The sequence below is a fragment of the Cricetulus griseus genome, chromosome 6 (genome assembly GCF_003668045.3).
Source record: "Cricetulus griseus strain 17A/GY chromosome 6, alternate assembly CriGri-PICRH-1.0, whole genome shotgun sequence".
Taxonomy (NCBI): Eukaryota; Metazoa; Chordata; class Mammalia; order Rodentia; family Cricetidae; genus Cricetulus; species Cricetulus griseus.
In genome coordinates, this window is record NC_048599.1 from 4,921,225 (window position 1) to 4,982,978 (window position 61,754).

The following is a 61,754-nucleotide window of genomic DNA, read 5'->3' on the forward strand; positions in this document are numbered from 1 at the left end:
TTGCCTCAGCTTCCCCAGGTCGAGTCGGAGGCATCCACTGCCAGTGTGGGTCTTCACTCACACACAGCAGCGCGTCACCCACGCAGCCAGCTCCCTGCGCCCTGCACTTCCTTTTGAAAGCATGCCACCTACACATACTGCATTTTATTTTATATTTTAAATTAAATTGGCGGCTGGGAGATATCGCAATGGTTAAGAACGCTCACTATTCTTGCAAAAGATGCTAAGTTCAGTTCCCAGCACCCACTTCAGGCAGGTCATACAGGTCTGGGGGATCACACACCTTATCTGGCCTCCGTGGTGATCTTCATTAACATGCACACCCACGTATGTGAGCAGACATACATACATACACACACATACACACACATTCTAGCAGGCAGAGGGAGGTATATAATTAAAAATAAATCTAAAAAGCGTTTTTAATTGTTCTTCCGTTGACAGACAGTTGAATGCCATTCACTTCAGGCTCCTGCTGTGAGCTCTGTGTGACCCCAACTTGAAATCCAATTCAAACATTCATTTCTAATATATATATATAGAAACAGCCAGTTTTACAGTGTAGCCCTTAATTCTGTACCATCTCTAAAGTAATTTAGCATTCTAGGGCCCTTTTTTGTGGATACCGATGGTTTTTTAGTGGTTGTTGTTTGTCTTTTTTTTGTTTTTGTAGACAAGCAAGTCAACTATCAATAAGCACAGGGTATTTCTTTTTGCCAATCCTTTTCTATTTCTTTTTCATGCTCTATTGCACTTCCTGGGGCCTTCAATTTTCTCTGTCTCCGTTACGTTGCAACTGTCTTTAAGTCCACTGACCCTTTCTTTTGTCATTTCTGCCGTGAACATTCAATGAATATTTCACTCGAGGAGGCTGCCGTGGAGGTGAGAGTCATGCCAGTACATTGCATCTGCTGGGCATACTCCACAGTCTCCAGCACTACCGCCCCCATGTTCTGCTTTTCAGCGCTGGAGTGTCCACTTCCACATGGCGATGATTTTAATTTTCTAAGATTGTGGGAAAGCACACATCTGGGGCTTAGCATCCCTGCCCGCCGAGGCACAAAGCTCTGCGGCATTAAGCACATTTATATTGCCCTGTCATCACCACCATCTGTCCCCAGAGTTCATTCTTGCCTGGCAGCACTGAGGCAACTGTATCATGGTGCACAGGTGTGATGGACAGTCACCATGGCTTTGTTGCTGGTGTCGGAAGGGCTGAGGTCAGCTGTGGCTTTCACAGCCACCCTGCAGCAGGCAAAAGGCTTTGTGACAAGGCACCTTCTTTTCAGTTTCCTGAGATGCTTCCACCATGCTGGGCATTGCATCTACTGTGCTCTTTCCCTGGGACTTTTGGAAATGATCATAAGGCTCTTACTTAGTAGGCTGAGGTGGCAAATGGCACTGATTTGTTCTCTAACCCTTCCCAGGATACACTGCCCCGGCTCACGGTGGATTGGCTCTTGTGTATCACTTACTGTTGTTTGTTGATGGTTTTCACACATCAGCTCATGAGGTATACAGTTATCTTTTGTTTTCGTCTTTTTAAATTACTATCATGTATGTGTGCACAGCATGCATGTGTGTGCATGGTACATATGTGTCAGTGCCTTGACAGTGTGTGTGTGGAGGCCAGAGGACAGCTCTGTGGAGTTAGCTCTCCCTTTGACCCTTACGTGGGCTCTGGGACTCCAACTCAGGTTACCATGTTTGTGCAGCCCTTGGCTTTACCTGCTAAGTCATCCTGTTGGCCCACTTGACCGGTTCTTTCTTTTGGATGTCTTGAGCTTTGGTAACAGAATCGTCTAATACTGGTGTTGTCAAGTGAGTTAGAACCTGCACCCCCTGCTTCTTGTTGGAAGAACATGGGAAGAATTGCTGTATGTCTTCCTGAACAGAGCTTTCATTTATGATTGACCTTCCAAAAACTAAAACCAAAATTCTGGCTAGGCTGAGTTCACAGGCAAAACGCTCCAGACACTCCATGATGGGCTTCCAGCACTGTTTGCTGTAGATGGAGGCTTTTGCATCTATGTGTATTTTTGGCATCTTTGTTAAAATTTAGATGGCTGTAGTTATGTGGCCTTGTAATGGGCCCTCTCTTCTGTTCCATTGATCATGAGTCTGTTTTTGTGCCGGGCGGAGTTGTTTTCAATCCCGTGTCTCTGTAGTGTAACTTGACCTCAGACGTGCTTATACTTGTCCCTCAGCAGTCCTTTGTGCAGGATTGCTTTGGCCAACAAGGGTCTCTCGTGTTTCCACGGGAATTCTAAGATAGCTTTGTCTGTTTCTGTGGAGAATGCCGATGGAATCTGATTGGATTGCATCAATCTGTAGATTGCTTTTGATAAAATAACCATTTCACAGTTATTCTTTCAATCCACAAGCATGGAGCTTTCCATCCTCTGGGGGTGTTCCTCATCTTCAGGGTTTCAAAGTTTAACTATAGATGTCTTTCACATCCTTAGGTTTATTCCAAGAGTTTCTTGTTTGTGTCGTTTTATGGCTATTGTAAATGGAATCGTTTCCCAGGTTTCTTTTTTCAGGGTGCCTGTCCTTACTATATAGAAACTAGTGATTTCGTGTGTTAATTTTGCATGCTGCCCTCTTGTTGAAGGTGATTATCAGTTCTAGTCCCTTATGTATAGAATCATATCAACTGCAAATAGAAACATTTTGACTTCTTCCTTTCCTAGTTGTATCATTTTACTACCTACTTTTATCCTCTTGAGTTAGCTGAGCCTTCTAAATTGAATGAAGATAGAGGAAGTGGACACCCTTGTCTTGCTCCTGACTTTAGTGGAAATGCTATGGGACTTCCGCCATTAATAGAATGATGACTGTAGTTTTCTCACATACAACCTTTATCATATTGAGATATGCTCCTTCTATGCCAGGTTCCGGAGGACTTTTAATATGAAGGGATATTTGATTTTTGTCAAAAATCTTTTCTGCATCTATGAAGATGACCGTGCGATTTCTGTCCTTGAGTCCATTTATGTAGTTAATGAAATGTATTGATTTACATATATTGACCCACCCTTGCATCTCTGTAACAAAGCCAAATTGATTGTGGTAAATGATCTTTCTTGGTGGCCTCTTGAATTCGGTAGACAAGAATTTTGTTGAGAATATTCTCATCTACCATGTTCATTAGGGAGCCTACTCTGTAATTTTCTTCATTGTTGTTAAGTCTTAGTTTGCTTTTGGTGTCAGGCCAGCACAGTTTCACACAGAGAGCAAAGTCATGTCCTTTCCTCTCCTCCGGGAAAGCTTGAGGAGCACTGGCACCTGCTCATCTTTGAAGGCTGATAAAACCCACCAGTGGGTCCATCTGCACCTCGACAATTTTCAGTCAGAAGATTTTTTAAATTACTGTTTCAGTCTCACGCTTGTTAGCAATATGTTTAAATTGCTCCTCTCCTTTTGGTTTAATTTAGGTAATACATGTATCTAGAAATTAATTCACTATTTTTTTTTACAGTCTCCAATTTAGTGGAATATATATATTTCAAGACAAGACCTAATGATGTTTTTAATTTCATCAGTATCTGTTGTAATGGCTCCCTTTTTGTTTCCTGTTTTACCAATTTGGGTCTTCTCTCTTTTAATTAGTTTGTCTAAGAGTTTATTAATCTTGTTTATCTTTTCAAAAAAAACAACCCTTTTCTTTCATTGATTCTTTGTATTTTCTTTTAAATTTCTATTTCATTGATTTTTGCTCTGAGCATACCATTTCTTTTTTCCTAGTGACTTGGGGTTTAGTTTCTCCTTCTTCAAGAGCTTTTAAGGTATATCCTTTTTTGGTTTTTTTCGAGACAGGGTTTCTCTGTGTAGCTTTGGAGCCTGTCCTGGCACTGGCTCTGGAGACCAGGCTGGCCTCAAACTCACAGAGATCCGCCTGCCTCTGCCTCCCGAGTGCTGGGATTAAAGGCATGCGCCACCAACGCCCGACTTCTCTCTCTCCTTTTTAATGAAAAGATTTTAACTTCAAAACATTTTTCTACTTCTGTGTGTGTGTATCAGTGGAAGTGACTGCCACCTGTGTCTGGGTGTGTAAAGGGACCGGAAGAGAGCATCAGATCCACTGGAGATGAACTTGCAAGCGGTAGTAAGCTGTCTGCTTGGGTACTGGGAACTGAGCTCAGGTCCCTCTGCAAGAGCAGTGCCTACTCTTAACTTCTGGGCCGTTTGTCCACTCCCCTCTGGTGCATGCTGTTTTTAATTTTTATAATTAAAACATGCAAATATAAAACAGCATGAAACCAGATTAGCCAGACCCAGAATTTATCCTTCCTAACAAACTTCTACACAGTCAGAAAAGATCCATCCTTCTCAGGGAGCTACACAGTTAGAGCAGCCAGCCTGGAGCCATGGAGCCTCACGCTCGATATTGCCCTCTCACTATCAAATATAATTTTATACAACACAAAAAATAAAAAGCCCACGACAGATGTAAAACTAGTAAAGCAATTAGTCTTAGATGCTCTTTCCATGACTCAGATCCCTAACATTTCCCATCCCTCTCTCCTTCCTACACATTCTATTGTACCCACACGCATATTTCTTTACATGGACACACACAAATGTGTATATATGTTACAGGCTAGGATCTACACAAGCAGGGAACACACAGATTTTCTCTCTTTTTGAGATGTTTCGACCTATCTTAACATCATACATTCTGAGTCGGTTCATATTTCCTGCAAGTTTTGTGATTTCATTTTTCTTTAGAGCTGACTAGCATTCCATCTTATACATGTACCAGGTTTCATTGTCCATTCATCTGCTAATGGACCACTAGGTTGGCTCCATCACCTTGCTGTCTGAGTTAGGTTTCTATTGCTGTAATGAACACCATGATCAAACGCTACTTGAAAAGGAAAAGGTTTAGAGTTGTTTCATTTTAGAGTTTGCAGTCCATCATCCAAGGAAGTCAGGGCGGAAACTCAAGACAGGAGTCTGGAGGCAGGAGCTCCGGAGAGTGCTGTTTATTGGCTGGCTTCCTCATGGCTTGTTCAGACTGCTTTTTTGTAGGACCGGGGACTGCCCACATTGAATTGGGCCCTCCCATGTCAATTATCAATCAGGAAAACTCACCACAGCATTTTGAGGTTCCTTCTTCCGAAATGACTCTAGCTTGTGTCAAGTTGACATAAAATTACCCAGCATGCTGCTGTATTCACTAAGCAGCAATAAGCATGAGTGTGCAAATATCTCTATGGTAAGACATGAAGTCCTCTGATTATATGTGCAGGGGTGAAATATAGGTCACATGGTAGTTCTATTTTTAATTTTTTGAGAAATCTCCAAACCGATTTTCCTAATGTCTATGTTAAGTTGACCCTACCAGCAGTGAATATGGTTTTTGTGTCTCCTGGCATCCCTAAGTATTTCTCATCAGATTTGTTGATAACAGCCACTCTGAATGGGGTGAGGTGGTTTCTCAAAGAATTTTAATTGCATCTTCCTGACAGCCAAGGATATTGGACACTTTTAAAGATAGTTATTGACCATTTTGTTTCTCTCTCTCTTTCATTTTTGAAAGCTGCTTATTCAATGTATTTGTCCATTGGTTAATTATCAATTTTGTTTCTTTGTTACTTAATTTCTGCTCTTCTTCACAATTCTGGATATTACCCCTTTGACTGAAGCAAAAGGTAAAGATTTTTTTCACATTCTGAGGTCTGTCTTTGTGCTCTGACGATAGCTTTTTCAGTGTGCAGACACTGAAAAGTATGCTTGTGTGATCCAGTCTGCTGTTACTGGGGCTGGTTCCTGAAAGTTCTTGCCTATCCCAAGGGCTTGGAGAGTATTCTTGGTTTTCTTCTAGAAGTTTAGATGTTTCAGATTTTAAGTTAAAGCCATTGATCCATTTTGAATGGATTTCTATACAAGGTGAAATATCTGAATTTAATTTCATACACCTGCCAGTAGTTCCCAGTTTTTACAGAACCATTTGCTAATTGGGCTATCTTTTTTAAACCCAGTGTATGTTTTTTGCTGCCTTTGTAAAAACAAACCAAAAAACCTAACTGGGCATGCATTTGTTATTTTATTTCTGGTCCCACTATCTGCTCCATTGGTCTATGTGTCTGTTCTTACGCCAGCACCAGGCTGCTTTTATCTCTATAGCTCTGTAGTGTAATTTGAGATGAAATATTCCAGCAGTATTCTTATTGCTTATGATTACTTTGGCTATCTGTGGTCTTTTGTGACTCCATATGAATCCTTTTTTTCCCCCAAGACAAGGCTTCTCTGAGGCTTTGGAGGTTGTCCTGGAACTAGCTCTTGTAGACCAGGCTGGTCTCAAACTCACAGAGATCCACCTGCCTCTGCCTACTGAGTGCTGGGATTAAAGGAGTGCACCACCACCACCTGGCCTCCATATGAATTTTTGAATTGCTTTTTTCCCTAAATCTGTGAAATACGACATTGAAATTTTCAAAGGGCCTTCATTAAAGTTGTAGATTAAATTTGGTTGTATATCTATTTTCATAATATTAAGTCTGCCAACCCAGGAACATGGATTTCCATAACATTATATTATCTGTGAATTCCTTTTTCAATATCTTGCAGTTGTCATTGTAGAGGTCTTTCTCTTCTTTGGTTAGGTACATTCCTAAATATCTAACTTTTTAGGGAGTTATTTTGAATGGGATAATTCTTACTTCTTTCTCTGAGTGTGTATTGTTGGATATTTGTATCCTGTGATTTTAGTATGTGTTGATTAACCCATTAAAGAAACCTCAGAAGGTGTTCCAAAATTTGTCAATATCACATTAAGGGATAATAAAATGACTTCCTTTTGAAGTAGTCTGTGTGGTGATTCCTTGCTTGCCCAGACCTCTATGTTAGCTAGTGGCAAGCTCCATTCTCTGACGTTCAGACAAGCATTATTTGTACAAGCAAGATATCACCACAAGTTAGACCAAGAATGAGCTGAAATTTGAATTCTCCACTTCTTCCTCTGTGTATTTCACCTATGTGTAGTTTGTGATTATTGGCCTGTCTATAGCTATGCCATGTGTGATGGTCCCTGTTGCCTGTCCTGCTGTGCATCTCCCTCACAAAGGCCTTTGATGAACAGGGCAAGGGACTTGGTACAGGAGAGAGCAAGAAATTCTTCCCTGAAATCCTGAACAGGGAAGACGTTACTTATCTGACCAACTGATACACATTGTCACTCAATGTCTTGAGCAGATATTATCAACCTATATCCACACGGTGCTTCCAACAGTTATGAGATAATTGTTTTGTTTAAGGTTGGAGAGACACACAAACACACACATATGCATGTATGCACACAAACATGCACATATATACATTATTCTAGGTCAGCGTATGAAGGAGGATGTGATTTAAGATTAAAGCTGTGAGCTGGGCGGTGGTGGTGCACTCCTTTAATCCCAGCAGAGGCAGAGGCAGGCAGATCTCTGTGAGTTCGAGGACAGCCTGGTCTACAGAGTGAGTTCCAAGACAGCCAGGACCGATACACAGAGAAACCCTGTCTCAAAAAGCAAAGCAAAACAAAATAAAAACAAAAATAATAAATGAAAAGATTAAAGCTGTGCATTGACCTTGGGATGTAAAATCGATTGTGTAAGGAAATCCAAGGAACAGTAAGCTTCGTCCCACTGTTCTTATAAAGGCAGATTGAACTTAAATAGGGTGAACACAGTGTAGGATACTGTTTATATATAATCTTAATATAATTATGTGATATAATCTTTATATATGTGTAAGGCACATCATTGACATGGTGGCAATGTCTAGATAAGGTTCAATCTTTTAGAAGACAAAGGTAGTTTCAGAAAATGGTATGCCCACATCAATGTTTATTAGAGCCAAGAGCTTTCTAGTAGATTCTACAGGGTCTTTAAAATAAAGCATCATGTCATCTGCAAAGAGAAGAGTTTGATGTCTTCCTTTCCCGTCCCCTCTCTGTCCTTCTCTTGCCTAATTGCTATGGCTAACTCTCTGTCATGTGAGAGAGGCAAGAAAGCACCTTGTCTTGCCCCTGATTTTAGAAGAAGCAATCTCAGCTCATCTCTATTTCCCATAATATTGACGATAGGTTTGTTCTATGCAGCCTTTATTATTCTGAGATGTGTCCCAGTTGTTCCTGAAGTCTGCAAATCTTTACCACAAAGGCATGTTAAACTTTGCTGGCACCTTTCAGCACCAACTGAAATGATGATATGATTTCTGTCCTTAAGTTTGTTTATACAGTGGGCTGTATTTATTGATTTATGTATGCCGAACCAACTTTGCTCTTCTGAATGAAGCCCAGTTGGTTGCAATGTCTAATAGTCTTCATGTGTTTCCAAATCTAATTTACAAGTGTTTTGTTGAAAAATCTTTGCACTTCCCTAATCTTTTGCTTAGCATTAACAATTTATTATTTCTTGCTATCTACTGTGTTTGGGATTGGGTGCTTGTTTTGTAAATCCTTGAGATTTGTCATTATGTTGTTTATTGTATGTCTCTAAGGATTCTTTCTTCTTTGTTTTTGTTTTTCAATCCCAGTTCCCCCCTCCTCTCCTCCCATTCCCCTTCCATCTCCCATCTGCTCCTCAGAGAAGGTAAGGCCTCCCCTAGGAAGTCTACTAAGTCTGTCCCATCATCTCATTGAGGCAGGACCAAGGCACCCTCTGTACCCCCCACACCCCTGTGTCTAAGCTGAGCAAGGTATCTCTCCACATAGAATGGATTCCCCTGAGTCAGTTTGTGCATTGGTGTTAGATCTTGGACCCACTGCCAGTGGCCTCAAATTATTCCACACAATAGAATCAGAAGGAGCATTGCCAAACTCTTTTTATGAAGCTACAGCTCCCCTGACACCCAAACCACACAAAGACACAACTAAGATAGAGAATTACAGACCAATTTCCTTCATGAACGTACATGCAAAATACTCAATAAAACACTGGCAAACTTGAATTCAAGAATACATCAGAAAAATCATCCACCATGACCAAGTAGGATTTATCCTAGAGATGCAGGGATGGTTCACTAAATGGAAATCCATCAATGTAATCCACCATATAAACAAACTGAAAAAGAAAAACCACATGATCATCTCACTAGATGCTGAAAAAGCCTTTGACAAAATTCAAGACCCCTTCATGATAAAGGTCTTGGAGAGAATTGGGATACAAGGAATATACCTAAACACGATAAAGGCAATGTGCAGTAACCCAACAGCCAACATCAAACTAATGGAGAGAAGCTCAAAGAAATCCCACTGAAATCAGGAACAAGACGAGGCTGTTCACTCTCTCCATATCGATTCAATATAGTATTTGGAGCTCTGGCTAGAGCAATAAGACAACAAAAGGAGATCAAGGGGATACAAATTAGAAAAGAAGAAGTCAAATTCTCACCATTTGCTGATGATATGATAGTTTACATAAGTGACCCCCAAAATTCTATCAAGGAACCCCTACAACTGATAAACACCTTCAGTAATGTAGCAGGATACAAGATTAACTCAAAAAAAAAATCAGAGATGACAAACAGGCTGAGAAGGAAATCAGAGAAACATCACCCTTTACAACAGCCACAAATAACAAAATATCTTGGGGTAACTCTAACCAAACAAGTGAAAGATCTATACGACAAGAACTTTAAGTCTTTAAAGAAAGAAATTAAAGAAGGTATTGGAAGATTAAAGAATTAAAGAAAATGCAAAGATCTCCTATGCTCTTGGATAGGTAGGAGCAACATAGTAAAAAGGGCAATCCTACCAAAAGTAGTCTACAGATTCAATGCCAATCCCCATCAAAATCCTCACAGACCTCAAAAGGACAATACTAAACTTCATTTGGAAAAACAAAAAAACTCAGGTTAGCCAAAACTATCCTGTACAATACAGGATCATCTGGGGGATCACCATCCCAGACTTCAAGCTCTACTATAGAGCTATAGTAATGAAAACAGCTTGGTATTGGCATAAAAACAGACAGGTAGACCAATGGAATCAAATTGAAGACCCTAATATCAATCTACACATCTATGAACACCTAATTTTGACAAAGAAGCTAAAAATATAAAATGGAAAAAGAAAATATATTTAGCAAATAGTGCTGTCAACATGTGGAAGAATGCAAATAGATCCATATCTATCGCCATGCACAAAATTCAAGTCCAAATGGATCAAAGACCTCAATATAAATCCATCCACACTGAAGCTCATAGCAGAGAAAGTGGGAGATACATTTGAATGCACAGGCACAGGAGACCACTTCCTAAATAGCACACCAGTGGCACAGACACTGAGAACAACAATTAATAAATGGGACCTCCTGAAACTGAGAAGCTTCTGTAAAGCAAAAGAACACGGTCAGTAAGACAAAACAGCTCCCTACAGAATGGGACAAGATATTCACCAGCCCCACATCTGACGGAGGGCTGATCTCCAAAATATACAAAGAACTCAAGAAACTAGACACCAAACTACCAAATAATCCAATTTTAAAAATGGAATGCAGATTTAAATAGAGAATTCTCAACAGAACAATCTCAAATGTTGTTTGTTTTTTTAATATGAGCACTTACCACTGTAAACTCTCCTCTTAGGACTGCCTTGGCTTCATTCCCGAGGTTCTGATATGATGTGTTTTCATTATCATTTTGTCTCAAGTAAATTGTAAAATTTCCTCTCTGATTTGTTGGATGGCTTAACTATTTGAATACGTTGTTTATTCTCTAAGTGTTTTTTTATGTTTTCTATAGTTTCTCATTGTTAATTTCTAGTTTTATTTCATTGTGGACTAATAAAGCACAAGTATCTCAATTTGTGTAGTTTATTTTGTATCTGTTGAGACTTGATTTCTGTCCCATGACATGATCAATTTTGTTACAGGTTCCATGTGATGCTGAGAAAATGCATAGTCCTTATCTTTTGGGTGGAATATCCTATATATCTCTATTAAGTTTATCTGTAGTATACTTAAGCTTGAAGGTTCTTTATTGTTTTTAGTTTGGGAAACCCATCTAAATGTGGTGGTGGAGTATTGAAGTCCCCACAGCCAGTGTCAGATCTCTATGGCCTTTCACCCCGTTAGTGTTTGCTTTAGGTTGTCAGGGGCTCCGATACTTGATGCATAAATGTTCACAATTATTATATCATCTGGATTAATTGTTCCTTTTATTAATGTAATACCCCCTTTTATCTCTTGTAATTGGTTTTGGTTTGAAGTTTACTTTGTCTGATAGCTATACTTGCTTGTTTATGTTTTCTATCCTTTTATAGTAAATTTTTGGATAACTTGGTAGCTAAGTGTGTTTCTTGGAGATAACATGCAGCTGGTTCTTGTATTTTAATCCAATCCATTTGTTTGTACCTTTTTAGTGGTGAGATGAGGCCATTTGCACTTAAGGTTGTTAATAAAAAGGTTGCTATTTCATATAAATTTGTTAGGTGATGTTCTGTTTTATTGAATTATTGGTTGAAGATGGATGTTTCTGTCTCACCTGGTCCCACAGCCGCTTTGCCCCAAATAAACACAAAGACTTATATTAAGTATAAAAACGTTTGGTCGATGGCTCAGACTTCTTATTGGCTAGTTCTGTCTTAATTAATAGGCCATTTTATTAATCTATGTATTGCCATGAGTTTGTGGCTTATCTGTAATCCGGCCTGTTACTCCTTCAGTAGCATGGTGTCTCTTTGCAGCCTCCCTCTGCCTTCCTCTCCCCAGCCTTCTGGTCTGGTAGCCCCACCTATGCTCCCTGCCTGGCTATTGGCCAATCAGTGTTTTATTCATCAGCCAATAAGAGAAACATATATACAGAAGAACAACCATCAATTGGTATTTCCTTTTTTTCTCTTATGTTTGGGTTGAGGGTTTGCTGAGTGTTGGACATGGCTGGGGTTTTTTCCCCCTAAATCTAGTTTGTTTTCCCACTGTGTACATACGATTTACACTTTCATAGTCACCCTTTCATAGTTACACTTTCATAGTCTTTCTTTTCCTCCCTATAAAGTGTTCAATTAAGAAGTTTCTGCAGTGCTGGCCCAGTTGTCATGAATCACCTTAATTTGTGTTTGTCTTGAAATAGCTCTATTTCTCCATCAGTTTTGAAAGACAGCTTTGATAACTCTATTTCCCCATCAATTTCGAGAGGCAGCTTTGCAGGGTACGGAATTCTTGGTTTACTTTCAGAGCATCCTACCAGCCTTATGGTTGCTATTGAAAACTCTGGGGGTGATTCTGGTGTTTCTGCTGTTGTATGTGAGTTGACCCTTTTTCACACTGCTTTTAGGATTGCTTTTATGCTTTGTATTTTTGACATCCTGATTGTAATACATCATGGATAGTTTCTTTATTTGTGCATGTCTATTTGGAGTTCTGTGTGCCTCTTGCATTTGGATGCCCGCTTTTCCCCCATAAACTTAGGGCATTTTCTGCTGTAATTTAACTAGTCTGCTATTCCATTTTATTTTACTCTACTCTTTCTTGTACACTTTAAAGTCTCAGCTTTGGCCTCTTGGATGCATCTCAGACTTCTTGAAAATCTCACTCATTCTTCTTCTTTCTTTTGCCCCCTTACATATATATCTGCCTGTATTATTATCTTAACTTCATTCTCTATCCCTGAGATTCATTCTTCTTCATGGTCTTGTCCATTAACTTTTTTTTAAATTTATTGACCATCTCTTTCATTTCAAATATTTCTGTTGGCTTGCTGTCAATGTTTCTATTGCCTTACAAATTGCTCTCTGGCCCCTCGGGAGGGAGAGGCCTGGTCCTTGGATTCTTGTCTTTTTGGTTGTAAGCCTTATCCTTTAAAGGCTGAGCCATGTCTCTAGTCTGGTCCTCTGCTTTCTTAAAGTAGAAATTTACAGCTCTAACCCTGTATCCCATAGGTTTTGGTGTGCTGTGGTTTTTTTTTGTTTTTTTATTACCATTAAATTCTGGGGATTGCTTCTTCAAAAGACTCATTCATTGTTCAATAGTTTGTTGTTTAAGCCCCACGAGTTTGTGTCTATTCTGGGGCTTCTTTGGCTGTTGTCTTATTTTAATGTGGTCAGAAAAAATATAAGAAATTATTTCAGTTTTCTATATTTGTTAAGATTTGTATTATATCCTAAAATATGATCTATTTTAGAGGAAGTTCCATGGGCTGCTGAAGAAAAAAGTATATTCTACAGTATTTAGATAGAATATTTTTGTAGATGTCTGTTAAGTCCATTTGATCTATGATTTAATTCAGACATTTCTATGTTTACTTTTTGTTGGGAATCATCTGTTGATTGGTCAGAGCGAGGTATTGAAGTCATCCATGATTGTGCTGGGTCATTCTGGGATTTTATCTATGGCAAATTTTATGAAATTGGGGGTACTTGTGTTGGGACATTTATGTTTAGAATACCAATGCCTCCTTGGGTTATTGTTCCCTTAATCAATATTTATCTTTTCCCCACAGTTTTGGCATGAAGTCAGATATGATAATGGTGATGCCTGCTTGTTTCCTAGGTCCATTGGTTGGAATCTCTTTTTACATCCTTTCACCCCAAGATAGTTAGTGTCTATCTTTTGTGGTGAGGTATATTTTGTGAAGATAGTAAATAGATGGTTGCTGTGTTTTGATCCATTCTACTAGTCTGTGTCTTTTGACTGGGGAATTGAGATCACTAATATTTAGAATCATTGTTGAAAGTTGTGTATTGATTTCTGTCATTCTATTTATTTTGTAATGGTTGGATTGCTTTCCTTTGTCTCTTGCTTACAGTACTATTCTACCCTGGTGTGTTCTTTTCTGTGGCCTTCTAGGGGAGATTCATTTGCTCTTTAGTCTATAGGATCCCATCAAGTGTCCTCTGTTGTGGTCACCACTGGCTTTGTGGTCATAAATTCCTTTGGTCTGTTTTTAATCATGGAAACTTCTTATTTTCCCTTCAAGTGTGACAGATAGTTTTGCTGGGTATAGTAGCCTAGGAAGGTAATTGCTGTCTTACAGAGCTTTAAATGCAGCATTTAGGCCCTTCTGGCTTTTATAGTCTTAGTGGTGTGATCTGTGACTAGGTGCTTCTCTCTTGCCACTTTCCACATACTGTTTTTGTTCTCTATATTTAGTATTTGAAGTGGCTAATCTTGGTTGTCAATTTGACCACATCTAGAATCAACTAAAACCTAACTTGCTGGGCATATCTGTGAGAGGTTTTTTTTCTTTTTTTTTTTTTTTTCAGATTATTTGAAGTGGGAAGACCTACCTTGAATCTGGGCTGTACCTTCCAGTGGCAGCCCACATAGAAGGACATAGAAGAAGAGAGCTCTTGCTACTTGCCTGCTTGCTGTTCCAGTGGCAAGTTTGTCTATAGTGTTACTGCATCCTTTATTTAATCCAGTGCCTTCAGGATTCCAGTGTAGACTGAGACCGGCAGCTCTCCAGGAATCTTCTAGGCCCCCAGCACCCGACTGAGACATCTGGCTGAGCTCATGGACTGAACAACTAGTGGATTCTCAACGTTTTGGTTGTGAGACAGCCACTGTTGTACTACCTGGACCACATCCTGCCAGCCAGCCTAATAAATCTCACTCATTCTGTCAATTCTGTTCATTTACAGAATGCTTTAATTCTAATATGGGAGGAAAGAGTCTTTTCTGGTCTTGTCTGGTTAGTGTCTCAAATACCTCCTGTATCTGAACTGGTGTCTTGTTTCCTACCTCTGGGAAACTGTATGCTTTGACTCTTTTGAAAATGTTTTCTGTGTCTTTAGAATGAGATTCTTCTCTGTTTTCTATGCCCGTAACTCATGCGGTTTGTCTTTTCAGGGTTTCCCGTGTGTCCTGAAAATCCCACCAGTCATTCTTTTTTGTCCTTTAATTTATTGGAGTGTTCCCATCTAGTCTTCAAATTCAGATATTCTGCCTCCTCCCTGACCCAGGCTGTTATTGAGACAACCCCCACCCCAACTTTCCCCTGGCTTATTACGCCTTGTTTCTAGCATCTCAGATGGATGTGTTTCATTATTCCATATCTTTGTGAAGGTCCCTCTTCGGTATCATCTGCAGCCTTCCTTACTTTATTCAGCTGTTTGTTTGAGTCTTTGAACATACCTATGATCATCATCTGTGCTCTCTAGCCGGGATTTAATTATGTTGTCTTGGCTTTTCCTGTTTCTTAAGTTAATGCGTTGGGATTTATGTGTCTGATGCTACTTCTTTACTTGGCTTAACTTTTTCAGCTATATTTTTTTTTCAGTTGCAGTATTTGCAGTGTTCTAATGGGATTTGAAGGTGGTAATTCCGAAAACAATTCCTCAGTGCAGGAGCCCCCAGTGTCTGATGTAGTGAGCTGTATAGTATCCCCTGAGTAGAGTATTGATGCGGAAGCACTCACAGCTGCTTGGTATTGACACAGTAGCTAATTAGTAACAGTAGCCTCTTGAAGAAGGCTGGAGGAGTCTGGGAGGGACAGGGCACACCTTTAATCCCAGTACTCAGGAGGCAGAGGCAGAGGCAGGTGGATCTCTGTGAGTTCAAGGCCAGCCTGGTCTACAGAGTGAGTTCCAGGACAACCAAGGCTCTGTAGAGATAAGCAACCATGGCTATTATAGAGTACACACAGATTTTAATTAAGATTGGGAGGGGAGAGGGGTGAGTAAGTAAGAAGGTTAGAACAAATCTTTAATAGATGGGGTGGGTAGTATCGTGGGGATTCATTCTGCCCATAGTTTGGGGTACCTGCCTTAAGGGTGACTTCTGTGTGCAGACATGATCTCTTCTAAGGAAGAGAAGGGGTCTTGCTCTCTCTCTTGGGAAGTCAGAACAGAAGCATGCCTTGAACTTGTTCACATCTGCCCAGAGCAGAATGGTGAAATACGGCAGCTGGCCCCTCAGTGGTTTCTATCTTGTCCTGTATCTATAAGTCTGTATGTCCCTTTGAATCCCCATCGTAAAGACCTTTGAAATTTTTTGATTCAGGGTAGCAGTAAGAATTAAGTATTAAATTAGCTTTGAAGAAGAGAGAAGAAAATCAAAGTGGGTAAAGTAGCTGAGAGAGGAGAGTTGGGTATTTTCAGGTCTACAGATTTAAGGGGTTGTTAAGCTAAGCAGGGTTATAACTGAGAAGTAAAAGGAAGAACTAGTGGTTCAATTCCCAGAAGCCACATGATAACTCACAAGCATCCGGGGCTCCAGTTCCAGGGGATCTGATGCCCTCTTCCAGCCTATGCTGCTACCAAGCACACATGGCACACAGATGCACATGCAGGAAAAACACTCGCACTCATACCATAAAATAATAAGATGTAAAGCATTTGAAAAAAGTAAAAGGGGGAAGAAGTGCAGACAAGAGGAAGAAAGAAAGGAGCAGGACTGACAGTGTGTGAGCTGAGCGGAGTAACTAAGACTGAGACCCAGTAGGCAGGGTGGAGAAACATGAGCACACTCGTGAAGTAACCGAGCAAAGCACAGACAACAGCAAAACCGTCATGAGACACACACATAAGAGCAGACGGTAAATTAACAACAAACAAACAAACAAACAAACAAACGAGATAAAAAGCAAACCTGCAGAGCAAACTACTGACACAGCTCTGCTGAGATGAAAGATGAAGTTCTCAAATCCCTCTGGTTCTGGTAGGTTCCACGTGGTGCTGCGTGGCAGAGGGGAAATGAGAGCTGTTGGCTTCTCTAACCTGGGTTCTTTGGGGGATCTCTGGGTTTCTGGGAGCTGGAGGCCTGCTTCCCTGTGTGGTTTCTGTCCCTGCGCTCTCCTCTGGACCCTTGGCACCCTCCTGCCCTGTGGCATTCCCTGATCCTTCTGCTTTCATGGGCCCCGGAAATGTTCCCTGGCCCCTTGTTGTTTAATTTTTAAGTACTTTATATATTCTGGGTACTGATCTGTGTCCGAATTGTAGCTGGCAGAGATCTTCCCTGTAGCTGTCTCTTCACTTGGTAATTGTTTCCTTTGCTGTGGGGAGCCTTTTAGTTGATACAAGTCCATTTGTCAATTCCAGCTATTATTCCCTAAGCAGCTGGAGCTGGTTCACAAAGCAGTAGTCTATCCTGCATCTCGAGGTGTTTTCCCTCAGCAGTTTCAGGTTTACATTAAAGTCTGTAATACCATTTGAACCAACTCCGGTACAGAGTAAGGAACGGGTTTGTCATTCTGCATGCAGACACCCAGTTTTCCGGAACCCGTGCTGAAGACTTCCTTTCCCCAATGGTTTTGGCCCCTTTGTAAGGGGAACTATAGCAACAACTTAGCAGGTGAGGTACTCTCCATGAAGGCACTATGGCTTGGGTCTAATGCTCATGAATGGCGGTGTGTAAATGGAATCCCAGTGCTGGTGTTGAGAGAGAGGGGACTTCCCAGGGCTCTCTAGCTGGCCAGCCTGGCTAACTGCTGAGCCCCAGGTCCCAGCGAGAGATCTGTATCAAAACAAAGTTGTAGCTCCCAAGGAATCACATCCTAGATGGACTTCTGGCCTCCATAAGCATATGGACACACGTACATGGGAGTACACACACACACACACACTCACACACTCACACACACACACTCACACGTACTCACACACTCACACACACACACACACACTCACACACACACACACACACACACACACACACACACACAAACGCAGCCTTTCTCTCACACGTGCACATGTGCGTGTACAAACAACATGCACATCCATGTACCCTGACTCATGAAAGAATTAGATAGCTGTCATGAGAGGGCTCATTTCTAGGTTCTCCATTCTATTCCTTTTTTCCCTGTATGTTTGTTTTTGTGATGGTACCAGGATGACTTTGTTACCATGACTCCATATTATAATTTGAGACCAGACATTGAGATTTTTCCTTTGTTGGTCTTTTGTTCAGGGTTGCTTTTTCAAATTCTGGATCTTTTGTGATTCATTTTAACTTAAGATTTATTTTTCTAGTTCTGGGAAGAATATGTTTGGAATACTGGTGGATATATTAGTGACCATATAGATCTGTTTTGATCATACAGCCATTTTTACAGTGTTAAAAATTTGATATTATTATTTTTTTTCTTTTTATGTGTTTGGGCGTTTTGTCTGTATCCCACCTATGTGCTCAATGTCTGTGGAGGCCTGAATTGGGTGTTGGATGCCCTGAATGTAATTCCTGCCTCCTTCTGAATTTTTTGTTTCATGTAGGCTCTTAAAATTACAAATTTCCTCTTTGGAGTTGTCATCGTTGGCTCCCAAGTTATGGAAGATTGTGTTTTCACTTTAATTTAATAAATTCTTCATTGGCCCATCAGTCATTCAAAAGCATGTTATTCAGTCTCCTCGTGTTTATATTATTTCTGCAGTTATTTTACCATTGATTTCTTATTGTATTCCATTATGGTTTGATTAAAATATAAGAGACTGTTTCAGCATTTTTGTTTGTCTATTTTTTTGCATTTGTTAAGACTTTCTTTATAGCCTAAACTAGAAGAGCTTTAGGGAAATTTCTAGGGACTTCTGAGATGAATGTGTATTCCTTAATCTGTGGGCAGAAGTTGTCCTTTTGGACCATTTTGTCTCTGCTCATGTTTAACTCTGTAGTTTCTTTGTTGCTGACTTTGTCTGGGTGAACAACCTTCTGATGAGGGCAGGGGAGTGAGAGCACCGACTCTTATTATGTCCGGGTCCATCCGCTCCTGTGCGTCCGGCAGTATTTGTTTTATGAAATTGGATGCCCTGCTATAGGCACACTACCCTGAATGTGCCCGATCTTGTATGAAGTTGGGGCCACCGGCGTTTTCTCTGCGTTCTCTGTCCCAGCCTTCATTCACATCACAGCCAGCTTACTTCCTCCCTTCTCACTGTCCCCCCTGCAGTGTCTTCTTCCTCAGCTCCCCTCTGTGGTCTATGGCTCCTTTGTCTTAGCAGCTTACACTTCCTACCTAAATAGATCTAATCTGTGGATGAATCTAAGCCATTCAGTGATTCCTGGGGTCCCCACCCACTCAGCCAGTGACTGTGGAGAGCCCTTTGGGGCTTGGATACAGGGGTTCTGGGTTCTTTTTTTTTCTAACCAAGAGATCTGACTGCCAGCCCTCTTCCAAACAAGTCCCCAGTCTCTTAACCAACGAACAGGCCTGGATTTCAGGGCACCCTTTTTCTTGGGTCTTCTTGCTGAATGGCACAGGGCTCTTCTGTCTCAAGCTTTATTTTCATGGGAACCAGCTCTGTGCTTAGGTGTCCCCCCTTATTTTTTGCTCACAGACTCAGTGGGGGGATTCTCTTCCCTCCCCGTTGTTCTGCTTAGTGCCCTACGCTAGGGTCCATTTTTGTTTTGTTTTTGTTATTTTATAAGTGCACCTAAAGGTGAGTATTTCTGAACTTCCAGTGGCCTCTGTCTATGGGTTTTTGTTCTTTGTCCTCTCTTGCCACAATTCCCGCTTCTCCCTGCATCCACATACCTGACATTTTGTGCCAGGTTTATGATAACCTGAGGATGTGCTAGGTGTGCACACCACCCAGCTGCCCTCTTTGCATTCATCCTGGGATGATTAGTTGTGCTGGGTATAGAATCCTGAGTGGACAGTTTTGTGTCATGTGTTCAAGGGTGCTATCCTAGGTTTTGACAACTGTTCTCAGGAGTCTGAAACCCTTCCTGCTGTCGAATTCAGTTTCTCTCTATCTGCTCTCAGATCTGTTTCTTCTCTGTTTTTTGCTGGTTTCGTTATGATGCATCTGCATGTTGGTTTCTTTTAATTTAACTGGTTGAGCCTTCTAAGCCTAAACTTGTATGTTAACTCCTTTTACCAAATTTGGGGAAGCTCAGCAGGTGAAGGTGTGGAGTGCACACTGACAAAGGAGCCAACAGACTCCTGCTGAGTGCCCTCGGCCTCCACATGTGTACGATGCCACACACACACACACACACACACACACACACACACACACACACACTAAATAAATAAATGTGATAGGTTTTTTTGAGATTATAATATAATTACATCATTTTTTCTCTTCCCTTTTCTCCTCTGAATCCTTCCTTATACCCCTTGCTGTCTTTCAAATTCATGACCTCTTTTTCAATAATTGTTAGTGTGTGTGTGTGTGTGTGTGTGTGTTTGAATCCCTAAGTACATAAATAGAATCTGCTCAGTCTGTGTCATGTTGCTGGTACATATGTTTTCAGGGCTGACCATTTGGTACTGGATAACCAACTGGTGAACTCCCTCCTGGGAAAGACTGTTTCTTCAGCTCTCAGCATTTCTGCATGGCTGCCTGAACATGAGCTGAACAGGGACAACTGGAATAGACAAGCTGACATGGACAGAGAAAACCTCACAAGGGCTCAACCCTACATAAAGAAATGTTAAAGAGAAGTTTGGACTGGAGAGATGGCTCAGCAGTTAAAAGCATGTACTGCTCTTGCAGAGGACCAGAGTTCAGTTCCCAGAACCATGTCAAGCAGCTCACAACCACCTATAACTCCAGCCCCAGGGGATTCAACACATCTGACCTCTGTGGGAACTTGCACTTACAAAGACACACAGAGATAAACATAATTAAAAATAAAATTTAAGCAAAAAGAAAAATAAAAAAAGAAAACTATTTCCTGCATTCACCTCTTTTATTGAGTTCAGGAACAGGCACTGGACATTCCAACACTGTCCCCACAAGTCCTGGAGTCACTCATGTCCTGAAACATTTTGTTTCCCTCTCAGTTCTTCAGTCTGGACCATTTCTGTTGCTCTTGAGCCAACTTACTGGCTCTGCCTTCCAGTCTGTGTCACTATTTCAGACGCTTTCCTTCCCTCAGTTCTAAAACTTTGATCTAACTGTTTTCCAATTAACCTTTGATTTCAGTAATAATTTTTCATTTACAAACATTTTCAAGCCGAATACAGTTTGTTTCTAGCTTTCCCTTACCCCTCCGGTTTCTCTCTGATGCTAATGCCCATGTCTTGGTATAGCATGATATGCCCATCAAAGCTAACAATAGCTTGATGACCTTGGTGACCATGGTGCATCGGGAAGACCCAGACTCCAGTCCCTGCAGAGATGGCACCAGTTCTTACCCACTCACATTGTCCTCATCACTGGCTCAGGATGCCATGTCATGTTCAGTGGCTCTCTTTTGTAGCTTTTTATTTTTCCTTTGCTAAACTTTGACTTTTCCATTTACAACGTTTTCAGTGTTACCTCTGTAAAGATTGCACAGATGGCTGATTTTCAGTTCATTTCAATACCTAGACTACCCAATGGCAGCTTGGCTGCCGCTTTGTTTTGGTCGTTTGTTCCTTGTTTTTTGTTTTGTCGGTTGACTTCTTCTGGAGAATGACTGAGTAATGTTTTGTGTTTCTCCTGTTGTCTGTCTGTGCTGTGTAAGAAGACCAGGCCCTGTTAAATCTGCCTGGGGAGTGTATGTTTCCTCTTGTTCCTCCTGCTCACTCTCTACTCTTCCTCTGTGTTTCCTCCCCTGCCCCTCTGCCCTTTCTCCCACTTTCCTTGCTCCTTCCCCTTTTGTCCTTACCCCTTTCTTCTCCCCCTCCCTTTCACCCACTCCTCCTCCTTTTCCTTATATCTAACTACCAGGCCAGCCACATTCACACTGCAAGCTCCCGGTTTCTTCCTGTGGATGGTGGCACCAGTGTCAGCTTCAGAGTCTGTGCTGTTTGTACCTCTCAGAAACTAGCCTGGACATCAGTATGGTGAGTGTTGTTGCTCAGACCTTTGACCTCCAAGTGCTTAGACATTTCATTTTGGGCAGAAAGCATGGGGCTCTTCTGCTGGAGTCCAGCTGTTCCATGCCAGGGACTGGAGCATCTTTAGGGGCAAAGCCCAGGCAGCTCCTCCCTGTGTACCATTGCTCTTCCCATTGCTGTGACAAAAGCACGTAAAGGTCAAAGGGTTTGTGTTATTTGTAGTGTAAAGGGAAACCGTCCACCATGGCAAGATGCTAGAGTGGCAGGGCCTTGAGTCATCTGATGGTATTGCAGCTGCATCAGGAAGCCTGCTTTCTCCTTTTTATGCAGTCCAGGGCCACAGCCCAGGAGAAGGTGTGCCCTCCTCACCTGGAGACACCTTCATAGGTACCCACAAGTGTGTTGCCATGGTGACTCAGAGTCCAGTCAAGCTGGCGATGAAGACTGACCAGCACACCTCAGTCCTCTCTTTCAGTCCAGCAGCACTGCAGACAATAGGCTTTTGTATTTGTTGAGAGTTCCCGTTTGTTTCTGGGGTTCCAACGACCACTGATACCTTGGGGAGGGGTCTCCTGAGAGGTGCAAATGCCTGGTATTTTCTCCAGTAACAAGAGAAAGGTCTGAGTTGTGAATGCTGGAATCATTGGGGAAAAAAAAAAATCACATGGCCAGGATGTGGAGGAGCCTTGAGGGCGTGAAGAACAGTTCCCTGACACCACAACTACGCATGAGGGAGGACCCGCGTTTGCATCAGTGGCTCCTCCTGTGTGTGAAAATGGGTTCCGGCACATGGGTGAGCAGAGAGAGACTGACGAGGTGCAGCCCGGCTCCTTCATAGATGTGGCTTCCGCCAAGCTCTTCTCTGCTCATGACTCTAGGATGGCTTCCACGCCACTCAGCTCCTTCTGCAGTCTAGCTACCCTCTCCTCCTCACTGGATGTCTTTACCCCACTCTGTTTTCCTGCTCCAGGGGCCTCTGTGCTGTCAGCCTATGGCTGCCTTTCCTTCTGTCTCTGTATTTTCTCTGTCTTCTGCTCCTTTTGTACCTCAGTACTTTTAGTTGAATTAGCTGGCCCTTAAAAAAGAATTAGAAGTGTGTGTGTGTGTGTGTGTGTGTGTGTGTGTGTGTGTGTGTGTGTATGAGCATGGGTGTCATGGCAAGCAGGTGGAGGTCAGAGGACAACTTTGTGCCATCAGTATCTCAGTCTGCCATGACATGTACTCCAGGGATCAAACTCAGCTTGTTTGGCTTGCACAGCAAGTACTTTTGGCCCACCGAGCCATCTTTCCAGCCCGCCAGCTGACTAGTCTTTGAATGATGTCTCTAAAATGTCCTCATCATATCACCTACCAAGGTTTTGGGGAGGCTGTGGCAGTCTTTAGTGTCTTTATTTGTGTGACAGTTAGATGCATTCATCCCCACCCCGCCCCCAAACTAGGCTATGTCCATCACGAAGCTGGAGATTATCTTTGCAGCATTGTCTCTTGGCATCTGACACTGAAGAGGAGTAAATAAAAAGGCTTTGGAAGGTAAGGAGGAAGATGACGTAGCCCTCTGATGTCTCCACATCTGCTGGCTATCTATTTATAGCGTGGGAGGAAATAGGGCCATGATGTCTCCCAACCACAGAAGGATATGATGCTTTCCTTTTGGGGGTCTCAAGGAGCCGTGTGTGGCTGCCTTGTTTGGAGTTCCCAGGGATGAGTGAAGGCTGACTGGAGGAAGCAGAGTCGAGGGACAGAGGTGGCTCATCTGCTGGGAAGGGAGGAAGCTGAGACCCTGGAGCTGGCCTCTGTCCCTCTGGGCCTTTCCCTCCCTGCTTCAGTAATGCGTCTCCAGACAAGAACATTTAAACTTTTAGCCAGCACATAATGGATGCCTAACACAGAGAAGGAAGCCACGCAACACTGGGCAAATGCTCAGCCATGCCAGGAGGGAGTCCTGGAGACATCCCCTCGGCTCAGGCAGAACCTTGACTGAAAAGGTGTCTTGTCCAGCACAGCTGTTGTAGGTGGGGAGCAGAAAAGGTGCGTTCTGTGTTACACGACACCCCAACAGATCACCAGGCATGCCACTCAAGTTGAAGCCTTGAGAGTTCTAAGTCTCAAAGCTACAGAGTTGGTCAAAGTTCTGCTGGTCTCTAAGCCCATGGACTGTTGACAGACCAGCCTACTTCCCCGGCAGAGGAGCCCAGAGCCCATCCATGTTTTAAAGTCCTTAATTATTTATTCTTTGTATGTGTGTGTTCATGTCTGTGATATGTTCAAGTGTGTGCGCACATGTGTGCGTATGCATGCTGAGGCCGGAGTGCAACCTTGCATTTTGTGCCTCAGGGTCTATCTTCTTGTTTGCTTTTTGAGACAAGGGTCTCTCACTGGCCCAGGGCTTGCTGTTTAGGCTGGGGTCCAAGAACAACTCTTGTCCCCACCCCAGAACTGGGATGGTAAGCTTACGCCACCCCACCACACACACACACACACACACCCGCCCCCGCCCCCTGCTTTTCATGTGCGTTCTGGGGATCAAACTCAGGCCTTCATGTTTGTGTGGGACGCACTTCACCAAGTGAGCCATCTCCCGGCCCCTACACAAAGGTTTCATTTTTATTGTAGTAAGATATACACAATGTAACATTTACCATCTTGCTCGGTTTTAAGCCTATGGGTTCTGAGAAGACTCATGCTGTGCAGCTATCCCTGCCATCCACCTCCAGAGCTCCGGTTGATCCTGTCCAACTAAGCACCATCATGCTAGCTCTCCCTCCTTGCTTCCCTCAGACCTATAACCACTCTTCTAGTTTCACCTTTGAGCCAGCGAGTGGCATGGTGACTGGCTCATTTCACATGGCAGAATGGTCCCAAGATTCATCCAAGTTGTTGCTCGGGTCTGGGTTGCCCACCTTGCACACACATTGTACGTGTTCCCTCCCACTAGACTCATTTCTGTGTTGAGCTGTTGTGACTGTTTAGCTACAGCCATGGGCCTCCATGCTTCTTTGCCTTAGCTTCTATGGAGATGTGTTCCCAAGGAGAATTGCTGTGTCATGGCGTAATTGTACTGGAACTTTTGGGAGAACAGCAGGCTGTCTCCCCAGCGCTCATGCCCGCCCCGGCTGCGACATACCAGCCCTGTGTGACGGCTCCAATTTCCCTCCAGCCTCATCAACATTCATTATCTTCTGGGTTCCTCGCATAGCAGCCACCCTAATGGGTGTGAGCTTGTATCTTGCTGTAATTTTGTCTTGCATTTTTCTAACCATTAGTCACAGTGAACATCTTTTCATGCGCTCATTAGCCATTTGCGTATCTTCTTAGGAAAAATGTCTATTCAACTCCTTCACCTATTTTTGAATTAGGCTGTTTTCTCTTGTTTCTGTTTGGTGGAGGCTCTGTTGTTGCTGCTGCCTTTGAGATGAGCTCGAACTATATAGCCTGACCTGGCCCCCAGCTCATGATTTTCCCACCTCAGTCTCCAAAGTAGCTTGAATTACAGGTACCTTCCATTGTGCCCACCTAAATTGGTCTGTCTCGCTTTGGGAGAATAAGAATGAGGACAGGAGCCAGGCCTTTGTGTCAGCTAGACAACACTCCCGCTACATAATTTGAGTTATAGGTGTTTATGTTTTCTGGGTCAGTCCCTTATTAGATATGTAATTTACAAATGTTTTCTCCTTTGTACTCTGTTAATAATGTTTTGGATATCTGTGTGTGTGTGTGTGTGTGTGTGTGTGTGTGTGCGCGCGCGCGCGCACGCGCGTGATGTTCACGTACACTTGTGTGGAGGTGAAAATTCAGGACAGAAGGCAACACTGTGTGTGTTTTTCTGCGGCTCTCCACCATATTTTCGGAGGAGACATGGTCTCTCACTGAACCCAGAACTTACTGGTTGAGCAGCATGAGCTGGCCCTCAAGCTCTGGGGATTCTTGTGTCTCAGACTCTCAGGGCTGACCGTATTTGTATGTGGAGCTGATGATGACCTCTGCTTCTCAAGCGCTTTCTTGTTTGAGCCATAGCCCCAGCCATCATGGTCTCTCTTCACCAAGTCTAAATTTCTTTTCCTTTCTTTTTTTTTCTTTTTTTCTTTCTTTCTTTCTTTCTTTCTTTTTTTTTTTTTTTGTTGCCAGTGCTGTTGAGGTCACATGCTAGACATCACTATCAAACAATGCCATGAAGCTTTTGAAGGGTTTATGTGCTTTACAGAGGCAGAAACTAAGGCTCAGAGCCAGGGCCACACATACAGCCTCCTGGGTATTTGCTCATTGGTGTCTTGGGAAGTGCCATTGTTGGCCACACAAGGTCTAGTCCACTGGACTCAACTCAACTGTCATGTTCAGTTTTGGGGGCCTTACCCTGTATGGGATGGGACAAATGACAGAGAGTGTAAGAGGAAAGCGGGTCTTGCAGTGCATGTGTCTGATGCCCCTCACTTCGAGTAAAGTTACCAACAATCTCTGTGACCTTGGGCCTCTGTAGATGCTGAACAGACAAGATCATAGCATATAGTCAAGGGCCTGGCTGTCCAGCAAGCAGAAAACTGCTGGTGACATATTAGCTATTCTTGTGATAGCTCATGGAACCATATGGTTGGGACCTTGCCAGTTTCTAAGGTAAGCCCTAGGATTTTCATTTCCACCAGGCAGCCCTCCCCCTACCCCCATTACCACAGACAACTTTCTTCAGCCTCCAGCAAGGCAGTTTTGGCTTCTTTTGACAACTGCTTTCTAAGGCTCAGGATGGGAAGACACTCCCAAGAGAGAGATCTGAGGTTTAGGGTGTTTACATGCATGCAGGTGGTACCTAATAATGTAGGTGAATGAGGAAGCTAGCTTCAGGCCATTGGTATACTGGACTAGACATGGGTATAGGAAAGGTTCCTGGGGTGGAATGAAGGTTCACACCCTCCCCCACGCCCCCATTCCCCCAGAGCAGGGCAGAGCCAGCCAACAAGAACAGAGACTTCTGGATGGAGGCACCTTTTGTTCTGACTACAGATAGGAAATAAGAAGCAGGCATCCGAGCCTTTTAAGCTGGGATGGTTGATTTTGTTTTCTTCCCTACAACACTCTCCCTGGATTGATCTCCAAACCCTGGGGACCACAGCAGGGCCAAAAGGAAGCCAAAACAGCCTTAGGATCAGACACTGATATGGACAGGTCATCTCCTCTAAGGAGTGTTGGTTTGCATCTGTCCTCTCCTCCCATCCCCCTAGCAGTGGCTGGACCACAAACCCCAAGCCTCTTGGTGATGGAGTCAGCTCTGGGCTTTGGGGGACCAACCTGGAGGCAGCTCCCTCCCCTCCCGTCTGAGCCCCATCTTGGAGCTTTGCAGCAGGACCTGTCTAGGCCCAGTGTGGGGGCGGTGGATGGAGCGAGCCAGCTGCAGGGCTTGTCTTCTGCCAGCTCAAAGGATAACAGTACCCACATGTGCGTGGGGCTGGTACTTTTCCAAGGGCTTTTAAATGCATTATCTTGTTGGAGGCTCATCTGAGGCAAGGACTCAGAACAGACTGGAAAACAACCAATTTACTGAGCCCTGAAAGGAGAGGAAGCTGAATGCCGCCTGGATTTTTTTTTTGCTGAAGCTCAAACCAAAACAACCTTTTGTTAAAAACAAACAAATAAACAAAAACGCTGAACACTAATTCACCAGGGAACACAGCCTGAACTGGAGGCACCAGGCAGAAAATCACAGCAGAAAACTCAACAGGCATTTAGTGGGCAAGAGGGGCCTGCTGGGACCACAGGCCAGTTCCCCAGTGAAAGCTTTTGGGGGCACAGCAGCATGGCCTTGCAGGCAGGGTACAACCTTCCCGGAAGCCCTCCAGCCGGGAACTCATGGGAGATGCTGTCAGGAGGGGCTGGAAGAGGTGTGCAACTCTGGGGGTGGGGGGATGTGCCAGAACAGGATGTCCTCTAGGTAAGGGCTTAGAAGGAAAGGCTTAGGGACAGGTGTCTGTTGTTAGCCGCCTCTGATGCAATCGCCCTGTGAAGCAATTGGCTGTGGGAGGTTGTGGGGTGGGTCTCCTAATTATCCACTGGGCCTCTGGCCCTCAACATCACCTGTAGAAATAATTTCCAGTTGGTTCTCTTTAGAAAAAAAACATTTTTTTTATTTTGTGTCTCTGTGTGTGTTTGTGTGTGTGGTGTATGTATGTGTATGGATTCACGTGTGCACGGGGGAGGGGTGAGGATATGTGTGTACTTGGATATAGAAGCCAGAGGTTGACATTCAGTGCCCGTTCCTCAGTTACTTGTCTACTTTAATTTGTCTCCTGCTGATTTGCTAGGCAGGCTGACCAGCAAGCTCCAAGGATCTTCACGTCTGTAGCCCTCAGAGCTGAGATTAAAGACATACACTCCTGTGACAGGGGAGGTCCTTCTGGATGCTGTGAATATATGTTTACCTTACTGGCTGATGAATAAAGCTGTTTTGGCCAATGGACAGGCAGGATGTAGCCAGGCAGGAAGTATAGGCGGGGCTACCAGACTAGGAGAATGCTGGGAAGAGGAAAGCAGAGAGGAAGCCTGGAGGAAGATGCCATGTAGCTGCTGAGGGAGCCAGAGGTATGGGCATCACTGGTAAGCCAAGACCATGTGGAGATATACAGATGAATAGAAATAGGTTAATAATTAAGAGAGAGCTAGCCAATAAGAAGCCTAAGCCACTGGCCAAACAGTTTTATTAATCAAACTCGAAGAGAAACATATATTCACAGCATACAGAAAGACCTACCCCATCACTGCTGTGCGTGGCTTCCCATGGGTGCCATGCATCTAAATTCAGGGTCTCATGCTTGCCTGGCAAACACTTCACTGGCTGAGCCATCTCTCCAGCCCCTAACTCTCCCATCTCAATGGGCCTCAGAGGCCACCTCAGCACTCCTGAGGGGCAGGAGAGCATAGACTACTCCTAGAACACTCATCATATCTTGTAAGGGGTCATTTTCCTGCCGCAGTCACTTTGAGTAGCCCTGGACCTTCCAAAGTCCAAGTTGCAGTGGGTCATTTGCAAAGGTGCTGGATCTGGCACTGGCCGCATGGCCTTGTTTCCTCCTTGCAGTTTGGATATAGCTTTGAGTGGCTCTGGCCTCCGGAGACACTGTGCTAGAGGCATGACACTCAGCCATGCTTGGAGGTGGTGCAACAGAGAGGTGGCAGGATCATGAGGAGGGCACTGGACAGTTTTCATTGTCGACTTAAATAACCTAGCGTCATCTAGGAAGAATTTCCATGAGGGATTGTCTACACTGGGAGACTGTCCTAAATGAAATTGATTTGGGAAACACAGTCTTCTGTGAGCGGCACAATTCCCTAAGCAGGGCACCCTGAACTGGGAAAAGTTGAGTCATCTGAGTACAAGCATGCATGCATTCATCTCTCTCTACTCCTGACTGTGGATGTGGTGCCACCAGCTGCTGGGCGTGATCACAGGTACAGGTCTCGGGATCTCCCTACAGCTCCTGCTGCCATAGTGATAGACTGTAGCCGGGAATTCTAAATAAAACAAACCCTTTCCCTCCTGAGCTGCTCTTTATCAGGTATTTTAGCAACACAAGTGGGATGAGTCAGAGCACTAACTTTCCTGGTGGATTAGTCACTGAGGGTTCACACTGAATGCTAGTGTGGTGAGGCCTGATGGGCAGAAGTGGGACTTGGACATCTCTCCTCTGTCTGCTTCCCAGCTGCCATGAGGTGAGCAGCCTCCACAGCTGCTTGCTCCTTCCAGCTGCCTTGTACCTGTTGCAGATGAATGCAGTGAGACACGCTATAGATGGAACCCTCCGAAACAGTGAACCAAAGTGAACTTCTCCCCTTTTCTATTTATTCCTCGGGTACTCTGTCCCAGCATCGAAGAAAAGCTGGTTAGCACCCCTTTGCTGGCACACAGAGAGAACTGACTTTGGCGGAGTGTCTCCTTGTGGTTCTGAAACCTGAATGGGAGGCACCTTCACAGCTGTTGACTACACCCTTTTCAGATAGCCCACTCCCTCAGGCTACAGCCTGGACACTGGCTAGCTGTCCCCTGTAGGTCAATGGTCCAGATGAGGTGCTTAGGCCCGTGGCTATGAGGACAGTCCAGACACTGAGTGACTGGGGGCTTGGATGAGGCACCCCTAGCCATAAAAACCATGGCTTCCAGCCCCCACTACCAAGCTTCTAAATACCTTCAGGCCACTGACACTGCTCCCTACAAGGCCTGAGGTATGTGTCTCCATGTCCTCTAAGCACTGGAAACACACAGGCTCCTTCCTGGTAATAGCTCTGTCTAAGACTCCAAAAGTTAATGCAGAGAGGAAAATCTTTCTGCTGTGCTCTCCAAGACCGGGAGAAGCTGGTCAGCTCCCAGCATGTAGGCTGAAGTCTCCTTGAGTATGTCAGGACTCCACTGTGGTGTTGGTGGTGGTAACCATAGCCTAGCTCACTCGTCCTCAGAGGTCAATCACTCCACTTTACCACAGAATACTCTGACTAGGAAACGGTGCCACCAAGGGTAGGCTGTGTCTTCCCACAGCATTTAACTTATTAAGACAATTCCCCGAGGTATGCCCACAGGAGATTCTATGTTTGTCAAGCTGACAATGAAAGGCAACCATCATCCTGAGGATGGTGGTGAAGGTCTGGCCGGTTCTGCACAGTGGGAAGCCACATTTCTTCTGTGTGGCTCTCCAAAGCCCAGGCTGATATAACTGCAGGGTGTCCATCTGTCCATCTTGTGATGGACCCTGTGATTCCTGGGCTTCCAGCAGAGCTGGCAGAAGCAACTGTGCCCTTAAGCCTTTTGGCCTTGGGGAAAGCAGAGCCTTTGGCTCATCCCCGGAAGCCCCAACATCGGGCATACTGTCCAGGCCCTGAGCCTGCAGCTGGTCCCCAGCTGGGTCCCTAGCCCTGTAGCCGCCTTTGTGCCCACACAAGGGAGACTCAGTTCCCCTGCTGCTCTGTGACCCTGTTTCCTGTGTCCACAAGGGCACAGCTCCCCAATATGGGGTAGCAGGAGGGATGTGCCAGCTGCCACAGAGAAGGAGCCAGACCACCTCGGTGATCCCTGCCTCCTCTGGGGTGTCTGTCTCTGGGGGAAGCTGGTGAGAGCTGCCTAGTGTGAGCAATGAAGAGAACTAATGAGCCATGGAGGCTCCTGCCCTCTGGCCTGGCTATGCCTCTCCCTGGGTGGAAAGCACCAGCTTCTCACCCACTTGACCACTGCCCACAGTGACGGTTCCTTGTCAAGCAAGTTTTCTCATATTGTTCTGGGACTTACAAGCCTGCTTTTGACTTTTCAGGTCCACCTGAGGCTATGTATACAACAGGTAGTTAATAAACATTTGCATGGCATCAGACCCAGAAACAGACACCTTCTTTCCAAGGCAGGAGAGACCTGAGTCTTAGGGCATTCAGGCTGGAGTTGTTGGTGGACTCAGAGTACATGCATTCCAGTGTATGTACTCTGCAAACCTCCAGCCAGGCCCTTGCCTCATCACCCCTTAGAGAAGGTCTAGGAAGCCCCATCCCTACTCACCAGGGCCTAGCCCTGATCTCCTCTCAGGCAGTTATATTGGGATGGGCTGTGTTGGAAGACAAAAGGAAGCAGGTGGTTTTGTCTAAACTGAAGAAAACTTATCCCCAAATACTACGAGGCCTGCCTCCCCTGAGCCCAGGTGTGGTGTACAGACTCTGAACCCTGGCTGGGCTCCTGGGAATCACATGTGTTTTCCAAACCAGGTCCTCTGTGGCCTAGGGCCTCTCTGTAGGAACTGGGGAGATTCAGGTTCAGTAGGATCAGAACTGAGGAAAGCCATGGCCACCCCAATGTGAACAGGGCTTCTCAGAAGCCAACCTGCAGTGTGTGGAGACATTTGGAAAACCAAAGCAGCTGGCCAACACGCCTAGGCCTGAGGGCTGTTGTCCTCTGCCCCAGACTCCTGGGCTCTGGGCTGCAAAACCAGTTCAACTAGCCATCTCAAGACCAGATGAGAGAGCCTGAGGGCTGTTATCAGGCTCTGGACAGGTTATCAGACAGAGGAGCAGGGAAAGACATGAGCAGAGGCAAGGGAATGTTGTGGTCATATTTAATTCAACTTCAAGTGAATTGGAGGGGCTACGATGCTCTTCCTGCTTCACAGGATGGGGTCTCTAACAGCTGGAGCAAAGGCCTGGGTCAGGAAGTGAACTCACCACAGAGGTGACCTGAGGTGGTGGTTCTAAAGGCCATGGGGTCAAGGGACAGTGAGTTTGCAGAAGCTGACCTGGGAGGTCTGTGACAATCTTCCCCAGACTCCACCAAACCCTAAGCTGTCTCCTAAGAAAAGAATGGCCACTCCCATCACCACAGGTTACAGAAGGAAAAGCCAAAAGCATCTCAAGATCTAATCTTTCAATTGCTTAAAACCAGTCAGTGCAAAGTGAGGTAAGGAACGCATGGCATGCCACCAGGTGTGAAGTAGAGCTCACACGAGCCTGCGTCTCTTGGAGTCACGCCCCACGTCATCACCCTCCTGGGCATCCACCTCACAGTCCAGTGGGGACACCAGGTTCAGCAGTGGGTCCTCAGAGGCACGGCCAAACAGTGCCAGGAGGAGAGCCACACCAAAGCCTGTGGCTCGCTCACCCTGTGGACAGAGAAGGTGAAGTCCTAGGTCAGAAGGGTACCTCTGTGCAAAAGAGGCTCTGTAGGCCTCCCACATGGAGGTCCTAGGACACGAGCCTGTGTCTTGGGCCTTCCTGAAGATGTCCTGACATGCTCAGGGCCAACAGAGGAAACCGGTGGCGGGCAAAATCTAACTAATAGCTACAGCTCAGAGTGAGATGGCCTGGGCCTCCTATTAAGCATAGGCTAGGCTGGCTGGGAGGACTGCTCCACAGCAGCTACAGAGGTCAGGGAGACGGCAGCTGGCTGGAGGCTGGGCCCCAGACAATCTGACACACAACACAGGACCTTTCTGATGGTCTCAGAAGCAGCTCTGAGCCAGAGGGGCTCTGTGGGAGTAGGAGGAGGGAGGGAGGGGGAGGGAGGGAGGGAGGGAGGAGGAGGGAGGAGGGAGGGGAGGGAGGGAGGGAGGGAGGGAGAAGCAGGGCATCCGAGCCACTTACAGCGTGCACTGGGGCTGCAATGTCCAGATGGACCCAGACACCAGGCCAGTCAAACCCGATGTGTGAAGCGATGAAGAGGCCAGCACAGGAGCTGGGGCTGTTGTCTCGGTCCTGAGGACAAGAGGAGGACATTTGGTGACATCCTGTTCCCAGGAATGGGAGGAGTCTGGATGGTTGTGTCTAACCTTTCCTTATCCCTCAGCCACAGGCACAGAGGTGCCTGCTGACCCAGACGCTTGAAGAGGGTTCTAACCTAGAACAAATCGTCTACCTCCCAGGACAAGGGAGGAGTACAAAGAACTTGGAAGGGCAACTAAGTCAGACCCCAGTGTGGAGTCTGTTTATCGAGCATGGTCAGTGAGTGTGTCCTCGCTCCTGGTGTTTGGGAACACTGGTCTTCTGGCTCACAGACTTCCCAGGGCCACAGCTCTGCATATCAGCATGGGCAGGCCCAACACCTACCGCCACTGAGTTCTTCATGTCGGCCACAGCCGAGGTGAACTCGCTGAAGTGTAGCTCAGGGCAGTATACCAGCGGGTGGACCAGGTCGCCACACTTCCGGCCAGCCTTCACGCAGGCCACCTCCCACTCAGCACTGTTGGTGAGCACGGCTGCATGGTACTTCCCTGTGGCGATGCCCTAGGCAAAGGACACAAGGGAAGCAACCATGCCAGAGAGGACAGAAGAGGAACACAAAAGCAAAAGTAGAGCAGTCGGCAGATAGAAAAATACAGCAAGGGGGAGGCAGGAAGGAGAGCAGAGGAAGAACAGTGAACAACAGAGCAGGCTCTGGTTCAACAGCATGGGCGTTGCTTCCTCTCCTCCAAGTGATGGAGGAGCCACTCTCACTGCCAATAGGGCCTCAGGCTTATGGGAGCTGCAAGGGACACTCACCATGTGTGACACTCACCTGTGCTCCAGTCAGTGTGGCCATGTCCACGATGATGTCCGCTCCCAGGTCTTTGCAAGCATAGGACACCCCATCAGCTAGCACCAGCCTGCCCTCGGCATCTGTGTTGTTTATTTCTACAGTCCTGGGTGTGACATAGACCCTGTCAGAGATGCAGCTGGCCAGAGCGCTGAGCAACCCCTTTGTTACCCGAGAGCACAGTCCCTGTAGCTCCTCCATCTCCATGACACGCGCCCTCCCCAGGAGTATCGTAGGTGGGAGGCAGGGTGGACTTCTTCCACACCCTGGGTTAGGCTCAGATTGACCTAGCCTGGCTCTGAGAGGAAGCCCACAGTCTAAACAAGAGTTCTAGAGCTGAGAGAGGGCTGGCCTTACTTTCCTGAGTACAGAAGGTGGATGTCATCAGGCCTGGTGGCGTTGGGGCCCACTGCATTCTCGGCCAAGCAGAACACAGCATGGAGGTTATCTTTGAAACCCTGAGAAGAAGGGCAGGGGAGAGGTCCCATTATAGACTAGAGGCACCGGAAGGGTGAAAGAGCAGGGAGAGCCAGGTGCTCTCAGAACTGTGGGACTGGGGCCCTCAGAAGCAGGAAGTGGAGCTCAGGTCTAAAGGTGCAATTCCGGAAATCCCTGCTTGAAGGGGGAAAGGCCTCCAGAGTCCAGAACGTGCAACAGACTGCACCACACAATGAAAACCTTGAATTTGAGGCAATCCTCCTGCCTCAGCCTCCTGACCATCATTCTCACCCAAAGCAATTGCTACTATGGGACTGGCAGGTGATTTTAGTTCCACAGTTCTTCCTGCCAGTAGTAAACCCTGCCCCCATGGCAAGAACCAGCCTTCCATCTCTGCATTCCTTCAGGGTGACCCCTACAGTGTGGCTATGGGGATACATGGATCCTGTGGGCCGAGTCACTGCCATTGCTGTTCATTCTGTGGCTCTCACGGAGGCACCTTCCTTTTCAAGAGGATGAAAGGTAGGGTCAGTGAAAGGAGACATGTGAGTTAACCAGGGGCTCTTGTGTGTATGTGTGGGGGACACTTCTACAGCAGAGGGGGGCTCTCAGCACCCCAAGTCACTGGCTGTGGCTTCCTGTAGGTCTGGTACCTGTCAGGGCCACCAGTGACTACCGCAGCCCTGGCTGGTGGAAAGTTCAGCAGAACCGGCCTGCTGAGCATGCCCTTGCTGACATGCCAGCATGTCTTAGAGGCCAAACCAACAACAGGAATGAAGGACTTCTCCAAACATGTCCAACCATGGCTGCTTCCTTCAGAGAACCTCAGCAAGCACCCTAAGCTAGACCTTCTTGGCCATTCTTACCCAATAATCCCTGATAAGCTCCAAGGCCAGGGAGTGAGCCCTGCAGAGAGGAGGGTCAAGCAAAGCCTGAAGGGGAAAAATCAGAACTCACGCCCTCACCTGCTTGATGGCGGCTCTGAAGGCTCCCAGGATGGCTGCGGCACCCCCACAGTCTCGCTTCATCCCTGGCATAGTGGTCTACAGTGACACAAAGGGACCAAAGAGAGGGAATGAGCTGCATGAACATGGATACAGCTGGCAGCAGGCACTCAGGCTCCAATCTGCAGGACACATGGGGCCTCGGCTTTCACAGGGCTCTCTGAACGCTCCTACAGCTCATGAAACCGACCACACCCAAAGGGGGTGTCCTACCAAAGCAAGAGGAAGTAATGTTCAGAAATGGTGGCGATAGACTTCTTATTTCTGTGCGTTTTAGGGCTACCAGGCAATAGATAACAAGAGAGAGGGAGGGAGACCTAGAAGCTACGCACTGACCAGATTCACCACGACTGGTTTCTCCCACAGAGCCCTGGACCCCATGCCAGTCTGGGAGTCTATACTCAGGGCCTCTGCCTTCTTCTCCATAGAAACTGAGGCTCACAAGGAGTCACGCAGCCAGCAGCACAAGAGGCTTGGCCAGGTTTCCCAGTGGCAGTCAGACCCTTGAGGTAATGTGTTTGCCAGGAAGCCATTTTGCCTGTGTCCCCCACTTTCCTGCTGTGTCTGCTCTGAGGAGGGATGTGGGGTAACCCCAGGCTCATGCCTATCCCTCCCTGAGTGTAGGCTGGCAGCCACACAGTGAGTTGTGTCCCTCCATCTCCAGCCACAGTGAGGGTACAGCCTACACAGCACCCTGTCCACTTGTCCTCCAAACAAGAGACCTGGACCCCAGCTCCTTTTGCCACAGACACTGGCACTCATCCTGGCTCGCTTCCATCCACTCACACAGTGAACACTTGAAGTCACCTTCACTGGTCTTCCCCTGCCCATCCCTGTAGCTTTTCTGGGGAGGCCCAGACCTGTGCCAGTTCTTCTCCCTGCTTCCCAGCTGCTCCTTTCTGGCTGTGTCTCCCCTCCCACCACTGCCATCAGTAGGGGCATCTATACCCTAGCATGTTCAGTTCTCAGCTGGGTCTGAGCTGAAGCCCCTGCCACCAGCGTGGATGCTGCCTCCTATGAGCTGCTTATGTCAGTACACACCTATGTTCCATAGGCTTCCAACTCAAATTGACAAGTTCATACTTCAAATAAAAACAGTTCCTCAGAAGTAAGAATCTTGGCTTGAAATGAATGGAGCGATTTTCGGAGTCCTTGTGTTACATGAGCCCCGAATTTTAGCTCTTAGTATTCTGGACGTAGACTGTGCTCCTTTCATGATCAATCCTAGTGAAAAAGACCCATCTTGCATGGCTGAAAAGAAGCCATCTTCCTGACCTCATCAGTGAGAAAACATAGGCCTCTTGAGAAGAGAAAATGGCCCCACAGGTCCTGGAAGCAACCCATTTCAAAATGGCCAACCCAGAAAATGTTATGACAGCTGTTCATGGAAGACGGTGTGTCCCTGCACAGTGTCACCTCCTAAGCCAAGTGCCAAGCTTACAGATAAAACTCAGCTGCTTACATGAAGCCTCCTGACTCTGTGTGTCACTTCTGTCATTATAAAGGAAAAGGTTCTCAATGCTACGGTGCTATCTGCCCTAGTCACTTTGACACACGCACAAAAGCCATGGCTGGTCAAAGTGTCAGAGCCCTGGTCCAGCGGAGGCTGTGGCCTGTCAGTGACTAGGACTGCCCGGGCTCCTCTTTGTGCACCCCAGGACAATCAAGTCATGGCAACCTCACTTGCAGAAGCTTCTTGGTGAATCAGTAATGCTAACTTTGGAAACTTTCCTGGGGCTGAAGAGAGGGTTCAGAGGCTAAGAGCACTTGCAGAGTGGACCAAGCTCAGTTCCCAGCACCCATATGGTGTCTCAGAACCATCCACAGACGTGTGTGATGCACATACATGCAGGCAGAACACTGATACACACAAAATACATCTTGAAAAAAGACAAAAATCGAGTGAGAGGCCTGAATCCCAGCCCAGAAGCAGCAGAAGATGAAGGCCTGAGCCTCAGGGAGCCTTGAGTCACAGAACCAGAAGCAGTTCAGAGGGAGGCCCCACTCTCAAATCCAGGTAGGTTCCAGCTACAGGCCTTGAACAGTATCAGTAAGAGGCCCAAATCAAGCCCGGAAGTAGCGTCAGAGAAAGGCCTGAGCTTCAGACCCTGAGCGTCAAGGGAGCCACGAGCCTCAGAACTTGGAGCAGTGTTAAAGGGAGGCCCCAGCCTCAGCCCCAGGATCCAGGAGTGGTCACTGGGTGAAGCAGCAGCAGCACTTTCCAGCAGTAGCTTCCAGAAACTATTGCAGAAAGTTCTTTTGGGAAAGAGCACCTGTGTCCCCAGCCAGCGTCCACTGCCATTTCTCAGTTACAGATAACCTGCTACTACAATGACTGCTGGACCCTCAGCCCCACCTACAACTCCAACAGGAGGAGAGTCTATTGGAGCTGTAGCCCCACCTGCACCTCAAGGAGCGACCACCTGAGCATTGGGCCCACTTCCACCGGAAGCTCTGCTCTACTTGTGCCTGAAGGAGCAGTCAACAGAGCCACAGCCCCCAACTGTACCAATTGGAGAAAGAGAGACCCCCTGAAGCACAAGCTCCACCTATACCAGTTAGAGGAAGAGATGCATAGATAACAAGGTAAGAACACACTCAACAATATGAAGAGCAGTAAGGCACCACTAGAAACTGGTGTTGCTACAACAGCAAGACCTGAGCATCCCAACACAGATGGAATAGAAGAAAACTACTTAAAAAATAATTTATGAGGATGATTTAAGCCCTTAAAGAGGAAATGAAAATTCCCTTAGAGAAATGGAGGAAAAGACAAAACAAACAAACAAACAAACAAACAAACAAACAAAAAACTGGAAGATATCAACAAATACCGTAAAGAAAACCAAGAAAAAGCAATCAAACAAGTGAAATCTGAAATAGAGGCAATAAAGAAAACACAAATGGGAGGAATCCTGGAAATGGAAAATCTGGGTAAATGATCAGGAACCACAAATGCAAGTATAAACAACAGAATACAAAAGAGAGAATTTCAGGCATTGACTATAACTCGGAGGAAACAGATTCATCGGTCAAAGAAAATGTTAAATCCAACAAATCCTTAACACAGAACATGCAGGAAATCTGGGGCACCATGAAAAGACCGAACCTAAAAATAATAGGGATAGAAGAAGGAGAAGAAGTAGAACTCAAAGGCACAGAAAATATATTAAACAAAATCATAGAAGAAAACTTTCCCCTAAAAAAGGATATGCCTATGAAAGTACAAGAAGCTTGCAGAACACCAAATAAACTGGACCAAAAGAAAAAAAGTCCCCTCATCACATAATAATCAAAACAATAAACATATAAGATAAAGAAAGACTATTAAGAGCTGCAAAGGAGAAAGGTTAGGTAACATATAAAGGCAAACCTATCAGAATCACACCTGACTTCTCAGCAGAAACAATGAAAGCCAGAAGGTCCTGGTCAGAGGTTATGCAGACACCAAGGGACCACGGATGCCATCCCAGATTACTTTACCCAGCAAAGCTTTCAATAACCATAGATAGAGAAAACAAAATATTCCATGATAAACCAAATTTAAACAATACCCAGCCCTACAGAAAGTACTAGAAGAAAAACACCAACCCAAGGAAATCACCTGTGTTCACAAGAACACAGGAAATAGATGAGCTTACGGCAGCAAACCCCAAAGAAGGGAATCGAACGCACAATGCCATCGCCACCAAACCAAAAACAAAAATAACAAGAACTAGCAATCACTGGTCATTAATATCCATTAATATAAATGGTCTCAATTTACCTATAAAACACACTTCAACCGCACAGACAGACATTACCTCAGAGTTCCAACCAAATGGACCTAAGAAACAAGCTGATGTAGCTATCTTAATATCTAACAAAATAGACTTCAAACTAAAATCAATCAAAAAAGATAAAGAAGGGCATTTCATATTCATCACAGGAAAAATCTACCATGAGGAAATCTCAATTCTGAACATCTACGGCCCAAACATAAGAGCTCTTGCATTTGTAAAAGAAACATTACTAAAGCTCAAATCACAAATCAAGCCTCACACACTAATAGTGGGAGACTTCAACACCCCACTCTCACCACTGTACAGGTCTGCCAGACAGAAACTTAACAGAGAAATAAGGGAACTAACAGAGGTTATGACTGAAATGGACTTGACTGACATCTGTAGAACTTTCCACCCAAACACAGGAGAATACACTTTCTTTTCAGCACTCAAGGAACGTCCTCAAAAAACGACCACATACTCGGTAACAAAGCAAACCTCAACAGATACAAAAAAAATTGGAATAAACCCCTGTACCCTATCAGATCACCACAGCTTAAAGTTAGAATTCAACAGCAATGTTAATTTCAGAAAGCCCACAAACACACGGAAATTGAACAATGATCAACTGAATCACCACTGGGTCAAGGAAGAAATAAAGAAAGAAATAAAAGACTTCCTAAAATTTAAAGAAAATGACCACACAGCAAACCCAATGAAGGCAGTGCATGGAATGCCTACATAAAGAATCTGGAAAAACTGCACCCTAGTGAATTAACAGAACTGAAAGCGTTAGAACAAAAAGAAGCAAACTCACTCACCCAGAAGGAGGAGATGGCAAGAAATAGTCAAATTGAGGGCTGAAATCAATAAAATAGAAACAAAGAGAACAATGCAAAGAATCAATGAGACAAAGAGTTGGTTCTTTGAGAAATTCAGCAAAATAGACAAACCTTTATCCAAACTAACCAAAAGACATAGACAGAATATCCAAATTAACAAAATCAGAAATGAAAAGGAGGATACAATAACAGACACTGAGGAAATCCAGAGAATCATCAGGTCATACTTCCAGATGTACTCCACAAAATTGGAAAACTTTAAGGAGATGGACAATTTTCTAGATAAATACCACATATCAAAATTAAATCAAGAACAGATAAGCAATTTAAATATACCTATAAACCCTAAGGAACTAGAAATAGTTACCAATAGTCTCCCACCCACCCCTCCAAAAAGAACAAGCCCAGGCCCAGATGGATTCAGTGTAAAATTCTACCAGAAATTTAAAAAAAGAGCTAATACCAATACTCCTCAAATTATTCCACATAATATAAACAGAAGGAATATTGCCAAACTCTTTTTACTAGGTTACAATTACACTGATAAGCATACCACACAAAGACACAACTAAGAAAGAGAATTACAGACCAATTTCCCTCACGAATATACATGCAAAATATAAATACTCATGCAAAAATACTCAATAAAACACTGGCAACCCGAATTCAAGAATACATCAGAAAAATCATCCACCATGACCAAGTAAGATTCATCCCAGAGATGCAAGGATGGTTCAACATACAAAAATCTGTCAATGTAATCCACCATATAAACAAACTGAAAGAAAAAAAAAAAACAACACATGATCATCTCACTATATGCTGAAAAAGATTTCAATGAAATGCAAGACCCCTTCATGATAAAGGTCTTGGAAAGATCAGGGATAACAGGAACATATCTAAACATAATAAAGGCAATATACAGCAAGCCAACAGCCAACATCAAACTAAATGGAGAGAAACTCAAAGCAATCCCACTGAAATCAGGAACAAGACACGGCTGTCCACTCTCCATATCTATCCAGCTATAGCAATAAGACAACAAGAGGACATCAAAGGAATACAAATTGGAAAAGATGTCACTATTTGCTGATGATATAATAGTTTACATAAGTGACCTCAAAAATTCTACCAGAGAACTCCTACAGCTGATAAACACCTTCAGCAAAGTGGCAGGATACAAGATTAACTCAAAGGAATCAGTAGCCCTACTATATACAGATGACAAATGGGCTGAGAAGGAAATCAAAGCAACATCACCTTTCACAACAGTCACAAATAACATAAAATATATTGGGGTAACACTAACCAAACGACAAGAACTTCAAGTCTTTAAAGAAAGAAATTAAAGAAAATGAAAAGATCTCCCATGCTCTTGGATAAGTAGGAGCAACATAGTAAAAATGGCAATCTTACAAAAGTAATCTACAGATTCAATGCAATCCCCATCAAAATCCCAGTACAATTCTTCACAGACCTTGAAAGAGCAATACTCAACTTCATATGGAAAAACAACAAAAAATCCTGTACAATAAAGGATCATCTGGGGGCATCACCATCCCAGACTTCAAGCTCTACTATAGAGCTATAGTAATGAAAACAGCTTGGTATTGGCATTAAAAACAGACAGGTGGACCAATGGGATCAAATAGAAGACCCACACACCAATGAACACCTAAATTTCGACAAAGAAGCTAAAAATATAAAATAGAAAAAAAGAAAATATATTCAGCAAATTTTGCTGGTATAACTGGCTGTCAACATGTAGAAGAATGCAAATAAATCCATATCTATCACCATGCACAAAACTCAAGCCCAAATGGATCAAAGACCTCAATATAAATCCATCCACACTGAAGCTCATAGAAGAGAAAGTGGGAAATACATTTGAACACACAGGCACAGGAGACCACTTCCTAAATAGCACACCAGTGGCACAGACCCTGAGATCAACAACTAATAAATGGGACCTTCTGAAACTGAGAAGCTTCTGTAAAGCAAAAGAACATGGTCAACAAGACAAAATGGCTTCCTACAGAATGGGAAAAAACTTCACCAACCCTGCATCTGACAGAGGGCTGATCTCCAAAATATACAAAGAACTCAAGAAGCTAGTCTCCAAAACACCAAATAATCCAATTTAAAAAATGGGGTACAGATCTAAATAGAGAATTCTTAACAAAACAATCTCAAATGGCAGAAAGACACTTAAGGAAATCCTTAACATCCTTAGTCATCAGGGAAATGCAAATCAAAACCACTCTGAGATGCCATCTTACACTGATCAGAATGGCTGAGATCAAAAACACCAATGACAGCTTATGCTGGAGAGGATGTGGAGAAAGGGAACACTCCTCCATTGCTGGTGGGAGTGCCAAGTTGTACAGCTGCTGTGGAAATCAGTATGGTGGTTTCTCAGAAAATTAGGGATCAATCTACCTCAAGAGCCTGCAATACCAGTTGGGCATATACCACACTGGCATCACAAGGCCATTTGCCCAACTGTTCATAGCAACATTATTTGTAATAGCCAGGTTTTGGAAACAGCCTAGATGTCCCTCAACTGAAGAATGGATAAAGAAAATGTGGTATATTTACACAATGGAGTACTATTCAGCAGTAAGAAACAATGACATCCTAAAATTCTGCAAATAGGCAGAACTAGAAAAAAAAATCCTAACTGAGGTAACTCAAAACCAGAAAGACAAATATAGTATGTACTCACTCATAAGTGGATACAGACATAAAGCAAAAGATACCCAGCCTTCAATCCACAACCCCAGAGAAGCTAGAACCCTCTTCCAGAAACAGATGGAAGCAGATGCAGAAATCCACAACTAACCAAAGGGCCAAGCTCCTGGAGTACAATTGAAGTGAGGGAGGAGCAAAAATATGAACAAAGGAGTCAAGATCGTGATGGGGAAACCCACAGAATCAGCTGACTTGAACTAGTGGGAGATCACTGATTTAGGTCTGATAAATGGGGAATCTGCCTAAGACAAAACTAGATTCCCTTAATATAGGTGGCAATGGTGTGGCTGGGACAATATATGAGGCCACTGGCAGTGGGTCCAAGATCTCACTCTAATGCACAAACTGACTTAGTGGAGCCCATTCTCTATGGAGAGATGCCTTGCCCAGCCTAGACACAGGGGTGTGGGGGTGGAGAGGGGCCTTGGTCCTGCCTCAGCTAGATGACGGGACAGACTGAGTAGACTTCCTAGGGGAGGCCTCACCCTCTCCGTGGAGCAGATGGGAGGAGGGGGGCGTGGAGGAATGGGAGGAAAGCAGGGAGGGGGAACTGGGATTGGAATGTAAAAAATAAATAATAAAAAAAAGACAAAAATCTCACCTGCATGTGAGTCACTGTCCCTATTGCCTGATGGCACACATCTGCTGCCTCTTCCAGATCAGTCAGAGCACAGGGCAGCCATGAGAGTGACAGGCCCAGCCAGCCGCTGCCTGAGGCAGCAGCAAGAGATAGTTTTCAGATGAGGCATGGACAAGGTAATAATAGGGCAAGCCTCACTGGGAGACACAGGGGCAGCACTCACCCCTGGCACTAATGCAGGCTCTCCAACACAAGGTGGAACTGAGAAACACATGCACGCACGCACGCACGCACGCATATACCCCTTGACAGCCTCCCCATGCTCAAGGACCGCTCTAAAGAGATAATGGTGACATCAAGGAATGTGAGGTTTCTGGTAGCAGGAAGTACACAAAAATGCACCACCTATGCATAGCTCTGTGTGCTGACAGCCTCCAAAAGAACCACCCATCACGTCCCCAACAAATATCTGAAGCTCAAGACTGCTCACTTTGTGCTTCGGGCCCCATATCAGAACCAACATTTGAAACTACCACTTGTCAAGTTTGGTTAGAATAGCAAAGAATGTTCAGGGTCATGGGACGTGACTCCTCCTTGTTTCCGTTATAAAATGTGTGCAGCCAGACTGTTGGGACACATTCCCATGGAGACAGCGCGGCAGCAGGCTCCCAGCCCAGGTGGCACAGGGTCCTACTGTCCTGTTCAGTACCCAGGAAGGAGAGATGCACAGACAGATAGTGCCACAAATAGCACCATTTCTCACTTGAAAATCATATAATCTCCAACACGTTTTACTATTCACGGTGAATTATTTTCAAATGGATCTCGATTTTAATTACCAATTTTAATTTCCTGCACAGGACCTTGAGGCCATGACCAGCATGACCAAGCAAATTCGCTTGGGATCAGCACACGGAAAGGGTTCAGGAGGAAGATCTGAGGCTCCCTAGGACCTGCCACTCCACTGATTCCAATCTACCACTGAAGTATTTGCAAACAGACCCAGAACGGGTGGTGTGAGCATCCCCACCATTTGATCTTGAGACCCTGCCTGTGCTCACGCTCCCTCTTGATGGGCTGAAGTTTTATGGCCGGCCCTTGAGTGGAGCTGTGGAAGCAAGTGCAGGTCAGGCTTGAGATTTTGTGTCAACCCTTTGGAGCCTCACTGTTTAGTCCCATGCTGGGTACTCAGTACGACTTGGAAAGTCTCCCCGGCTCACCCTGAATTGGGGTGACATGTTTCCAAGGGTAGGGGACAAGTGGGGTTAAGAACAGCCAGTGTGCCCACCATGGTCATTGTGTCTACCACATGTTTGCAGGTTAGTTTGACCACAGGAGGACAAAGCTGATATCTCAGTTTTGGAGGCTAGCCTGTGTTCTGGCAGTTTTTTTAGTTACCTGGAGTCTATGGCCTCCTGGAAGCTATACAACAGAGGCCAAGTGAAAGGACCTAAGGCCCAGTCTTACATCAGAGGGACCTAGTCTGGAGAAGCCATGATCCCTGCTCTGACCTACCAACAAGCTCACAGCAAAGTAAGTAGGTGTCCCGTCCCCCCCAACCCCGACCAGACAGGAGGTAACTGCAGCGGGCAGCACTCACAGTTGCTGTGCTAGGTGCATGGCCAGGTGCAGGACCAGGTGTTGTGCCAGGTGCAGGGTGGAGCTTTCCAACAGCAATAAAGCACCTACCCTGCTTCTACCCAATGTTGGAAACTAAACACTTTTCCCCAAATCTTCAGTGGTTTGAAGTTGGAGCAATTTCTTTGGTTACTGTTGCTTCAGCAACACCAACGTGGCCTCCCACACTCACCCAGCATTATGGTCTCACCATCCACCTTTAAGTAGCCTATTCTCTGTGGGGAGAGTTAAAAGGCCACTGGTCCTGGCCAGACTCAGCCAACCACCCACTTTCGAAAGCTACAGGGGAAGACTGATGAGCTGCCAGCAGTGCTGGGACTTCTTCGCCTCAGTTATCCTAGAAGCCCAGTGGATGAGAAGAGCATGACCAACCCCAACTTCCACTGATCCTCCATTGGAGTGTGATGTTTGACACATTTTGAAGCACGGATATATGAAGGCTGTTAAAATGGGTTTCAGAGATCTGAGCACATGGCCAGCACTGCAAGTTCTAGAAAGTGAACTACGATGTTTTTTTTTTTTTTTTTTTCAGTAGCCTCAGGTATCCATTGCCTGGGGTGACAGAAACACCTCTGAGTTAAAGTAACAGTGCTCTGGGGTTCTGAGCCGGGACTGAGGAACAGTCCTGGTTCCCATGCGTATCCAACACAGATATGTGCAGGTTGGATGAAGTCAAATTCACAGGATGACAGAGACCTGGACAAACTTCCTTAATGCCGTAGTCCATTAGCAATTAGCAAATACCGAGATGGAAGCTGGTTTTGTGGGTTTTTTTTTCCTATTAAAATACATTAATGATATTTGAAGTGTTAATATGCTGCCGCTCTCTATTTGGACTGGAATATTTTTCTTTTCAAATTTTTCAACTGGCAAGATAATATGTGTGGAATTCAATAAAAGAGAGTGTTTGCTATTGGGGTTATTTTTAAACTTGTATTATTAGTTCCATTCCCTGAGTAGTCCTGGAAATAATTGTGTTGGATAGAAGAGAAGGGATTTGAAATAAAAACAGTCGCCCACCCCCTGATACCTAGTACACTAGGTACTTGACGTGCTGGTCTGAACTGCACCCCAAAACCTACATCTCACCTTCCCTTTGATGCTGAGGCCGCCGGTGTCATAGACGACACCCTTACCCACCCAGGCGATGGTCTGTGTGGCCCCATCAGGGGTGTGGCTGAGGATGGCCAGAGCAGGCGGATGGAGGGCAGCTTTGCCAACCCCGTAGATTCCTGTGCAGGAAAGGGAGAGTGTGAGGTGCAGGCTCACCCGTGAAGACTTCCAGGGGCCCTGTGGACTCTGGTGATGGTGCTAGCTGGTCCACACTTCTGCTGAGCAACCCTGGATGGATCTCCAGCCCCACTCCTGCTAGGGGCCAGTATGGGATGAGAGAATGCAGATCCATTCTAACTCTAAGACTGCAAAGTGTTGTTAGGCTGAGGGAAAACTATTGTATCATACCCAGGAGGAAAGAACAGGACCATGGAGTGAGATGGTTCTTGGAGGGTGCTTCAAGGCCTCTCCTGCCCACATGGGTCCCCCTACCCTGAACTCGGAGCCTCCCTTCTCCAGTCGGCTCCACGGTTTTTGTGACACCACTTCCCTTGCTCGTTTTCGGCTTACATGCTCCAACTTCCCAAAGAAAGGGGCCTGCTCGAGCACAGAGGCTGCACCCCAAGGTGCCCCACCCAAATGCTGTCAACCATGATGAGGGTGAAAATGGCCATCTGACAGACTCCTACTCATCAGAAAGGACCCACTGCAACTGCTACCTCACAGAAACACCCCAACAGAAAGGGCCTCTGCCTCAGTGATTAACTAGTTAATGTGTGGGGGTTGGCGTGGTTCAGAGAGCTGGCCCCAATGACACGACCAGACTGCTGACTACTGGCATCCTGCAATCCCCTTTCCCTTGCTTGGGGTGGCCCTAGGGTCTCATCTGAAACTGCAATCAGAAGCAACAGGGCCTTCTCAGACCAGGTGGACGTCTTGCTTGGTCATGACTCACAACTCTGTCCTCAGACACCTTGCTCTGAGATGAACGCTGGCCCATACTGTGACTAGTAGCTCCCCCAGTCCCAAGGCTAGCCAGCACCCTGTAACAGCTTCTTCCTGGAGTCTTCACACAGCTATGGCCAGAAGAAAGCCCAAGTCACAGAACTGCTTCCTGAGCCTGGACTGACTTGTACCTTTGAAGGGACTTGTTTCCTAGTCACAGACAACTGTGATCGTGGCCTATGCCAGCTTAGTCTAAAAGCACCTCAAGACAGCCCAGTTGTTCCTCCAGTTCCTAGGTGAGGAGAGACCAGAGAGAGACATGCAGGTCAGGACAGCCCCCGCTGCATGCTCGTCACAGGAGAGAGACGAGCTGTCCCAGTGACAGAAGGCCCTGATGAGCTGGCTCTGAGCAGGGGTGTGGAAGGCAGGAGGAGCCACAGACAGGGGATAGGACACGGGTCTAGTGGCTCCCAGGATCAACATCAGAGCCTGGAAGGCTGCCTCTGCCTCCCAGTCCAGTCTTGGACTGGAACACAGGCTGATTGCCTTCAGGTCTCAAGCAGGACAAAATTGAGGACCCTATCTATACCAAATGCCCCCACTGCTAGCCCTACCACCCGGCGCCCCCAGCCTCTCCTGGACGGGGAGAGCTGTGGGAGGGCAGGTCTACGCACCTCCAAACCCTTTGGTCTTCAGCTGCTCATCCCGGATGACAGTGGGAGTGATCCCCAGCTCCTTTCCAACTTGGCTGATCTCCTGGACACATTCATGGAAAAGACAACAGGAGACAATGAAGAAGCAAGGCTGGGCTTCACACCAAAGAAGAGTCTATCTGTGGTTGTGCGGTGGGAGAGGAACCACCTCAGAGGCCAGTGGCTGCTCCTCTCATGATCAAGCCTGGGTAGGGGGGAGGCTGGCCCTGCACATTTAGCTTCTTGCAGCTGGTGGTCCCCATCCTACAGATGGCCAACCATGCCCTCAGCTGAGGATGCTGGCCTTTTGGAGCAAGAGGGACTCCAGAATTTGATGGAAATGGTCCTGGGATATCTGGGCCACAGAAAGTACAAACTTGAGGCTTTCTTGGCCTCTCCTTGTGGTCTAGACACCCTCCCACCCACCTCCACTTGGCCCCTCTTCTAGCAGAAGGTCACGAACCTCAAGGAAGATGTCTGTATTCATCTCATTGCATGGTGTGTCCACAATGCGGGCAGCTAGGCGCACACCTTCTGTGGCGCTGGTTAAACACTAGGAGAAAAGAAAGCGTTCATCACTGGGGCCCAGGGACAGGGCGGGAAGGAGTCGTCCTTTCCTCATCCAGTTCCCCAGGGACCAAAGACTTGAAACACATAAGACTCTAGGAAAATGCTTCGGGCTCCTCACAGGCGTGGGGGGAGGAGGGGGGAGCATCACCCTAGGGGGTTGAGGGGTGTCTTCCATGAGTCCCTTGGAGGCACAGAGGTCTACCACTCTGTCTTCCTTGTCACTGAACAGCCTACTGGGGCACGGCTGTGGAAGGAACGGGACCAAACTCTGTCTTAGGGAATTCACAAGTCTCAGAGACCCAGGAGAAGACAGAAACCTCGACCACAGACCCCACCAGACCTCTGACCCTGTGCCAAGAAGGACAACTCAGAGATACCAGTAGTGACTGAAGATGCTCACTGTATCCAGAGAAGGGTGGTCCCATGTCTCTGCAGAGCCAGCACTGCCCTAGGCCCCTCCCTGCCCACTTTTGTCTGCCAGTGGGCCTTCCTCTTAGCTGACAAGCATCCCTATACCTTCATTTAATCTCATGCACCCAAAACCTCTGAAGCAGGGACAGCTGGCTACGTCAGTGCCTCTGTGCTGGCCAGAAGAAACAGATATTAAGGGGCTTGCGGAGGCGCAGGGCAGCAGCTTGAAGTTCATCATCACCTCCCCCGGACTTGTATGTCAGGAGGGCAGGCGCAGGTCCATTCTGCCAGTCGGCCACCGCCCCCGCTGTCTGATCATCACAACAGCCACTGCCTGTCCCAGGTAATTAAACCTCGAAGGCTCCGAGTAGAGACTTGGGAGCTGACAGCTCTAATATGAGCTGTGCTTGTGAGGCCCCTGCTACCTGTCAGCAGTCGGCGGCCTGCGTGGGATGTGTGTTGGGCCGAGGACCGGCCTCAAGGGAGGAAGGTATGACCCTGCAGACCCTCCACAGGCACAGAGCTCCACAATGAGTGAGGGTGAAGAGAATGTAAGCCTTAGTTTCTACATGACAGGAGAAGCAACACCCTTTTGCTTCTTCTGTAGGTGCTTATGTGAGGCCTCCTACGTGTCAGGCGGCGTGACAGACCCTCAGATGACTGGGGGCAATGCCAGGAAAGCAAGGGTGAAGCAACAAGTTAACGTCTACAGGACCCAGAGCTCTAGGAATGGGGGTTGGGGGGCACCCTACTGAGGAAAAACGGGGAGGCAGCAGATGGCCACAGAGTGTCCAGACGTGAGCACGCCTGGCTAGCTGAGGGATGCAGGGGTCTGCAGTGGGAGGGTGGGAAGCAGTGTGTGTGGGGGGGAGTGGTTGGGTGTGCAGGAAGCAGGGAGGGCTATGCTCAGGCTTCCAGGCCAGGGTCTGGGAGGTGGGCCTGCAGCTCAGAAGGAACTCCCTAGGCAGGTGAAGTCCAAAGGCTGCTGATGCCTCCCAGAGTGGAGACAGTGAGGCCAGAGGGGAAGGGAATGCAGGAGAATGAAGGCAGGTTGGGGAATCAGCTGGGAGTCAGGGGCTTGAAAATCAGTAGGCCTGTGGCCCTCAGAAACAGAGAAGGGGCCAAAACCAGGTCAGGTGGGTGGGTAGAGAAAGGAGGTTAAAACAAACAAAGCGACTAGACTGTTTTCAAGAATACAGAAAGCAGATTCAAGATGGCGGAGGTGGAGCCTGCCTTTCTAACTCTGTCAGGGAAGACAGAGGACAAAGCCCCCAAGCAGGGGCTTGCTTGGAGCTCAAGGTGACCACCTTCCTGACAACAAAGTGGAGGGACAAGATGGTCTCTGGCTGTTGGGTGGAAGTGAAGACAAAGCAGTAGGGTTGGGGGCAGCTTTGTGGGAAGATAGCCTAGATCAGGCGCGTCTGTGGACTGACAGTTTGGGAAAGATTTCCAGCCTGCACAAGTTTACTCAGGCTTCAGTGAGACAACACACACTAAAGTGCTCCCCAACCAAGGATAAAACAGCACAGACTCAAAACACAACTGCACCAGGTGCTGAACGGGTACTCAACAAACACTAACAGAACGGAACAGGGACCAGAAAACACAACACAACAGCATCCTGTAGGAGAGGGGCCTACTGCGGTTTGGGAGCCAATGGAAGGCACTGTAGCTCTTCTCTGGGGAAAGGATGGAAAGAGCTCTCCACCTCAACTCCCAGGAGGCAGTGTGCCCTCTAGACACCCACTTGCAAGGTGGACACTTCCACCGGGCCATTGTCTTGTCCCACCAGGTAGAACTCCACCATGACGGTCTTCTTCTCTGTGCGCCGGGACGCCCCTGAGCGGTGTGTGAAGAGTGGGAAGGCCCGGGCCAGGGCACAGGCAGAGGCAAAAACCTCAGGCTGCTCACAGACCATCTGTAGTGAGAGAGAAGCAGAGCGGGGCTGAGGCTACAGAGGGAGGCTACCAGGCCTGGCCCAACACCAGCTCTACACTGGACAAACCCAGAGAGGTCTGTGATCCACGGTAACATGAGGCTACGTGAGAAAAATGTCTGCCACCAGACATTGTCTGCTCTTTCCCAGACAGACGAGCAGGGCACAGACATAAGCCCAGGCCTCAATAAATCTAAGCTGGTCTCTCTGATTTGTCACGCAAATTGATCTGGTGTAAATCACTTTGTGGTTGAAAAGTTAGCATGGGAGGTCACATGGGCGAGCATGCTCTTGCCTGAGGTGGGCCATTGGCTTTCGGTGTACACCCACCGATGGGCCAGCACAGTGGGGCCCTTGCTCAGCACTCACCAGGATGCACCGGTGGGTTCCAGGAGGCAGGCAGGTTCGCACAAGCCTGGTGATGAAGTGGGCTGCGGAAGGGCTGTTATGCCGGCTCACCCTGGAAGGCAGGGCTGCCACTGTGGCACAGTTCAGGTAGAGGGGACAGCTGTCCGTGGGGTTGGGGTTGAGCGTGGCCAGAGCTGCCTGCCAGAGCTAGATTAGAAAGGAGACACGAGACAGAGCGGGCTTCAAACGTGTGTTGTGTCTGGAGATGCCCTACTGGCCACGCCTGCTTGTCTAGAGCACCCCAGCCACCACCAGCTGTGTGTCTCTCTGGCGCCCTTCCACCCTCGTGGGACTGCGCCTCGGGCTGGCAAGGCCTGTCTGGGGGACCCCCTGCTTCAAACACTTGGAAGCCCGGCTCCTGGGCCTTGGCCAGTTTCCATGGAAGTGGGTCTCGAGGCCAGAGGCCACGCGAAAGGCCCGACCCGGCGGAACCGGTGCAGGTGGCTCGGCCTGGGCCGGCCGGCGACACAGGCCAGGCCTCGCGGCGGCAAGGGCCTGGGGACAGACGGCCTGGCCTGTCGCGGGCCTGCGCCCAGGGCCCGGCGGGGCGCACGGGCGAGGCGGGGCCTGTGTCGCGGGGCCTGGGCTCGGCGGGCGCATGGCGGCCGCGGCCCGCTCACCTCCTCGGTGACCCGGGGCTGCAGCTTCCCGCGGACGTGGCTCCAGGGCACGCGGTGCAGGTGTTGCAACTGGCCCAGCAACAGCAGGGGCCGGCTCTGGGGGTCCGCGTCCCCGGCGCTCGCCTGGAACTGCAACCCCACGCTCGCCATCTTCCCCCGAGCCCGGCCCGGCGCCGGCACCCCGCGCCCCCGCTCCGGCCCGGCTCGGCGCGCCCCGGCCCGCCCGGCCTCGGCGCTCCGCCTTCGCCGCCGCGCGGGCCGCGCCGCCCTGCAGGGCCCACCCGGGGCGCGAGGGGGCGCCGGCGGAGGCGGGGCGCGGGCCGCACTGCGCCTTCCGGGCCACCGTTGGGGTGAGTGGCGCGCGAGCCCCTGGAAAGGCTCCAGCCCCAGCGCCTACCCAAGGCCCGCCTTCCAGTAGGTTCCTGGACACGATGAAGCCTCCCTTGCCAGGGGCTGCCGTGGCTACTGGGCCGGACGAGTAGGCATTCAGGTCCCTCTGTTTTCAGCGTACGCCGTCTCCTCAGCCTAACCCTTGCCAGAAAGGTCAGCGTGCAGCAGTGCGAGCAAGCTGCCCCGGCAGCCTACACTGGGCCACCTGTGTTGGGGAAGACAAGTTGGCCAGGTGGGAAGCTTATGGGAAGTCATTTGAAAGGAGCCGGCTGCTACCCAACGCTGCCCAGGTCTTGACTGCACCAGACACGGTGGTGGCACCCCTCAGTGACCTCCAGGCTTATATGTCACTCGTAATCTTAATGTCTTCTTTATTATCAGACTTTACGAGTAGCAAAACGAGAAAAGGAGGGCCGAGGACCTGAGTTCTAACTCTGGATCTAGAAGGAGTAAACCAATGTCCATAAGTCATCCATTGACTAAGAGACATTTACTCATACCCACAACCACAACCATACACACACCCAGGCCGGCGGGGGGGGGGGAGATGGAGAGAGAGAGAGAGAGAGAGATGGAGACAGAGAGAGAGGGAGAGAGAGAGAGAGAGAGAGAGAGAGAGTTAACCTAGCAAAGCCAGATTCAACACACAGGCCAGAGCAGGCCATCCCTGGAGACAGGCGTGGAAGGGGTATCACACACCAGTAGCTGAACGAGCAGAGGGAATTCCTTTGAAACACTGGCTTTCCTGACACAGAAGTCAACATTAATTGGATCTTATTTTCTTGAAAAAGATTTTTTACAGCAACTGAATGTTTTCACACATTTGTAAAGGGTACTAAGTGTTCCTCGAAGATCTATCTTGATTTTACGGTGTTTGCAAATACAGTGCGAGGCACCAGGCACTCAGGAGGGGGCTGAGACGACTTGCAATATACCTAGAGGGTAGCAGGATCAAGGCAGTTCATAACAAGCTGTCCCCTGCAGGAATGACACTAGGGGGTGGGCTGGGGGGGGTGGACATGATGATGGGGAGAGCAGAATTTGAGTCTAGATAAGAGCAGGAACTGGCCCTGGAAGTGAGCAGGGAGTCTACCTACTCTACAGGTACTACAGACCATAGAGAGCCAAGAAGCACTTGGGGTTGGAGAGATGGGCCGATACCTAAAGTATTTCCCATACAGGCATGAGGGTCCAAGTCTGAACAGCCAGCACTCATGTAAAAAGATGGGCTGTGATCCCAGCACTGGGGAGTTAGAGGCTGGAGGATTCCTGGAGCTTGCTGACTTGCTAGTCTTACCCAAATGGTTAACTTCAGGTTCAGTGAGAGACAGCACTTGTCACCAAGCCTGATGATCTGAGTTCAATTCCCAGGTCCCTCATGGGAAGGAGAGGACCAACTCCGGTGGGTTTTCTTAGACCTCCATGAGTACTGTGTCACACTACAGCATACATACAAACATAAATTAACCTTAAAGACAAAATCTGCCCAAGAAACACACACAAAGATGGAGATTCACTAAGGAAAGACATCTAAAGTCAATCTTTGACCTACACACACGTGCGCATACACACACACACAAAAGCAGGTCAGACAGTAGGGCCTGGTGGCCTTGTGATAGGGAGTTGGAGGAGAGAGACTACTCACAGGTCACCTGGAACACTTTCAGACAACTCCCCCCCCCCCATTAATGAATGACCTCTGTGACCAAAAGGATGCATGAGATAAGGCTTGAGTTCAGCCAGCATTTATTGAACATTTACTACACACAGAGAAAGGTGAGATTGTCAGGTATTTCATATGAGCAAGTATTCTCTATTCCTGGTTTTATGCACCCCAGAATTGAAGAAATCCAAACCAAACAGAACATTCCACTTTGGAAGCCTACCTATTTCTTCACAATGACACGAGTGCATGTGACAGATACAAGTAAGTCTTAGGAAACCACTTTCTCTGGAGGAAGAAGAAGAAGAAGAAGAGGAGGAGGAAGAAGAAAGACTTCACAGACATTAACATAAATAAGACAGGGGGGGTGGCGATTTGTTTAGATACATTTTTACCAAGGTGTTAACCCCATGCCTCAGGGTACACCTCACTGTCAAGGAAAAATTCAACCTCTACCTAATTTTCTTTCTTCTTCTTCCTCCTCCTCCTCCTCCTCCTCCTCTTCCCCCTCCTCCTCCTCCTCCTTCTTTTTCTTTTAAAAAAATTAAAGTTTAGAACAAATGGCCAGATCTTGAAACCCAACATTTTGCAACTTACAATTTTGATGACTTGAGACCAATTCCACAGCCGACAGGGGCATTCAGCTGCAGCTCAGAAATAACAGAAGAGCTCAGAAGCTTCTGAAAGAAAGCAGAGGAAAGTTCTCAGGAGTTGCTCAGTCACACTCTGGGACATGGTTCTCAAACCCTCATGCACCGCCCACAGCCATCCAGACTCACGGATCCCCAAGTTCTCCGAATGCTAGCGTTATCTGGCATGAGAAGGCAAGCCTCATGGCTTCTGGCATCTTCTTCATTCACCTGCCACATCTGCTTTCATGTATTGGTGTTGGTCACTGAGTCCCAAGGACCTCATCACATTAGGCAAGCTCTCTGCCACTGAATCACATCCCTAGATCTCTTCATTTTTCATTTTGAGACAGGGTCTTGATATGTCACTAGGCTGGTCTTAAGCTCATCTCTAACCTAAGGCTGGCCTTGAATTTGCGATCCTTCTGCCTCAGCCTCCTCAGTCCAACATTTACCTAGCAAATGTAAATTTTGAACAGTCCTAGGCCCTGTTATCTCCAAAGAATACTAGTGTGTGAAAGCTGCTTAAGGGTGTGGATGGGAAGGGTCATAGCAATGGGATCCAGACACCCATCGCCGGGAGAAGACGGAAGCAGGGAAGATCCTGTGGACTGGGATAGACCTTTGGCTTGAGGGATGAGCTGGTTTGCTGGCAGTGTGATCCTGCTTCAGGAAGTAACTGTTCACAGGGTGCCCTGGGATGGTAAAGGACACAGTTCACTTAGGACATCTGCACTCACGTGACCGGACCCAGCATATGCCTACGATGCACACTCAACCCTTGAACACCAATTGGAAGAGCCTCAGGACTCTCATGAAACAGTCGTCATTGCTGGTTGACAGTCACCTACAATGTTAGCACAAAGGAAGTGGAGCCAGCTCTGGTCTGCTGATCCCCACTCAATGACACTTTCCTGAAGCCACCGACCTAGAAGTAAGCCCAGCTCAGCAAAGACCAGATGTTTACATGACTGAGTGCTGCCTCAGGCTGTGATGTCTGTCTTGCCTCTCTGTGAGTTCCCTAGGATGAGGAAATGTCTTGGCTGCTGTAACCGGTGGTACCAGACGGGTCACCTTTGCTCACACCAAAGTCCCCTTAAGAAAGAGGAGCTCACTGCTGTGGAAAGAACATTTATCTAGAATAACAACAAAACAAAACAAAACAAAAAACAAAAGCAACAACAAAAAACCAAAAACCTTCACTAAGGAAAGTCGAAAAACTAGTACAATAAGAATACTTTTGTGCCCTTCAGCAAGACCATTTATGCTTATAATTTACACATAGTCATGTGTACACATAGGTAAGCATATATTTTTTGCTGCATTTTTTCAAACAAATTGCACACACTTATCCTATGACCCTCAGACTGTGTCTTGGGACTGAGAACACTGGTTGGACCCACGCCATCCCAGCAAGAACCCATTCAGACTCACTGAGAGCCCACACCCCGCCCTCCAGCACAGTCTCCACCAGTCTTCCTTGTTGTCCTCACACAGCCTCTACGGCTTTTGCCTTTAACATCCAGAATCCAAGCAAGGATCAGGTGTTCCATTTGGCTGTCAGGTTCTCTAGTCTCCCTGAATCCAGAATAATCCCCACCTGTCTCTCACTAGGACACATCACATAAATGGCTCCCAAGTTTGCACTCGTCTGCTTCCTCGTGATTAGATTTGGGTTAAAAATGTTTGGAAAAAATCTATATTATGTTTTCCACTGTCCCTCGTGAAGAGGTACAGGATCTAAGTGTCACTTACATTTGGTTTAAGTGGGGTCTGAGGAATCTCTTCACGGTAAGAGGGCAGTTCCCTTTATAAATGATAGAATTGAAAGCCAATGTCCACCTTCACAAACCCAATTTTGCCATAACCACCATTTCTGTCATTTATTGTAATTTTTTTCAGGCAGGGACTCATAAAATCTAGGATTTTCTTGAACTCGTGTACCTGAGGTTGACCTTGACCTTTTCATCCTCTTGCCTCTCTACTCCCCCCCCCCCCCCACACACACACACAGTGCTAGGATTGCTAGTGTGTGCCGTTATTGCCTGGGAATAAGCTCGGGACCTCATGCATGCTCGGCAAGCACTCTACCAACTGGGCCAGGTTCCCAGTCGCCACTTCCCTCATTTAATAGACGTATAGCAGCTAGCTAAGACCCCTTGTGCACACCGTTGGTCCTTTTCTCAGGAGGGACAAAAGAAACTAACTGTGATTTATTTTGTTAATTTGGTGTTCGGAGCCCAGCACCAAAACAGACATTTGTTGTTATCCACTGTGAGGGGCAGAGACTGTCTCCCCTACTAGAACCTTTCTCTTGTCCTAATGCCAGGGCTGGAGGGAGACTTTGGTGCTGCTAGGATGTCCTGGTGTTTAGTGTCTTCAGTATTAGTGGTGATCCAATCCTCGTCCTGCACTCGGTGCAAATGATGGTCCCGAGGCTCCAACCTGTAGGCTGTAGTTCTGGCAATTTCTGAGCAGTGGCCTCCTCCTCACTCCCTGGGACTGCCTACATCATGCAAATCCAATACAGAATGAAAATGCAGAATTTTCTGCCTCCAAGAGGAACAAGGCTGGGAATCACATGAAGCATAGGGCCCTAGGACCCCAGCACCCTGAAAAGCACTGCCTGTCTTCAACACAATTGCTCAGGCCATTAGCAGCCCTCACATGTCCTCCTAACACATTCTTACAGGTCCATTTGTTGTTGTTTGTTTGGTCTGGAATTGTAAGATGATTAGCTCACTCTGTTCCTTCTTGCCCAAACTCTAGCCAGCCACTTCTCCAGGATGCTATGGCTCCCGGGGTGGCATTGGGACTGGGTGGTTAAGTGGGAGCACACTGCTTCCCATGGGGCCCTTGATTTTGGCCCAGTTTTGGGTTGAGATGGGCCAACACAGGACATCATGGACTTGTAAGTTCTTCCATCCTGATCCGGCTGCAGGCTTCTTCCTGCCACCTACCCACCCTCCCATGGATGCTCAACAGCACCAGGCTCCATGCCACCTGACCACACACACCCGCCCCCCCCCCCCCCCGCCCTGCCATCTCTTCGTTCTTTTTATGCTTGCAGCATGCCACTAACATGTCAGGAGTTCACTTCTGTGTGGTTTATCTGTGCTGGGCACTTAGGTTCATGTCTGCGTCCAGGTGGAGGCTTTGCTCTTCTTGCTTCTTGTTATATTTTCCTTTTCTGAATGCATGAAACATTTCTACAGCTCAGAAATCCTAGCTGTAACTAGCAGTGCTCAAAAAGGGTCACTCCTGTCCCTGCCTCTATTCATCCCTCACAAATCATCTCTTTACCCCCTCAGGTAGCCATTTCTATTAGTTTCTGGTTTCTCTCGCCTGCCTCTTCTTTGAGAAAAATACAGCTACTATCTCTCCATGCATCTCACACAAAAGGCGCCACACAATCCTTTGCCCTGTGCTTGAAAAGCTCATGTTGTGCCATCTCATCTCTTAGCTGTCTTCACTCTCCGCCGTCAGCAGGACAGAGAGAACGTGTTAATAAAAATGTACTGGCAGAACCATTTATTAACAAGCTGAACCAGGTCCTTTGGACACCAGGTCTTGGGACTTCTGGAGAAGATGAGAGGCTGAGCTAGTCCCTGAATTAGCCTCCAAGCTTGAGGCAGCAATAACCCTCACGTCTCAGGAACTAAATTCCTATTTACCTCTGAACACCAGCACAATTATTTTTGTAGTTGCCGAAGTTTTTGAGGGCATATTGAAGACCTAGAGCCTGGGGACTGGGGAGCCTGCACAGAGGAAGACGGAGATGATTAACAGCAACCACAGTCCCACACTCCCTTAAGCAAACTCAACCTGTGAACATTGAGACTCACAGAACAGCAAAATGGGGGTGAATGTTTATTCTGATCAAATCTTTTCCTGAGGAAAAACCTTCCCCGGCAGGATCCTGTTAGGAGGCGGATCTCTCCAGTGTATTGAAATGAGTCATTTCAACCTGCGTCACATTGACTTGCCAAACACCCCTGTGTTTATTACATATCTATCTGTGCTATGCGATGCAGACCTTTCAAAAAGAATCATAAATCTGTTGCTGAGGATTTGGGCAATTGAGTGGTGTGGGGAGGGGTGGGGGGAAGGCAAAGGGCCAACCTGAAATTCTTGGTTGTTGTCTGGAGCTGTGAGCAATGAGAAGCAAATTCAATATTTTCTTCTCACTGAATCTGGAAGGTCCCTTATTTCAGTCTGGTTTAAAGTTATGGATGGAAAATTCTGGGTCTTTATTTCAGGCTGGTTCATAGTTATGGAAGGCACATTCTGGAAGGGCCTTTATATAAGGCTGGTTCATGGTTATGGATGCAACCTTCTGAAAGGTCCCTCATTTCAGAATAGTTCATAGTTACAATTGCAAAGTTTTGGAAGGTCCCTTATTTCAGGCTGGTTCATAGGTATGGATGGAAGGTTCTAGAAGGTCTCTTAATTCAGGCTGGTTTGGTTATGGATGGAGCTTACTGAAATGCCTTACATTATAGTGCAGGGTGAAATGCTGGGTCTTGGCCATTTACAACGCTTGGGTGACACTCCAGCCCAAGCACAGAAAAAGGCATTACACTCAGACTGGTGGCTTCTCCAACATCTTCATAAACGATAACACTTAAAACATTACCCACGAGAACCCTAAGTGGGCATTTTGAAGCCTTTTTCTTCCCGAGTCAGGCACACTCAGCAAATATGCGCTGTAAGGTACCACTTTTAAGCCAGGATTTATTTGTTGCATTAAACGCAGTGGCACATGAAACTGGATGGCACCGAATCTTCAAATGAGTGGCTGCATCCGTTTCCCAGGACTCTGAGGGTTATCGAAAAGGAGGGAGTCAGGTGCTGTGGGCCACACTCCTTACGGTGGCGTCTGGAAATCTTAGGGGAAGGCATGATGAGGACGGTAACCAGCTGGCGACTCTGTCTGTCTGGGTCCCAGATCTGCTGGTTTGTCTGAACTATGGGCTGGGGGGCTTGGGTGGCTCAGAGTTGTGCAAACAGACAACATATGCCTCCATAAGGCAGACATGAGGGCTGGAGTTCTGTGTAAATCTAATTATTAGCATGAACCAAAGGTACTGTCACTGTTTAACTCATCCGACCTTTTAAATGGATAACCAACCTTGAGGCTTAATTGGATTTTTTTTAAAAAAATCAATTTCTAGCCATCTCATAGTGTTGAAACAAAGTACCGCATTCTCAAGCAATTGTAAAATCTGGTCTGCCCAAGACTATTTTTTATTATTTACAACTTTAAAATGACACTCTCCATCTCGGTGAGCATTTTATGCGCATACAGACCTTTGGTAAACACCTGCAAGCTCACACGTGTGCACACCAGGCGCATCACCACACAATCCTTCTGTTCGGCAGTGGGCTGATTCATCAGCCGCAATCTCTTCGCACCAATTACACAGAGCTGAACTGGGGATAATGGCTCACCACTGTCTGCAAATCTCTCTTAGCTGCAGCCTGCCATCATCTTTGTAATAAGAAAAAAACCCCGGAGGAAGCTTTTTACCAAATCACATCTTGACCATTAAATCTTTCTTGAAGAAGGTCATTTAATTTTATGGAAAGAAATGAACAATTAAAACGGAATCCGCAGAAAGGAGTGCTGGTCTAGAAATTAGGGCGCTGACAATCCCAGTGCTAAGGTGTACCAGCCTTGTGCCCATGCCACATCCAGGCATGGGTCTCAGTTTCCCCACCCAGAAAAGGGGGAGGCTCAGTGTGGGAGGGTGTTCTTTGTCCCCCACAGCAGATAAAAACAGAGGACTGATGCCCTGGGTCAGAACACTAAGTTAAAAAAACAAAAAAAAACCAAAACAAGCATTTGATTCCCTCAGCATTTCCTGGGAAAATGAGACCAAACGATACAAACAGGGCCCTTGGCCTCTATCACATCTGTAAATGAGAAACAGTGATTACTAATGGTGGAATTTGGATGGTTAGCTTAAAGCAATTATAGAATTATAGTTGACAAACAGAAAATACTAAACCCAGTGGTCTGCTTTAACGACGCCTGATTTGAATGTGCACCATCAAATGGAGCTTTGTTTAAATAGCCCATTTTTGGCAGATTATGGAATGAAAGTGGAGGACCACACAATTATCTCAGCGTTCAGGACGGTCCAGGGAGCTCATTTGCACAATTGGACAAATGATTATTTTCTTTTGCCTCAATTGGCCAGATAATTGTGCACGAGCCTCTGCCATTTGGCTCTGTGGAATGTCCCTTGATGTGGTAAGAGAACCGAGCATAGCCGAGTTTAGTCTGTCTGAGGGTGGTATGGAGTTGGGGACAAGATGCACACAGCTGGAGTCCCCCAGTCTATCTCTGAGCCCCAGATAGGAAGCACTTCTACACAAGCTGTCTGCTCGTCCACCAGTGCCCTCATTAGCTTGTTCTGACACCCATCAGCTTGCAGGGTCTGCTTCCCTTCAGTTTCAAAACAACTCAACAAAAACATCAGACATAAGGCTAAAGGTGCTATGTGGGTGGCCAAGAGAATTCAGAGAACACCAGAGGTTTCAAAGGGCCAATAAACACAGAAGTACACAATGGAGTCACACTCGCAGGCACTGAGCAGAGGCAAGCTCCCAAATACACATCAGATGGGCCAGAGCTGCCTTCCTTAGAAGAAATTAAATCCTACTGTGTAACCACAGAGGCTGCTGTCCCCCTTATCCACCTAATGGCAGCTCACCATGAAAAGGTTTCTCCACATAGTCCCTGTATGGCTGAGATAAAAGGGACCCTGGCCATCAAGCAAGGATGCTCACAGTTGGCATTCACATGAATCTTTGGGTAGATGGGTAGGTGGCTGGCTATGACCTCAAGGTTGCAGATGGGTGGAGTCTGCTCTCATTTCATGTAAGATGTTCACCACAGTTAGCTGAGTTCACACACAGCTAGACCTTCGACAGTCAAGACTCAACTGCCCACCAACCTGACCTAGTGCCCAAGTCTCAGAGCAGTTTACTTCATGGCAGTGTCCAATTGTGTGTGTGCACTCTTGTGTGCCCATTCTAAGTCCAGATCACCAGGGGCTCCACTGCAAAGACGGCCGTGCTTCCGTTCCAGAGCCACCCACAGCCCTGCATGGTAGCACTTGCCTGCCTGTAACCCCAGAACTTGGGAGGTAACCACAGGGTCCAAGTTCAAGGGCAACCTGTCTCAAGAAACATACCCTCCCCTTACATCTATTCATCAGTCTGTACATTTTCCAGCCTTCCCACATCAGGGTGTAGGCTTCCCACCTCAAGCCATGTCAGGGTGTAGGGCTTAAATGTCACCACCACTGGAATCAACTCTCTAGCCTTATGGAAGACGGCTGTCCTTTGAGAGTGAGTGACTTCTGGGCTAGCCAATGGTTGATGAGAAGGAAGGGACCATTTGGCAGAGTTCAGGACACCTTCTGTGGCTCAACAGGCTCCCTGCGGAGCACTGGAGACTGCCCCCCAGACTGCCAGGACTCACAGGCAGTGACAGCCACTGACTCTGGCCCTCCATCACGTGTCTTAAGGCCACCTCTTTTCTCTTAGGTATGTATGCAAATGAACACCGAGGTTCTGCTCTCACTGTGGAGGAAGACCTAGACATTCCTAGCAAAGACTGTCCCTCATGCTTGTCATACCTCAATGGAGGAAGGCATTTGCCAACACTAAGTCCTGGTGCTGGCACACGTGAACCACTTTGGGCACAGTGTGAAGATGGCCAAACATGCTCACATAAAGTGTGTTTTCATAAAGAAAAATAATT

General features: G+C 46.6%; 1 protein-coding gene across 1 annotated transcript; it reads right to left on the reverse strand.

Annotated features, from left to right (window-relative positions):
* Nucleotides 1–31,683: 31,683 nt before the first annotated feature.
* Npepl1 (aminopeptidase like 1) lies at nucleotides 31,684–51,448 on the reverse strand. The gene is made up of 12 exons (XM_027419846.2): nucleotides 51,299–51,448; nucleotides 50,640–50,825; nucleotides 50,082–50,252; nucleotides 47,817–47,906; nucleotides 47,336–47,417; nucleotides 45,753–45,895; nucleotides 35,050–35,127; nucleotides 34,004–34,104; nucleotides 33,629–33,752; nucleotides 33,181–33,357; nucleotides 32,719–32,829; nucleotides 31,684–32,237 (listed from the first exon to the last, which is right to left on the reverse strand). Exons 1-12 carry the CDS (start codon nucleotides 51,446–51,448, stop codon nucleotides 32,076–32,078), a joined length of 1,575 nt encoding a protein of 524 aa, XP_027275647.1. The 3' UTR covers nucleotides 31,684–32,075.
* Nucleotides 51,449–61,754: the final 10,306 nt, after the last annotated feature.

What these genes read in the sequence shown, in the direction of transcription:
- Npepl1 (XM_027419846.2), bottom strand. Translation starts at nt 51,448, where the DNA reads ATGGCGAGCGTGGGGTTGCAGTTCCAGGCGAGCGCCGGGGACGCGGAC. An exon ending in AGCCCCGGGTCACCGAGGAG is followed by an intron (nt 50,826 to 51,298) that starts GTGAGCGGGCCG and finishes TTTCTAATCTAG; the next exon opens with CTCTGGCAGGCAGCTCTGGC. An exon ending in ATACAGACATCTTCCTTGAG is followed by an intron (nt 47,418 to 47,816) that starts GTTCGTGACCTT and finishes GAATGTGTCCAG; the next exon opens with GAGATCAGCCAAGTTGGAAA.